The sequence below is a fragment of the Vanellus vanellus genome (assembly GCF_965231255.1).
Source record: "Vanellus vanellus genome assembly, chromosome: 7".
Classification (NCBI taxonomy): Eukaryota; Metazoa; Chordata; class Aves; order Charadriiformes; family Charadriidae; genus Vanellus; species Vanellus vanellus.
In genome coordinates, this window is record NC_138912.1 from 8,694,105 (window position 1) to 8,746,083 (window position 51,979).

Sequence of the window (51,979 nt, forward strand, 5' to 3'; positions counted from 1 at the left end):
AAAAGATGTTAAGAAGTTTAGCCTTGTTTTTTCACAGTTAAATACAACCATACAGACTATATGTTTCTGAAGTATGAGGGTGTGGCAAAGTACCTTGTGCTTTACACTGAAATTAAGAACAAAACAGCCTTCAGGCATAACATCATAAAATTCCTATTTGCAACCTCTGAGGACACATCCCAGAAAGGTATGGAAATATATATGCGTACATAAACACTGTCAGCTGTGGCTAGGTGATGAAAGCTCTAATATGACAAACTAGATTAAAAAAACCCTCAAGAGGTTCAGGAAGGAGAATTCATCAATGCCAAATTAAGATACGCTCAAATATTTCTTGAAAGATAGAACCTCATTATCGTACTGATTTATGGAGCAAAGTAATGACTATGGACAGCATTGTCTAAAGACAACAATGAACGCTGCTATATCTCAGTAATAATTAGAGTCACATGAAATCTTCATTTTTTTTCTGATTGTTCTCAGATGATTTGTAATATAGGAGAGAAATAAACTGCACATGGCAATCTAAAATGTAATGAAAATACGTGGCCCGAGTTGCTCCCACATTTAAAATTCTGATTGCTACACTGCCCACCAACAAAATAATAGTAATTTCTGGCAGGAATTATAAAACCTAAACTACAGCACAAAGCGTTGTTCGCCAAATCACTCATTCCATATCCACAATTATAGCCCATTTGTTTTCTTAGGCTGATAACAAAAGATACATTTTAAGATCTGCGCTGTGCTACTCTTCTTTTAATAAATAAAGTGAGCTTTTCAAAAGCTACAAAATGATGCAGATAAAAATCAAAACATTTCTACATTTAAAGATTCAATCAAAGACTTGCCATGAATGGTGTGATATTAAAGTTTAAAAAAATAATCAATTTAGCGTGCATTTTTGAACATGATTTGTCACAAATAGCATTCCCAATAGATAAGAATGATTATATGGTAAAGAGCGTAATTTATATATCTCAAGCACTATGCTTTTGTCACCGACATCGTTAAGGAATTTGACACGTTTGCAGGAGAACAATATATGTCAACTGAAATATATACCAATTAGCCATAAATGGGACACTGAAATGAATGATGCATGTGCATGCTATACTTACAAGTAATAACATGTGGTTTAAAGTCGCTTGCGTTTCCAAACAAGAATTCTTTTTATGTTGTCATTTAAAAAATCTAATATTTCAAAAGGTCAGGAATAAATAGCACCATTAGCATTAAAAGCTAGCTAAAGGGAAAGTAATTTGTTGTTCATTTAACATTGCATTTTATGTAATAGCTTTGTAAAGTGTTCGGGGGGGGGGGGGGAGAGAGAGATTTTGCTCTGCTAAAACAAGATGACGGCGGCTCCAGTTCATTATTAAAAGGAGATTTTTTTATTATGCTGTTGTCAACTTTAACGTCTTGATTCTGTTAGGTGTTTGTTAAAATTACATGGGCCGCTGAAGTGGCTACGGCTAAGGATAATGCAGAGAATATCACGGCTGTCAAAACAATTGTGTAGGCAAGAATCTGCTTATACTAAGGTAAAGGAACAAAAGACAAAGGAGAAACTCTTCTGCAGTGTTAGGAAGTTAATAGCCCTGTTGAGGTTTCCTCAGCAGGAGGTACTGAGATCAGGAAGCCAAATTCTGGAAGAGACAAACAGTCAAGGCAGAAGGAAGCAGGAGATGTCAAAGGGACGTGGGGATACGTGGAAACCCGACATCGGATGCCAGCTCCCCTGTCTATGGCTAGGCGGGTAAACCCGTAACTATTCACCTCCCCGGAGAGGGGATGTGTGCGTCCCCTTGGACTGGATGACATGAATGAAGTGTGAAAGCGTGCGGAGCCCTGCGGCTGCATCCTCTGCCTCCTGCACAGCTGCGGCCGTGCAGCTGCGCAGAGCCGAGAAAGGCTTTGCAGGAGCAACCCAAAACTGGACTTACCGCAGCCTCATGCAGGACAAACAATTCACAGCCTTGAACTTGTTAGCTCTTACCCTCTTATTCTACCCCTCTACGGTTGAACACAGATGGGAAAAACTGGAGCCAAAGTGTTAACCTATACCCTTCATGGACAGCGTAGGCTGGGAAGAAAACACACGAAGCAAACTTGTCCGCTGCCATGAGGAGCTGCACAGGGAAGGAAGCAATTTAATGAGAGGAAGACACGAGTAGTATCGGCAGGGGGAAAAACATTTGGTGTTCCCTCTCGAGAGAAGCTGGACAAGACATTGGCTTAACATTTTAATACCCCACACATCTGTGACAGCATTGCCAGGCGTATCGCCTTTACTAATTCATGCGTTTATTCGCTCTTATCCTCCATAGGCAAGGTTTCAGGGACTTGGGGAATAGTGATTATCCAGGTGAAAATTTGGTCGATACTGTGCTCCTGGAGCAGCACAACTGGGTAGTGCCTTTTCATCTGGGCAAGAAGCACAAGTACAATTTAGAAGGTTTTTAAACATAAAAGCAAGCCTGCGCATCTCTGACTAAAACTGAAATTGCTGGGGGATATTCTCTTCAGTTGGTTAAACCAAGGAACAATTTGGTTTTCACAAAAGGAACTTATTCCAGCTCTGAGCATGCTCACAGTTTGCCAGTCTTCAGTGCTGATGGTTCTTTTTCTACTCTTTACAACTCCCTCTCCCTCCCGTCACCCTGCGAGAGCTGGCAGGATGCGCTGAATTAATTAAACTGCTTTTTCTTCTGTATTAGAAGAGCAGTGCTCTAACACAGAATAAATTGATTTCAATCTCCACCACCTGAAGGGCAACCTGAAGCATTGCTAGGTGGTTAATGTCCTTCAGGACAAGATGTTCTGGGGGAGGAAAGGTGACACAGAGAGGCAGAAAGAACAAAGTGCCCCAGTTTGAGGAACCTCAAGAGAAACTGCTTGAGATAAAAGGTCCCAAGGAGCAGTAGACCTCCAGGACCCATCAGTTCTGTGGGTTTTTCAGGGAGGATGGGGTTCCTCTGGGAGCAGCAGGAGCTTCTCCAGGAGTAGGCTGAGGGAGCCGAGACAGGACTACATAGGGACAGAAATGAATTTGTGAACTATCCACACTTCAGCTGAATGCAGTTGTCAAAAATCAGAGAAAGAAGCGGCTCCCTCATTGTGTTACCTGTTTTGACCACATCATCTGGCAGTTTTGCTCAAGGCTGAGGGCCAGCATATGGGATTTCAGGACACTTTGATGATTGTTCTGATTATAAGCATCTTAGTGAAACTTCACTAACATTTGAAATTTGCTATGCAGCTTTCTCAAATTAATTCTGTCCAGATCACAAGGTACAAGCTTAGTTCAGTGTTAACACACCAAAAAACATTACCAGTTCTCCATCATGTCTGAATGTCCAGTTTTGGGCTCCCCAGTTCAAGAGGGACAGGGAACTGCTGGAGCGAGTCCAGCAAAGGGCAACTCAGATGATTAAGGGCTTGGAGCATCTGCCTTATGAGGAAAGGCTGAGAGCGCTGGGACTCTTTAGCCTGGAGAAGAGAAGGCTGAGGGGAGACCTTATTATGGCGTACAAGTATCTAAGGGGTGGGTTGAAGGAGGATGGAGCCAGGCTCTTTTCAATGGTTCCAAGTGACAGGACGAGGGGCAATGGGCACAAGTTAGAACACAGGAAGTTCCGTTCAAATACACGGAAACACTTCTTTACGGTTCAGGTGACAGAGCACTGGCACCGGCTGCCCAGGGAGGGGGGGAGTCCCCTTCTCTGGAGATTTTCAAGACCCGCCTGGATGCAGTCCTGAGTAATGTGCTCTGGGCAATCCTGCTTTAGCAGGGGAGTTGGGCTAGATGATCTCTAGAGGTCCCTTCCAACTCTGAAACTCCGTGATTCTGTGATCATGTTCACTGTTCCGTCTCTCACAAATCATTAAAATTAAACTGTCCTTATTTTTTAACCATGTGCCCTCCTATCATAGAATAGTTTGGGTTAGAAGGGATCTTTAAAGGTCATCTATTCCAACCCCCTATTCTCTATTTCACCTTTATCTTATGCTAATTCTGGGCTTAACCTTCACTTTGATTAAGAACATCAGCTTCCTTAATCCTCTCCTCCTACTTGCAAGCAGGTCTGCTTTCTCTTGGTACTGCCCAGGAGCCACTATCCAGATTCTGTTACCTGCCCCCTTTCCTCCTCTTGTCTGAAATTATTTTGAAACAGGTTGAAATCAGAGGAATTTTTCACCAGGCTTTGCCTTGTTCACTCCTAAAGCTACTCTAAAAATTCTGTCCATAGAAAAGCATCCACAGACTTTACACGCACCCCCAAAACCAGCAAAGAGCCCCCAACCCACATCACTAGTATTATAACTGCAGTGACTGCAGGCTCCAGTGTTTTACGCAGGACTAGCTTTTATTGGTAGCAAGGTTTCAAACATCCCTACGTGCCATTAGCAAGCAGTAAGAGTTTGCAGAACATCCTCCCTCACCCTCTCGGAACCACAGAAACGGAATCTGAAAAAAAAAAAAATAAATAGTAAAAGCACCTTGAGTTGTCAACATTTGTTGAGATTGTGAAAGTGGATTTGTTTAAATATAAGTCAATCCGATCTGTCATTTGACACAGTTGAACACAACATACTTTGAGCTTCTAAGTTTGAAATATTACTGCTGGGGAAAGCATTGGTGGACTGTATTCATTCCAGATCGCTGCCTGCCTTCCTTTTGTTTTACAGTTTCTTTTTCTTTTTTTCCAGATTTAGTGCTACCATCACTATGTGGTCACGACTACTTGTGCAAAGGCCATGAGTCAGTAGAAGAGTGAAGTGCAGATCTACAGGAATACGCTTCGTCAGCAATGTGCTTTGGTGAATAGGAACTACAACTGGACTTAGGACCTCTGCTTAAAGGTGATGCTGCTGGGCCTGGAATCATTTTGCTTTGCTTGAAACTGTTTCCATCTCCCATGTTGTCTTTTAAGTGATGGCATTTTAACTATGAATTTCTATAAGGGTCTAAAGCATATACTGTACCTCCTCTTCTAGGTGCCCAATCATGGGGTGGATAAAATAAAATAACTGATCAAGCAAATGAGGAAGCTTGTCTTAAAAATTCCAGCAAAATGAGTAAAACTGGATCAGTAAATCATAATTCTAAAATCTGAACATCCAAGCCGTATTCCACAAAGTCCAGAGAAATGAGTTTTAGCCTCTTTCCCTCAACTTCATAAGTGTTTTAAGCGCAGCTTTTAAGTATTAGTCTTGCTTATTGGAAGGGTAGGCTAATTATCCCTGTCCTCTTGTCGCTCGTGATCTCAGGAACCATCAATGTCAATGGAAAAACTTCCAATGGTTCCAGCTGAGGGCGCATCAGACATCCTAACGCAAGCTCAGACACAGATAACCAGTTCTTGCGGATGGTAGAGGCTTGGCAAGAATGATGCTGATAATCCCAGCCAGCGCTAATTTTTCTCACCCAAAGGGTTATACAGGAAGTTTGCTCTTCTGAAGCCTTGAAATATTTTAAGTTTTTCTTTGAAGTTATTTAAGGCAAAGGGTTGAAGTAGTAGTGAATTGAACCATAGATGAACAGTGTTTTGAAAGGAAGGAAATCAAAGGTTTTCTTGAGAGTCTTTGAATGCTTTAAATAGCTTTTCTTGTGAAAATGCTTTCACCTCACGTATAATTTTGTCATCTGTCTTCCCAAGTAACTTTCAGGATTTTCACAATGGATATACTTACTCTTTTCCATTTTCTCCAGACTGTATGATGATAGTCGCAGCTCCTAGTTTAGGAAAAGTTGGATTTATCAAGTTGTTGTTCCAAAGAAATTTAACCTTTGTAACTGTTCCAATGTTGACTTCTGCATCGATGAAGCTTGTGTAAGTGTTGTCTGGTTGGAGGGTTCCCCTGTGAAAAATAACATTTTATGGTGTGAGGCATTTATTAATAATTACCAGTCCTGTCGACTGGCTGTGGTAGCAAGCGAGTAGAAAGTTAGCAGAGAGACAATATTTAGCTTACAGTATGGTAACAACATTATTGCCAATTTTCTAACGTAATACATCCCAAAACAGTGTTTGTCAGCAGCAGCAAAGGCAGGTAGGCCTGATGCTCTGCGGCCACGTCTTACAACCAAGACCCCATTACAGGACAATCCCTGCGGTGAAGGTAGAGCTTGCTCCCTGTTGCTTATGTAGGCAGGTTTTTTTTCTCATAAATGAAATTCTAATTTAATGTTAATTAATGTATATGACACAGGTGTTAGATTTGTTTGGGATGGCCAAAAGGATTACGCATCGGCTGCTCTGCCTGGCTCTCCAGCAGAGTTTCCCACACTTGAGGCACCGTGCCCGAGTCAAACGTACATCTGCTCTTTTGGTTAACCGTAGTTTATAATCTGGCTAATTATTTCACGTCACATCAATACAGCAAGCTCTAAATGGCAGCAGTTTGAGACTGGTAATGGCTTCAGCTGCTACATCTCGCTGAATATGAGCTGATGCTTCTCTGCTCCTCTCCTTTGACCCCCCCCCTTCCCGATACCCTGAAGGTGAAGGGCTACTGTCTAATATTTACCCCTGCTGTATAAGGTCAAGAGACACTTGAATGTGTGATGCATTTATCACTGTAGAACTGTTTTTGTAGACATGAAGCGAGAAGTACAGGAGGAAGGAAAAAGCAGAGGACCCAGCAGAACGACCCAGAAAAAACCTTTATAATTTTAATAAGCTTTACAAGAAAGACAGGATTTTTATTCCTTCCCCTAGCTTTGCACTTTCTCATTCATATGCCTTTGGAGGAGCATGTTTGCCCTCCTCTATGTTATAAGGCTTATGATAGCCAAAGTAATGAGAGACAGGACAAAATCCCTTTGCCTTTTTGTTTCTTTGCCGGATCCACAGTGGTGCCTGGTAGGTTAGAGCGAGATTGGCTCAGGAAAAAAAAAAAAAAAATAATTCACTTCCAGCAATTGAGCTGACAGAGGCCCTGCAAATAGCAACTAGAGAGTGCTGGAGCCTATTCAGTGCTGGCAGAGTGATCTCGGGTGAAAGCATGGATGCCTGCAAACGCGGATCAACTCATAGCAAACACCCGCTGCCAGGTGTGAAGATGCAAAGTCCTTCTTGGAAAAGTGGAAGTCACATAGCTGTCACTAAAGAAAAACCCAAACCAAAAAATAAAACCCCAAACCCACATCAAAATGCCTTCTCCCAGTTTTCATCCTTTCAGATATTTTAGTTGAAACAAACAAGAAAAATGCAAATAAACAAAACCTCAGGAGGCAAGCAAGCAGCTTTAGTGTAAACAGGCAAAGCTATGAACCACAAAAAGTAGTAGCAAATCAGGAGGTAGCTTCAGCGGCAACATTTTGCAAGCCTGGGGAAGACAAAGAGATCAGAACTCTGCTAGTGTAGGTCCAGCAAGACCTTGGCGGTACAGCAAACGAGTGACACCAAATTCTAACATTTTGAAATCCTGCATTCTAAACTTCTGCCTTCAAATCCCAAGTGAGTGAATTGTCACTGTATTTACATCAGGGAGCTCTGTCTGGGGGTAGAATGTGATCTGTAAAATAGGACCGATATAAACAGAAACATTAACTGAAAATATTAATTATACATTCTGGAACTGAAGTTTCTTTTCTACTGAATTTTGGACTTACTTGATGACCTGATGCTGCCGTGTGTTCCCACCACTTCCATACAGGGCAACGTTTACATGTCCTTTAACTTTACTCTTTCCAGAGAGGGTCACAGTTACTTTGTACCTCCAAACTACACAGAAGAAATACAGTAAGTTAGGTTGTACCCAGGGAAAAACAGTCTCCAAAATATGGTTGTTTTTTTTGTCTGTACAGTGTATTTGAAAACGAAAGAAAATTATTACTGCCTTTCACTTTCAGCTCAAGGTTACATCACAGACTAAAAGGGGTTGAACACAATGCTCCCTCGCACCTGAATCTTGGTGCTCCCTGCTCCTTCTTGGGTTATAACCATGCAAAACAAATACAAAATATCAGTGAGTCAGAGCTGTCGTTATGTCCTAATGAGATCAACCTGAGGCATTTATGTTACTTTCTGGGAGAAAAAAAAAAAAAGCGCTAGTCCATAACATGGTAAACACAGTATAGATCTCAGCATTTTGACCATGAAGCTTTTCATGTACAGTGAAGTTGGAAAGAAGAAGGTGTTAGGAATAAATACTGATACATACCAGAATATAAGCAGTGTAAAAGGAGTGTAAAAAAATTCTGAAGCTCAAGGAAAGTCATTATTGTGGGCAGGAAATTTCTTTTAGCACATAATTTGCAAAAGCTCTGATTCTTGTTTACAGAAGCAAAGGAAGAACCATCTTGTGCGAGCTGACGTTTAGGATAACCTAGGTTGTAAAGGAGGTCATCTGGTCCATCCACTCCTCGACTCAGGGCCAGCTGCGATTGGCTTGCACTTGGCCTTTGTCAAATGAAGTTTTGAACATCTCCAAAGATGGAGATTTCCCAGATCCTCTGGGTCCCTCTTCTTGCGTTTAACCACTGTCATTGGGACCATAATTTTCATACTATTTAATAAGAAATTCCCTTGCTGCAACTTCTGTGCATTGCCTATCCTCCTTTCTCCTTGCACCTTGTAGTGCAGCCCACTAACCATCTCAGTGACCTCCACTGGACTCTATGGTTTGTCAACATCTTTCTCGTACTGGAGGGCCCAAAACTGGGCACTCATATTGGAGCAAAAGAGGAGAAGCCATGAAGGGCTGAAGAGGCTTTGCACTGCTATGAAGTCTGTTCATCTGTGAAAAGTAATTGTAAACCAGGAAAATAAAAAGGTTTGTTTCCAAGGAGTAGGTAGCGATAGAAGCAGTTGATACTCACGAGCAAAATCCTTGGCCTCTCCAGTATTCAGGTAAAGTTTCACAAAATCATTTTTAATTTTCCCTTTGAATTTATCTGCAAAGTGACCCATATTTGGGCATCCCTCTTGTGGGCATGGGAAACAGCGTCCCTAGTGAAAACAAATATATCTATTAATGAAATTATCCAGTCAGGCAACAGAAAAAAAAAAAAAAAAAAGAGTCATAGGACTTATTTTTAACATACCCACCTAACCGGCCTGTATCACAGCAACAACAAATTTCAAGTAACCCTTTCTGTGACTTGAGAAAGATCATATAAGCTAGCCAACTTTCTCAAAGGATCTGATTTTTCTGGGCTCTTTGTTTCTTTCTCGTGCTATTTAGCTCAGTCCAACCACATCAGTGACATCCTTGAGTAATCTTGAACTGAAACAGGGAGGAGGAGATGTCCATCCCGGCAACTGATAAGAAAGAGTTATGTCTCCTTATGCCTTCAGGTTGGGTCAAGAAAGGCTTTGTCTTGAAAACAAAGCTCATTTTTGTCATGAAAGCAGCTTTCTACTACAGTAACAGAAGCAGGTAGTCACCTTCTCCCAAAATGATCTGAGAAGGGTGACCTCTATCTCCTGCCCAGAATGTATAAGTGTCAATCTAAGCACTACATTAGTTGATACCTCTGTCTGTGCTGCTGGAGGATATGATGAATGCGGTACTTCCCTGCTACTCCCAGGCTGTAGTTCCCTGTCTCCTGCTCTGGCACAGGGAAGGGCTTGCTGACCTAATACATAAACCATTGTTCTTTGTCCCCGAGGCCATCTTAAGTTACCAAAGTACTTTGACCACGGACTGACCCCATCAGGCCGTCACATATTATTTCATTTCTTGTTGTTTCAAAAGGAAGATATTTAAGCTCAATTTGGAAGCTCACCTGCAACAGCGTGGGATTCCACTCATTGCTGTTTGATAAATACATTTGGTGATTACGGGGGCAGGCTCTCCTCCTCACCCCTGCCCCAGTTTGATGTGGCAGAGCAGGCCTGGGGAAGCTACACCAGCTCCAGTAGTACCTCAGGGCTGTCACATCAGCACGGAACCAGGGATGTCCCTGTTCTGTTGTTGCCTTTTCCTACTTTGACCCATGTCAACTGCATGAGCTGTAACACTTTAGGATGTCTGACACTCCTTCTACACAGGTACTCGTAGGGTGCAAGCTAGCATAAATAAATTGAACTACAGATGTATAGGTAAGAGCCACTATTTTTGATATGGTCCATCCTGAGGATCTGAGAAATACTTACTTCTTCAAAAACATCATATGAAGGACAAGAATAGCCTAGAAATCCATCAGGGTAGATAATACTGTCAGAGTAATACTTGTAACTCCGCAAATGATTGCAAGCCACAAAGTCACGGGTTCCTGTGAAAAGATGCTCCCAGGTTAGTTCTTCCTTTTTGTTACCATTCGAGGAAAGATGCTGCCATAACATCGCATTATTCCTCCTCAAAAACCTCGTCACAGTTCTTGGAGTACGAAACGTAAGGTTTGAAGCTTGCTTTTGCAATGAATTGATGCTCTGCGGAACGTCACTGACTCAACAGGTATAAAACGCAAACTCGAAATGCTTTGTGGAGACTGACTGCGCAGCTCAGCTCAGCTCAGCCCCTGCCCTCCCCTCGCAACCACTTATTCACGTATTCTGACTGAGTTGCACAATAGAAACAGAACTGCAGTGAAGCAAGTCTTTTGTAGGCAACAGCTGCATTATCATAACAAAAGAAAACAAAATGAAAAGTAACAGTAAAGTAACTGAACTTCCTAGGGCAATGGTGATTTGCTCCAGCTGAGGACTTCAAAACAAAATTATTATTATTTGGGGGGTGCTTAAGGTAGGGAGACTCTTAAAATTAAAATAATGAATATATTATTTTCCTTTGTGTTGCCTTTATTTTCTTGACCTTAAGTTAAAAAGAAGATCATATACAACACACTTATTTCTTTGTGCTTTAATTCCCCATTATTGATAACAAGTTTGGGGAGGGGGGGAGGGGGGGGCGCAAAAAAAGCCTCCAGCTGCATTGAATAAAACCTGGAGAAAAAAGCTAGTTATCACAAATAAGTTCACGGATTCCCAGAGTTTAAGGTGTTTGCAGGAATGTAAGAAAGAACTCGGATCCTATACTGAAAAATCTCTACAGCAGAAATCTTAATTTGTTTTTTTAATGTTATATACAACTTGACTTTATAAAGATACAGACATTTTCTAATAATTAGAGCTTTTATCAGAACAATGCAAAACAACAGAGAAAAGCGTATTCAAGCAGCTACATGCCAATTTTTTTTCAGCTGACTAAAAATAGACACAATAACATTGCTTTAATGCAACTCAGATTTGTAATAAGTAATTTTTTTTTTTTAATATTAAATTAATTGCCCTATCTCAGAAGAATTGCAGCTGAAGATGCCCTAACAGAAGCAGCTGTGAGCATCATTGCCCCACTCCCACTGCTGCTGCTGGACAACCAAACAGAAACAACGTGAAATGTGTTGTTACAGACCCTTCGACATTTTTGGCACAGTTTAAGTAACTTCTGTTTCTGCTATTAGATACTTTAGAAGAGGTGCATTTTCCAGAGGCAAATCCTTTGTCTTGTTTATTTTTCGAATAAGCTCTGGAAAATGGTGTGTTTGAGCATATTGATGGTTTCACTGCACTCCACAGCTGCCATTGCTAGGGGACACACCAAAAGCTAACACAAAACACCTGAAGCAAGAGAAGTTAAGTGGTTACATTATGAGGGTGACCTTCCCCTGAATTTGTAGTGTCATCAACACACTTACCTTCCCAGATGCCATCGAGATCTACGATCTGTGAAACAGGGTTCTTCCCACACCCCGGCATTTGCTTTCCTCCATTTGGATAAAAGTCAATATGTCCTATAGCTGGGCCCATGCCAAAACCTGAAACATTTAAAGCAGGGGTAAGCATGTTTTAAATCGCTATTTTCTGGCTTGAAGTTTGTCTGTGCTTGGTATTTTAGGGCATGAGTGATCGCTATTGTGTATTTGTTCTGTGTATGTGCACCAAAACTGAGTCCTGAGGAACAATTAGGATACTCAAGTGCTACAGGGCAAAAGTGTTTTAGTATTAATAGAGTAGAGCTGAATACTCACCTAAGTAGGGGATTGTAGGAGCTGAATCTGTATGGATAACATCAACAAATTCTGCGTCAGACTTATCCAGTCTGACTTCAATGGGAGTGCCTTGAAAATAAGGTTGAGCAGGGTCCAGTCCTGAAAGAAAAAGACTGGTGGTATGTATAGATAAAGAGATACAGGTGTGTTATTTTATATATGAATTATGAATTGTATAAAATGAATATCATGTATATAGTTGCCTATGGTTCCTTATACCTAAGTAGAATAGGCATTAATAAAATGATGACGTGTGCTCTCACTTACCAAGTGCCTTTTCTGCCAGGCAGCAGCAAAGGTTACCTGTACGAAGCCTGTTGAATGTTACTGATTCGCATCAACATTGAATTCCAACACTTGGATATAACTTTTTTTTTTTTTTAATTGAGATTCCTTTTAATAATATTGCCTAAATTGAGGTCGCTGTGTCTGCGTCCCATGTAACTGATCTGCACGGTTTGGGTGTACTCAAAGAGAAATGGGTGCTGATAGCCTTGGAAGTGGTGAAACCAACCTGCCTACTTCTGGCTCCAGACAGCTTTTGGAAAAGCGTCTAGTTCTGAAATTATGATCTCTGCTTTTGATCCAAGCAGAAAACAGAATTCAGTTGTTTCCCAAATGGTTACAGCAATCTCAGGAGCTTGTAAAGTCTTGTAAATTGCACAATTTTTGCTATCTTATACTTGCATCTCTTGTCCCTGGGCAGCAGGTTTGGTTTTGCTTTTAGACTGAATTTTGTAGTCTGTTAGTCCAAGGTTCACCAAGCCTGAAATCCCTGAGGAAAAGTAACAATTGAAAAGGGCTGTGTTAATAATATCCAGAATTGCCTTTTGTGTATGAAAGGGCACTCTGCTTAATGTACGCCGCCCTTGGCGCTGCCTGCGTGATGAATAAGGAGATCGAGCCCATAGCTTTAAACTCTGGAAGTGCTGAGCATGTTGAAAAAATGCTAAAGCACGCAGACTGCAGGGCGAGTTACCTGGATTTTGAGAAAGGAGTGGTTTGATCACAAGTTTAGCTGATAATACCTCTTTTTAGCTTTGTTTTCTGGGAGAGTGCCGGATGTTTTAAAATACTCGAAATGGCGTCTCTGCTTTGTGAGGTCTCTGGAATATCTGTTCTAGAAACAAACGCATATTGCACTAACTATGCCTATTTGATGGCCATTTGCTCTTTTAAAGAGCCAGTTAGATAATTTAAGAAAGGTGAGGGCCGTGCCTTGAAGAGCAGTGCAGGGATATGGCAAATGGTCGTGCGGTGGCTGTGTTACGCTGATGCTCCTGCTGCGGGCAGAGGGCTGAGACCGCCTGTGCTTCCACCGAGCTTCGCTTTGCCTCTTGGCCGAATGCGTTTTCATCACTGAAGTCTTGCAGTGTTGCACAATGGTTCCTTCAAGGCTCATTTGCTCTCAGCTGGTGTGGGTAGAGAGCAGATTACAAGCCAAAGGGTGCTGAAGAATGGAAACTTGCTGTTGGATCAAAGGGAAGATGCCAACAGACAGAGAGGCTTGATCCCTTATATCTTGCAAGACACAGCCACTAATTTTGGGACCAGTGGAGGATTTCCAGAGTCTGCATATTCAGAACGACATGTGGACAATTATAAAAGAAACCAAACACAACCAAAAATGCCTTCTCTGAAAGAGCTGAACAGGAAAACCTGGCTCAGCAGTGGTGAGAGGCTTCCTCGCTTTCTCAGGGCACAGAGTGCATAACTCGCAACAGGGGAAAGACGACAGTGATTCACTGCTGGGGAGGCGAAAACTGAAGCAGTGAAGCTGACTGAAAATTGAGATAAGAACATCCTATTCCTTAAAAATGTCTAAACTCAGAAATGTGTGAGTGCTTAAAAGGGACAGGCTTTCTGATCAGTCAGCTCTGATGTTATCTGGAAAGTAAGAGTGAGCTCATGCAGCTCAAACTAGTACAGGTTGTATAAATGTAATGCCTATGATCTCTCTCAGGAAAAAAGAAAGGGGGGGGGGGATTCAGCTGAAATCTGACCATTTCTTTAAGTATGAGTGCAGTTTCTTAGCAAGTCTACTTTGTACTGCAGTACAAAATAACTAACTGCTCACTGTTATGCTGCTTCTAGCATGCTTTGGAGGGACCTTCAGGCAGTGGGTGATGTTGTGCATCAGATGTGCTGCTATATAACAGACCAGATTAATGAAAGATGAAAATGGCAGGAGACAAGCTGTTAGGACAAGGAAGGTAGGGATTACTCTCCTGGTCTGTTTTATTATAATAGCGTTGGACAAATCATTATGAAAAACGATTGTGGCAGCTAAAGCTGCTTCTGGTTGTACGTTAGTTACCGTGAGTTCGTTTTTAGCAGCAACAATGGAATATTATTAAACTACAGCATCGCTCCCATCCTGCTCCAAACTAGCACTGGTCTGGGTGGTGACACTGCCAGGTTGAAGCACCAGAAAGCAAACTCCGCAGAGATTGCCACAACCGTTAATGTGCCAAATCAGCTGATGTATTGCGGGGGCCCTTCTGGCTCTGTTAGCCGCGTGGAGCATTGTCTTTGCTGTGTAAACACGTGCAGGCAAAATAATCGTCACACTGGCTGTTTTCCCACACTTACCTGGGCACCACTCCTCAGTGTGCTGGGAGAAGAGGCTAAGTTCTATGATGTCCAAATTACCCTACAGCCCACAGTTAGATACAATCGTGAGAGAAAAAGAACAGCATCATTTTGTTAAGCAGTGGTGTCTTTAGTATGAGCTGTGACTTAAGTGACTGACTTACCAGTTATTCTTCCGATCCCTGGCCGCCTCCTGCCAGCCTCACCTGCCACGTGTGCTCCAAGGCTGTGGCCGATTATGTGAACATCAGCTGGAGAGTATCCGTATTCTTCCTGAGAAAATAGCAATATGAAAAATTACTACATCTGTTTTCATCAGCAACAGGGAAGAGTAAAAAGGGGCTGAAAAATTATTTTTAATTTGACTACTGACTCGGGAACTCCTATAGGATTTCAGCATCTGTTTGCCAGTTTAGGTACTTATGGTTAATACATAGATTTTTTTCAAAACTCCTAATTCAGGTGCTGTCCTCATTTGGAGGCTTTTAAAAATCTAGACAGCTCTGTCAACAGAGTCCTGAGAGGCTCTATATCCATTTTACATCCTAGACCCATTAAGATTCGCAGGATGCTCGCGAGATTGAGCCAGGCAGGAACTCTTGGTTACAGCTGGTGGGTCAGGCACCACGTGCAGCTGGAGGAGAGCAGAGATGCCTTCAGCCTTTTTGGACAGTAATTCAGTGGCTGCAATGCAGATGGAAAGAGTGAGACATGGGTCAGAGCATTCCTAGGCCCAGCGTACTATCTATTTAAGTAATTTATAGTTCTTTTATGGGAAATGTATGTTGAAAGCACCGAGGTTAAAAGAAGGCTTCAAACTGAGCGTGGTGTGGGTCCGATGTGTCCCCAGGGTGTTGCTGCTCACCTGAGAGCAGTTGACCTCCAGCCCTGCTGGCTGCCAGCTGCTTTTTTGGCACTCTTAAGAGCCTGGCTAACCTTGCTGTTATGACATAGTTGTCTAACTTTAAAAAAAAAAAATAGTCTGTTTTCAGCACAACTTGTAAAATCATCACTGAGTAGAAGAAAATGTTTTCTGCTGGTTACATTCGCATTTATGAAAGTTCCTGAATTATATTTCTTTCAAATCAGCATGATGACTATAGCTTTATAACCAGAAGCTTCTTACCATAAGAACATTTATAAAATAAGCTATTTCAGCGCCTACAACACGGACGTTGTTTGATGCCTGTGTGTACTGACACCTTGCGCCTTTTTTCCAGTTTATGCAGATGCAGTTCACGTCTTCCACAGTGAGCATCCTCTGTTTTGTAAAACAAAAGTAAAAACCAGAGAGTCCCACAGTAAATACAATCTAGAATTCACTCATGTTGCTTATTACAGTTAAACTCACAAATGTTCCATGAATTTGTACAAGAACGTTTTAAGAACCAAAACCTTGGCATGTATTTGTGGTCGGTCGTGCCTGCACACAGGCACACGTGCGCTGACGCAATACCGACATAGGGACACATTACTGCAATAAATAGGGTGGCACGCTGTAGTAATGGCCACACCATCATTTCAAATACCCATAGCTGTATTTTTTTGCAGAAGGGAAAACAACATAAATACTGATAGTATTAATTTTTAATTTCAATCAGACACTTTATGCAGCACTAAATAAGAGCACTACTTACTGAAGTGATTGAAAAGTACTTCTGTAACACGAAACAAGTTACAACGGCAAAGGACAGAAAAGGCAATAGAAGCGTCTGTGACTATGTTAGAAATGGTAAAAATAAGTGTGCAGTGTCATTACTCAATGAGAAGGAGAGTTAAAACCAGATCCAAATAGGAGGGCTGATGTATTCACAATCCCACTTGTGCCACTCTTTACTGAAAAGATTGACTGAGACCATTTTTTTTTTTTCTAAATAAATTGGAGTACTGTGATGAAACATAGACCACCATAATGGAGAAAGAATTTCAAGATTTATGACATGTAGAGACATCCTAATGAAAATTGATCAAAAGGATTTAAAGTACTAGCTGAAGTAAAATGTGAGCTATCTTGTTGATTGTGAGGTTCTAGGAAAAAAAAAATATTTTAAGAGGGTGGAAAATGGGCAACTGAAAATTATAAAAACATAAATCTGCTTCTGATGCTTTGAACAAATTATTAACAAATCTAATAATCGTTCCTTGATGTTCATAAAGCGATAATCAACATAGATTTATTTTTTCCAACAAGAAACTGTCAAATTAATTTATTTTCTTTTGACCTAGTATCAAAAAGAAGCAGGTAACAGGGATGCAATAAATGTGAAGTACCTTGATTTTAGTGGACTTTCACATTGTTTCTTATAGTGTTCTCATAAGTAAAATGGGAATATAGCATCTGTACAAAACTGTAGTCGTGTGAATAGTGTAGTTGAAAAGCCTTATCCTAAAAGCGTCATATGCCAGCCACTGGTATTTTGCTTTATGTGCTGTATAACTGGTAGCTTTCATTAGCTGCAACAGAAAGCGTGTTTACAGAATTTGAGAAGACCACAAGGTGGAATTGCAACTGTGTACGGGGAGAGGATTAAGAAATAACTTGAAAAATTGGAGAATTTGCACAAAAATCAATAAAGCAGAGTGCTTTACTTCATTCGCTGTTCATAGCTAGTCGTAGATTGAGAGCTTCGTTCGAAATGATCCCCTTGAGGTCCCTTCTGGCTGTACATTTCTATAGCTTTATTGCTTCTGTTAATGGTCAGCCCACGTCCTCGGCCTTCAACCCCCAGGTGGCAGCCCATGCCTTTGTGATGGACTTTCCACATCTAGAAACCTCTCTCTTGTCTGGAGAAATATGATGCAGTAGTTACGAGTCTGCAGTTATTTCTGGAATCGCCCTTGTTCCTAAGCAGTACCTTGCTCCAGGGTTTCTGTTGTCTTTACCAAGAAAAAGGACACTTATCGAGACAAATCCTGTTGTCACTCACCTCACCAAAGAGAGGAACTGGATGCATTTTACCTCATGCTTTTTGCCAAGGTGCAGAGTTACATATTTAAGTTGCTAACAATTTGAAAATAAGTGGCCTTGTTTCCTCATATCACTACAAGTGCCATGAGATAAATTGGTTAGAAATAGAAAAAACCAGACAATTTATAGGCGTGTGTTTATAAACGCAAACTAAGGAAATTCCCAGGGACAGGTTTCCCCGGTGCTGCATACCTTACACATGTCTGACAGCCAGTTTTCTTCTCCGTCATCTACAAATCCGTGCACGATAAATCTGGTTATCCTACTTGTGTTAAAATTTGAGTACTCGATTGTTGAGACATCAACTGCGGACACCTCCTGTTGTAGATATGAAATTAATAAACATTCTAATCTGCTTTCTGTGAATAGTTTATCAAAATTGCAAAGATGTGAACTATGTTTATCTGTACAGGCGTTTAAAAGTTGTGCAATGTTAAGTTCATCTGCCACTGTTAATGTGACTATGACATAATGTCTGTATCGCCATTCAAAGAAAGCTTTCACACATCTCTTAGGACAGTCAAGACTTTACTTTTAACGTGTTTTCTTCTTATCTGTGGGGAAAAAAAATTGCCCAATAACCTTAAAAATGGACGGTTTCCCCGCACTTCTCAGTGGCCATGGAGAAAACATGGGGGAATGCCGCTTTGCGAGGGCTGGATGGGGATGAGAATTCTGCCCCAGAGACCCTGCCAAGCAACTGGAGGAGGTTGTCTCTTGAATAAGTGGAGATTTGGCCATTTCTAACACTTCCCAGGAACACAGCTGGAGTCTGTGTTTATCTACTCTTTTTGCATGCGATTTGAACATTTAAACTGCAGTAGTTCTTACTTGAAAGTCAGAATTTTCTCTTGTGTACAGGAGGAAGTGGATGTCTATCTTTTTTGGATCCCAGGGTAACTTATGGACTGGCCTTTCTGTAGTCCCAGACCACGGTATATCATCCGAGAAACATCCAAGCCTTTCATAGCAAACTTCTTTGCCTGTAGCACACAGATCGGATCAATAATATGTGAATGAGAAAAGAAGTGGAGCGGGCTAGTCATAACTCATAGCGTCTTTTCTCGGGAGGTCTCTTAAAAATCCTGTGGGTTACAGAAAGCAAAGACCAGTAGTTGCCCTCTCTCAGATCTTCAAAGGCTACAGTTTACCCCAAGGAAAGAAACCACCCTACTGCTCATCAACAGCGTATTCAGTGGAGTTGCTCTGTGGGTATCCTCTACCGTACCTTGGGTATCTTTCCCCAGCTGTGCCTTACCTAAGGCAAAGACAGCTGAGGAGTTTCTCCTACTACCAAACCAATCAGCAAGAACTTGGGACTGTGCTGAACAGCTGACTACCCTGTATTCGAGAAGTCTTATACTGTAGAAGCCAGTGGCTTCTGAGGAATATAAAGCTATACCCTCATTAGACTGCCTTCCCCCCAGCCCAGCTTTTTCCCCCATTTCCATCACTAAAGATGAGTACAACAAATAACTTCCCAGGTTTGGTAGAGCAATGGCTTTTCTCCAAGATAGAAAACACCAGCACTTCTTGCACACTCCTAGGGTGGGAATTCCAGCGTGGAGAAAAAGAAAGACAACATGCACACACACTCGTCTCACCATTCTTGCATAGGAAAGTGAACCGTGTAACCTCAACCAGTAAGTTTTAAGGCACCACAGTGTAGAATAATATCTCACAAAATATAGCAGCATAGAGAGTCTAGATAAATACTAACCCCGTGTGCTTACCTTCTGCTGCGCTCAGCAGAAATAGTGCAAGTATCCAAATTCCAAGCATCTAGAACAGTAGAAAAAGAAGCAGCTAAGATTTTTCTAACCTGCTGTATTAGGAAGGGCAATTAGCTTTCTGGTGCTGAATTTTCTCACGGTGAAAAGGGTGCTGCATCTGTCTTCTCAGCAACACGTGTCTATGACTACTGCAAATGTGAAACACGTATGAGTCAGCTTTATGTTCGCTTGCTCCACTAGAGATTGTGAGGCTCCTAAATCTATTAAAGTAGAGCTTAAATCCAGAGTGATTTTTGACCTGTTGAGGCTATGCTTCTAACTGGATGTGAGCTGCCATTCCCCTCTGTACTGCTGTGTCTTGGGAAGCCGTATACCTGACGAGGTAAAAGAAAAGCCCCAAAGCCTGAACTACTTACAATGCAGCCTTGAAGCTCCATGCACTAATGTGCAAACTTTGCACGTACTTTTATAGTCTGCTTTATCCTTGGAAAAGTTCCCAGAAAGATAGGAACATTTATTTCGGATTATAGTTTATAGCTAAGCTGGAAAACAACTCTAGTGGTTGGTTTCTCTGTGAACTCCCAAATCCATGGACATAAATTTCTTGAATTGGTGCACTGTAGTCCAAAATAGTATTGGTGCTCCAGAGGTAGGGTAATTCCCATGTGGCAACACATCAGGAGTGGGACATTAAAGAGAACTATGTGGATCTGTGTGGCAGCCTATTTAGGGGCTTGTCTTGGAGGGGAAGGCTTTTGGTTTTAGTGTTGTGTAGTTGGGATGTAGGGGGTCTATTGGGGGAGTTAGTAGGGAACCACATTGTTTTTAAGTCCCCTTCTTTGCCCTGCATCAAGTGACTTTGGATGTGGAATCCTTCTGTGCTTCTGCGTCTTTTGTGCCCATTTCCTGAAGTCTTATTCCATCTGGGGAACTTCTTAGTGGACCTGGTAGGTCTTTTTATAGTAAAAGAGTGTGCCTTCTCCTGGTGTCCCTTTAGTTTACTTGTTGAGATAAGCAGATGTAGAAGGATAGTTGTCTACACCGTTGGATCCTTTCTATCTATATTACCCATGTAACCCAAGTTTTGAGAAAGCCCTTTTCCTCTGAGTGATGAACTGAGAGCAAACATGTTGGAAATATATATCAACAACATACAAAATTCCCCCAGAAACAGCAACGTGGCCGCTTTGTGTAGCGATGTTACAGAACTCAGTAGGTTGCTCTGCTGGAGACATCAACTGAAAGGTGAAAAACAGCCCGTGCAAATGACCAGGACTAGGTCTGGGAACCCCTTGGTCCTGCTCGCCTCCAGGAGAAGGCTGTCAGTGGACTCAAGAAGAAATGAGACCTCAGCTAACTCTTCACCTAGAAAACTTGGTTAACTCGGCTGTGCTTTTTGGCTGTGGCCACGTATCTCTGCAGAGCTGACCTTCCCTAATCTCTGCCTCTGGGAATGGCCAAATGGATACCAGCTGTGTGTGTAGGTGTTACACTGCTATCATCCATGCTAGCGGGGCTTATTTCTTTAAATAGCAGTGAAGTTTTTAATTTTTCTAAAATATCACCTTTGATACTAATTTAGAGCTCAGTGCTCCCATCCTTAATTGAAGTAGCATTTTAGTTTGTAAGTATGTTCATATCAGTGATGGAGGAGAACCAGTACATGCCCTAGAACACTGATAATTTTTAACACTTGTTCAAAATGAGGGGGAGGATGACACAGTGTTTCTGATTTAATTTAAGAGCTGGTGGAAAAGATTTGAGTTAGGAATTTACCATAGTTAGTCTGCTGCTCTTATTCAACCCAGTAATAACACAGGGCAGACTGAATAACTAGACAATTCCTTAGGCTGTGGTCAGATGGGTTTCAGCTGCTTGCTTCTCCTTTGAGAAGAAGGGGTAGGGCTGGGATGCATGTCCTTCAGCATGATGCAGGATGCTCGCTGTGCCTGGAGGAGCCATTCTGGTCCTTGCGGCCTCACAGTCAGGGGTTGTTGGAAGAAAGCAAGAAATGAGGGCCTCGCTATGTTTCTGCAGTCCTGAATAAGCTGCAAGTCTGGAATAGGAAGCAGGCAGAGGAGAGGACTGGTTTTCCCGTGCTGCAGGATGCCGCGGCTCTCTCCTGGGACACAGCGTAGTCCTTCCCAGCATTGTTCACGCTTCCCTTGCCACCTGTCAGGGCCCCAGGAGACTTGGCTGAACCTCAGACTTGTGTTTAATTATGCTTCTAATTTCATACAGGCTTGGTTAGTGTTTAGGCAAGGATACAACACTGACTGTTGTTCTTTTTTAAAAAAAATACTTCGTTTAGATATTTATACTCATTATATGTTCTTAATATTGTACTTCTGCTCCTATTTCTTAGAAGATTACCTGTCCAAGTGCTTGTACATAATTTATCAAACATGGGGAAATGGTAGCAAATAAATTATCAACTCTTTCTTCCTAGTCATTAACTTAGAATTTGGTTTTTATATTTAGGAAAATATCCACTGCCTTGGTCTCTTAAAGCTCCAGGTGGCTCACTCATGCCGTGCTTTGCAGAGCAGTAGCGTTCATTTTAACATGAAATACTCAATCCCAGGTTTTGTAAAGCCTGGAGTTATTCAAAGTCAGAGTTTCTTTCCAGGATTGTCAGTGGCCACAGCAAGGACATGTGCTCGAAATAAAACAGTAGCCAGGTGCTGTGATTTAGCTGTTTACTTTCTTCTGAAGTGGGGAACACTTTAGGTTTGGCTTTGCCTGTTGCTTCCCTGAAGGTGCTGACCTGCTGAAGAAATACCCTGGTCTTGTTCTGTTCCTGCCTCATCCCACAGCATCTTCTGAGGGCAGCGCTCTGGGGTGGGGTTGGAAAGTTTTGAGGAATAGCATAGACTGCGGAAAGGAGGTGTTTGGGACTATTCCCAGCACCAGGCGTGTGCTGAGGTAATGTGCTGCCTTGAGAGTGTTTGATAGACAGAAGATCTGGCAAATTATCAATGTGGTAGGGAACAGTTCTGACCTGCTTTTCTTGAGGTACTAGGAGAGCAAGACTGCGCGGTGTTATAAATGGATTTTAGCATATATGATTTCCAGTTGTTTCTATAGTTATGAGCACAATGAAGTTGGTTCAAATGTGGAAAACATTGACGAGTGTGTTTGCAAAGAACTGAAAAAATAAAGGAAGCAACAGGTAGTTTGAGTTGTGCTTTAATAGCCTTGTGTACCCATATTCCCATGCACAGGACTGATGGTTTGCTCAGCTGCCGTGTACAGAACAGTTGTACTTGGTGACCTCTAGCAAGGTGTAAGTAACTGGGGAACTCCATATGTCACAGTTCCCCGACCACAAAAAGTTGATCTGGGAAGAAACAAAAAAACCTTGATTCAAGATTTATTTTTTTTTTTCCCCCCAAAGAAAAATAAAAGCCTGTCAGCTGTCACCTTGGGGGTTGTAAGTTTGATCCATAATGCCACTTAAGCATTCCTAAAAGCCTGCAGTACAGAATATTAGCATCTGTGTATTACTGGTAACAAGGTGAATTTCCTTCTTTTGGGGACGAGGAGTAAAAGAAAAGTTTTAATATGTGAATAAAATTAATCTCTAGATTCATGAATATAGAGCTCTAGATAAAAAGTCAGTAAGGCATCTTGTTAAGCTCCCCTTGTTTAGGCTAGGTTCTTAACTAGATTGCCCCAGTGAAAGCTTTGCAGCTTTTTTTTTAGGAGGTTTTTTAGGAGGTCACACTGCAAGTGGTTTCATCAGCTTCTCTAAATAATCCATTCCAATGCCAAACTATAACTATCTAACAAATATTTCCTCCGTTGCAAAACACATCAATTAAACCTTGACCTAAACCCAGTAGATATGTGGAATAGTTGACTGTGACCCATCACAGACTGCTTCCACGTATGCTTATATGCTTTCCCCCAGGCTTTTCTTCATTGAGAAACACATTTCCTTCAGCTGCTCTACACGGATAGTGTTTTCTAAACGTCTTTTGCTATTTTTCTGGACTTCAGGCTTTGTGCATAGCTCCTGAAGTAAACTCTCCAAACTTGAAAATGACCCTGCTTCTGGTTACAGTCTCACCCCGGTTATTCCAATTAGAATAATTATTCCCTGGATCTTCTATACGATGATCTTGGTAATGCACCTGAGAATGAGACTTGCTTTATCTTGGTTTGTAATTGTTTTGCTGTGGTAAAACAGCATACATTTCAAATTATTTACTGCTGTATTCCTTTCCAGGCAGTTATTCCCTGGTTTGTACTCAAACATTTGATTTTCTGATCAAAGTGTAATATCTTGTCTTTGTCATTACTGAAATTCAGGCTGTTGATTGTGAAACGTGTCCAATTCATCAAGACCATTTTCAGTTCTGTCTCCCACAGTTTTTGCGCTCCTTTCCCATTCCTTCTGACCTGTGGAAGGGATATACATACCTACGTCCATCTTCTCCATGAATTATATCAACTGTTTCTGCTCCCAGTCTTGCCCAGAGCAAAGTGAATACGGCTTTATTCCAGAGAAATTCGATTTTTTTAGTATTTTTTGGATTAATTTCAACATCAAGGTATTTTGTATAAACTTGGTCTTGAGAGAGGACTCCACTGCAAATAGAATGAAGACAGTTTAGAGGTTATTGAACTAAACCACGTTCTCCACAAGATTTGTGTTTTCCCCTTTGTTACAACAGAAATTTGCTCTTTTGCTGTTCTTTGCAACAGCACCAGACACTGGACGAGCACCCTGGGGTGTTATGCCCTGAACGGGGGGAGGATGATGACAACAACAAACACCGCTGAAAAATTTAAATGCACGTGTGGCAGAAGACCACCAGGAGATAAGGGTGAGTCTGGGACTGCCTCCAGCGCCCACGTGTGCTGATATTTGCAGGTATCACTGCAGGGAGAGCTCCAGATGAGGTTATCAGGGAGGATTTTGTAGACAAGCTGTGGGGCTTTGGTCTGCATGTGCACAGAGGGTGGTGGGAGAACATGTGGAAGGGCGCGTTTCCCTTAGCAGGTTTGTGGATGACACCAAACTGAGCGGTGCAGTTGACATGCCTAAGGGGTGGGATGCCATCCAGAAGGACCTGGATGGGCTTAAGAAGTGGGCCAACGTGAATCTCGTGAGGTTCAACAAGGCCAAGTGCGGGTCCTGCACCTGGGTCGGGGCAGCCCCCGGTATCAGTACAGGCTGGGGGATGAAGGGATTGAAAGCAGCTCTGCCTAGAAGGACTTGGGGGTACTGGCGGGTGAAAAGTTGGACATGAGCTGACAGTGTGCGTTCACAGCCCAGAGGGCCAACCACATCCTGGGTTGCACCAAAAGCAGCATAGCCGGCAGGTCCAGGGAGGTGATTCTGCCCCTCTACTGCACTCTGGTGAGACCTCACCTGGAGTACTGCATCCAGCTCTGGGGCCCTCAGCACAGGAAAGCCATGGACCTGTTGGAGTGGGTCCAGAGGAGGGCCACAAAAATGATCAGAGGGCTGGAGCACCTCTACTGTAAGGACAGGCTGAGGTTTGGGTTTGTTCAGCCTGGAGAAGAGAAGGCTCTAAGGAAACCTTATTGTGGCATTTCAGTACTTCGGGGGGGTTATGAGAAAGATGGGGACTGACTTTTTAGCAGCGTAATGGCTTTAAACTAAAAGAGGGCAGATTGAGACTAGATATAAGGAAGAAAATTTTTACACTGAGGGTGGTGAGCCCCTGGCCCAGGTTGCCCAGAGAGGCGGTCAATGCCCCGTCCCTGGAAACATTCCAGGTCAGGTTGGAGGGGGCTCTGAGCAACCTGATGGAGTTGAAGATGTCCCTGCTCATTGCAGGGGGTTGGACTAGATGGCCTTTAAGGGTCCCTTCCAGCTCAGACTATTCTGTGATTGTTTGTTTCAGAGCAAGCACAGGAGACAGTGGGAGCTGCTATTTTGATTGTTAGTGGGAGATGATATGAGCTGTGAATGAAGCTCACTGGCCAGACTATATAAATATGCCATTTCTAATAGTAGTGTGATGGCTTTTAATATACCCTTGGTGGCTTTTAACATACCCTAAGGAAGAAGGAGAGATCCACTTTGCAAATTTGGTAAGTTCAGGCATAGGATTGCCTTGCATGAGATCACAGAGCAAGTCATGGGCAGAGCAGAGTCTTGTCAGCACGTGGAGCGAGTATGCTGACATGCGTGATGCCACGCTAGTGTGGGAGCAGTCGTGCTAAAGCCCGTATGTAACCGGTGAGCACCCTATGGATTACATGTGTTCCAAAGGTGTCAATTTATTTTTTGAAGAGCAACTTGGAGAAACACAACACTTCTCCTTTCAAACTATATTCCTAATTTATTGTAAAGTCACATAGTTCATGGAAAGGAAGTGACTTCCATTTCCTTTTTGCAACCATTCATCTGCCCTCATAGGTCTTATCGATGGGATAAATTTTTTCATACCTGATGTTAAGTAGAATGTCTGCAATGCAGAATAAGCGTTTGCATTGCTTAAATATGGGGACAATGTGTAGATTAAGGTTAGCAGCATTAAATGCTATAGGGAAACATTAATTTATCTTACCTCGCAACTTCATATTCTTTTGTGTTCCCCTCTGTGTCATGGAAAACTAGATTTATGTCCCCCCTCATTTTCTTCACACCAGACAGCTTGATAAATACTTTTTGTCTCCAAGCTGCATAAAGAAAAGCAAAATAAAACTAGATTGTCATTGGTACAAGAGATCTAAAAATGCCAGTATACTGGAAAGTTTTTTGTTCCCCCCCCCCCCCCCCCCCCCCCAACTGGAATTCATTCACATTAGCAAATGAAAGATGCAGTGAGCTTGAATTTTGATAACTAATGCAGCAGGTTTTTTTTGTTAAAGATGTTAGCGGTGGTTTAGAAAAGCAACAGAAGTGCGTGGCTGTAAATCACGTCAAGGCAATCACTTTTCAAACATGTGAACAACTGTGACAAACCTCCGCCACTTACTCGCAAAAGGTGGATCTGCTGCTGTATTTAAAAAATACTTTTGGTTTACCCTCTTGCATTTAGCTGAGAATCTGTCAGCATAGTGCCCCATCATCGGACATCCCTCCTGGGGACATGGGAAACAGTGTCCCTAGGGAAAATAAGAGCACCAGTTAATGAGGAGTATTTTTTTCATCCTAGCTCTGATAAAATTAAGGCTCAAGATGCCGTTCTGATCTTGTAAAGCTGTGGCAGCACTGTATGTTGTCATAGTTTACCACCAAAACCTGATAGATAACATCTCCTGAACCCGTGCATGCCAAGAGGGTGTGGAACGAGCAGGTTTCATACTCTGTGGATGATGGTCTGAAACTCCCTAGTTCAGATATTTTTTAGCTAGAATCTAGAACAAAATATAAGCCAATTTTACACTTCTCCACTGGGATGGTAACTTTCCTGCATCCACTTTGCGACAAAATATGGAGGGGAAAAAAGGAGTATTGTTCAAAAGTGCATTTATTTAGGTGCTATATTCAGTGTCCAGTGTAAATTGGAGAAGAGTCAATGATTTTGGAGGCTCCAAATGTCTCCTCTTCCAGCCAGGAATTCGCAGAGTAGATACATCTAGCCTATGTGCTTTTTGCACGTATGTTTAGGGCGAGAATTGTATGGGCTTCAATTTTTTTTTTTTTTTTTTTTTTATTTGGTGGTATCATTTGTGCTTCAGGATCCATCTTCTGCGCTTCCTCCTGCCAAACAGGCTGCCCAGGGAGGTTGTGGAGTCCCCTTCTCTGGAGATTTTCAAGACCCGCCTGGATGCAGTCCTGAGTAATGTGCTCCGGGCAATCCTGCTTTGGCAGGGGAGTTGGGCTGGATGATCTCTAGAGGTCCCTTCCAACTCTGATAATTCTGTGATTCCGTGAAACCACCCCACGAGAGCACAGCCACCATCATCCAAATGCTCTGCGCACATAGTGGGACCTATTGTGAGCGCAGAGACTTGGATTATTTTCTTTACAGCTCACTCATTCCTGGGCTGGTATACTTACTGCCTGCATGGATTTGTACGTTTCACAAGGATATCCAAGGTATCCGGTGGGATAAAGGATACTTTCAAAATAATACTCGTGGCTGCGTGAGTGATGGCATCCCCCAATGACTGTAGTGTCTGTTGGAACAAAGTTTATGAGCATCCATGAAATAGCCTCCTGTTCTCCTGTAGAAGAGTTGTGCTTGCCTCGCCATGGAAACAGCCGAGGCATGGAACACAACAGCAGCGTGGCCATGTAATAATGTTTCACCTGAATTTAGACATTTCTAGTTGCAGTGGAAGTTACTGTTTTGTCTGTGTTTTATCCAGAGAACTGTGTGCCAGTTACCCCAAGGTTGCAAGCGAGATGCATCGGTCTACTATGGCATAATAGTCCCTTTTATGAACACAGCCATGTATGTGTATATATGATATGTCACAGCAAGATGACATTAATTACAGTTTTAAAAGGCTTAATAGAGCAAAGAGAATCCACCAGCCTTCTGCCAACCTCTCCAAAGCCTGTGAAGAGAGAGAAGTCTCAGGTGGAGAGATGAGGCACGTACAGTCCCTGGAAACACTGAGTGCTTTTGCCTAATTTGTGCCTTAGAAGTGTCGGATGCTCTTTGCAGCATCTGCCAGAAACCAAAGGTGGTGGTATCATGCCACAGGCTTGGTCATGATGCTGGCCTGCCTCAGCCTAGAAAACCTCCTGCTGAGGTTCTCAGGGTGTTGGACTTGCAGACTCCCCATTCCCTGTCTTTTTGTGTTCTGCAGGTCCAATTTCAAAGTACAGAAGCAAAGCTTAGGCCTGTATTATACCTCCTTTCTCTACAGTGTTCTGATCCAGCCTTTATTGATTCTTATTCCCTTTTCTTACTTATAAGTGAATAGGCAAAAAACGTTTGGGGTTGTATTTTTTTTTTTTTTTCTTGCTGTTTTCTCCCAAATGGACAGTTACGTTTGGGAGAAAATGTCACAGTTCGTGTTTCAGGATCGAACAAAAGTAAAGTACTATGCATGGTGGGAATGTATGTTTACCTGCAATGATAACTTCAATATCACTTTCTTTCATCTCCGAAATTAAATTGGCGCATCCAGGCATCACCGTTCCTCCGTTTGGGTAAAAGTCGAGGTGACCGGTGGTGTTATACATTCCAAGCCCTGAGATACACGTGTGATGATGTCAGTGCCTTGGTGACATGCCCGTCCCTGCAGATATTTATTTGCACACGAACACTTACCTATGGCAGGAAAGTGAGCAGCATTACTGTGAATAATGTCAACAAAGTTTGCATCCGAAGGATCCAGTCTCACCTCAGCAGGAGTACCTTCAAAATAGGGCGCAGCAGGGTCTAAGCCTAAAAAAAACCCCAAACCCCCAGGTTTGTTGGTTGAGGGAGGTAGAGGAGTGTTGCACATGTTGGTGTGTCTTTCGCCAACTTATAATTTCGGACATTCAGTATTGCACAAGCATGTTGAATAATAATGATGTGAATTCTAAGCTAAACTGATAAAAACGTGCAATAGTACACTTTTGTGAACCTTTCTGCAAGCTTATTCCAACAGAAGTAAAATATTTTCTAATAAACTATATAATGGCGTTGTATTACTATGAAGGAAGCATTTCCTTACCTGTGAGCTTATCACCAGCCTGTAAAGCTTTACGAATAGAAAAAAACTAAGGATTCTTGATATGTTGTTTTGCCTTTACGTAGGATTTGATCTAATCCAGTGAATGACAGTAACACTACAAACATATTAACTGCGTTTGTCCTTCCACTAAAGTTTTCCACTAAAGATTTTGTAACCTAATTAGAGAAAGAAGATGTAACAATTACCCTTGTTTCTGAGAAGCACAAAGTTGGCCTGCTCTCACACAAGGTGTCTCCAGCGCTGCCAATAATTTAATTCCAGTCTACACACCAGTGTGTTGCGAGTTTCTTTCCTTTAGAAATATGCTATGTTAGCTTTTGGTGCTATGCACCACGGTGAACAGCCTACCTGTTATCCGCCTGATGCCTTGGATCCTTCTTCCCGCCTCTCCTGCAGCATGTGCTCCCAGACTGTGGCCAATTAAATGAATTTTGCAAAGGGAGTATCTGAAGAATTTCTGATCATTAAGGTGGCGGTGGTGGGAGACAAGAACACAGGCTTTAAATAGCAAGCAAAGAGGATGTCTTACATTATGGGCCTTTGAGAACATCTAGAGTGACTTCCTGCATAGCAAACAAGGTGTGAGTTCCTTGAATTAATTATTGTTTAAGTTACACTAACACTTGATAGAAAGTGATCCAGTCTAGAATTCTAAATGCCTAGTGATGATGGATTCACTGTTGTAGTGTTGGCATGTGGTTACTATATCCAGTTACCCTTGGTGACAAAATACGAACCTTCTTTCTCATTTGGATCAACCCCTAATTTCATCTTCCATCAAAATGATCTTATATTTTATTTATTTAGTCTATTATGGAGCTGTTTTATCACACGTTTATTCTCCATATGTCTGCTTAGACTATGTGATCATATGACTCAATAACATTTTCACTGACAAGCTTAGCTGGGGTGACATTCAGTCTGCTCTATGCCAGGTGTCACCTGTACAAGACCCGCACTGCTGAGATACTACACGCGCTTTGAAGGTGGAAACGGAGATTAATCAGCGCGTAGGCTGTATGCACAGGTCACGCTTCATCCAGGGATTTGCTGAGTTTTGTAGTGAACAAAGACAACAAGGATTGGTTGCTAATTGTTGAGGTTTTTACACTAAGATTTGGTTTGTCATGCATATACCAAAATAAAAATATCTGTAGTATTGGCCTGTCTGTCTTTATTGTTAGGCAGCAGGTTCTCTGAATACATTTTACTGCGGTGCTTCCATTTACAATGCAAATTAACTTTTCCTAAAGTCAGACTCTAGAAGTTTGTAAACTGGGCAAGAGAAAAGAAAGTCGAAGGATCATTTATGTTTTTTTTTTTTTTTTGTAGCGGAAGACACATAGGCCTAGACTGCAAATGGTGCAGTCATATTACATGAGAAACTGGCCCCATCTTCCAGTGGCCTGGGATTTGTACACAAAGAAGGAAGGTACAGAGGCAAACGTGTGAGGCTAGAGATGAGTTTCCTAGGTGGAAACAGTAGATCGTACCCCAGCAGATTCTTGGGCAGTGTTTTGTACTCGGGCGCTTGTGAAGTTGGCACTTTGCCTTGTGGGCTCTGAACTACCGCTTGCCGCACTTGGAGATGAATGCTTCCTGGTCAGGATTAAGTTCATGGCCAGGCGGGATTCTGACTTGCAGCGGTTCTAAGTACTCGCGAGTCTTTCTGAAGTCAGCGGGAAGTGCTGATACTCAAACTTTGCAAGCGAGAGGTTCTGTGCTGTACGTGTAAATGCGAACGCTTGCCTTCAGGAACATGAACTTCACAACAAGAAGGCAACGGGGCGGTTTATCGTGTCTGTAGACAGCAAATACGGCATTACCAAGTGAGCCAGCTCCTGCTCGTTTCAGGGGCGCTAAGCTGAGATACTCATTTACTTCTATCGCACCCATTCAGTGCTGGCAAAACTGTAATCACTGAACTGAGGCCTTGCCTCATTTCCACTGAATGCCTTCTTGCCTGCATCATCATATGGAAATGTTGCCACCTACTGGTCTTTAATTAATTGGCACCTCTTTTTAACCACATTAGCTTAGTTTGTGTCTTTTGTGGCTGTGAGAGGTCCTTACGGGGTTGATAATTAGTATAATTAGCTGGATCTCAACATTGTACAACTCTTCCTGAAGCACTGGCTGATCATACTGGGCAAGGTTGAAAACCAAAGCAGCAGCATCCTAACCCCACTACATCCACTTCAGAATTGTAGGTGGTAAAGCCGTGTCTTTTACCTGTAAAGTTTCTAGGAAATAAGCAATCTCAGCCCCAATCACGCGGATGTTGTTCACTGCACTGATGTAGGTGCCTTTTGCACCTTCTTCCCAATCGACAGCAATGCAGTTGATGTTTTCCACTTCCAGTAACAGCTGATGTGGGAATACATAAAGCAAAGTATTTAAGGAAGCAAAATGGCAAACAGAGATTCAACTTAAATCAGAATAAACATTAAAAGCTAATATCATCATAGAATTTCTTATTCTTTACTAAACAGGACTCTTCACTGTAGCCTGTGAAACACATTTTCTTACAAAACAGAATATAATAAGCCATTAATCCTAAAAGTATCAATTATGAAAGACTGTAATAAAAATATTTTACTTTATAAGCCATTTGTATACATATTTGAAATAATTTGGAAAAGCCACACAACTGCAGAGTAGCTGCTATGTGCAGTATCTGACATTCTTTGAGGGATGTTGGTAGTTTAACTGAGCAGTGTAGGAAGTAACCTTATTTACCAAGTGTCTTTGAGAAAGACATGTCAGACTGGAAAGGTTTGGAGCAGAGTAGAAACCTATTTCAGCTAAGAAAGTTAATGCATTGGTCACTTTGGTACTGGTCACTGTCTTGCAGAGATCAGTGATTCTTCCACTGGAAGAATCGTGTATCAAAGTCTGCAGCTATAGCTTTCTGTGACTAAGACTTAAGGTTTGAGAAAGAAGAAGGAGTGGAAACAAAAATCAATCTGGTAAACAGCTGAAAGTGAATGACAAGGAAAACAGAAGCTTGAAGTGACAGTGCCTTGAATCCTGGATTTCCTCCTCTCCTGTAGGCACCATAAACATAGTTTGTAATGTGGAGAGGCAGATAGAATTGCTGTTTCTTTTCAACTGAAAAAATTGGAATTTCAATATTGTAGATTAAAAGTTTTCATAGATTTATGAAGAAAAATAATGCTGCAGATATCTGTGACTTAGTATTCAGTGGTGGTCTTTTTTCTAGCTTGTCCTTTTCCCTGCCAGTGTGGAAGAAGCAGAAACTATAGTAGATTTTGCTTATCTATCAGAGCCAAGGCTGTCATCGACACAGCACACTCTGCTGGTTTTGTGGTAGCTTCCACATTTCAAATTTGAAATAAAAAAAAAAAAAAAAAGTTCTTTTCTGTTGGTGGTTTGGTTTTTGCTTTTCTTTTTTTTTTTTTTTTTTTTGAGAACTGAATAGTGGTGAAGCAGTATGGTATTTATAGACTGAAACTTGAATTTTGCAACTCAGGAAGACCTTCTGACTGAAGGGTGGTTCAACTGCTCCTAATGGGAGAAACAGTGAATTGTTGTGTCTAATTTGATATTCTGACACTGATGTAGAGGCTGGGGACACCTGTGTTCAGTTTATTGCTTTGATCTGATCTGTAGGGTTTGGGAATGGAAACTCTCTAGAGAAGCATAATGTCAGAGATCACCAAGAAACTTTGACTCTGCTGCACCTTCCAGAGTGGGAACGTTTTGACTTTTGTGAAATTTGCTTCTTGGTTGGTTGGTATCTGCTACTACCTAATGAATTGCAAAATGGAAGGTGAACGTGAGCGCCTAAAGGATACTGACAGATTGCAGTTACAACTGCTGATGGAAGTCAGAGGATACTCTCTCATACCAAGCACATTTCTACCACCCAGCCTTTTTTTCCAGTGCTGCCAAATCCATGAATGATGAAGGAGGTGTTCCTATGTATGGAGAAATGTGAGTTTGGGATGGTTGAGGAGTTTATCGCTGAGATCACCTGTGTGTGGAGAAAAAAAAAAAGTTTTATGTATTCATACTTTTAAACATTTAAAGAAAGTCAGCTAGGTCATCCTAGTCTGTAGGACTCAAGGGACTATTTTTAATGGACAAAGTCTGTGACTTTGGAACTCGGGGACCCCTGTATCTCGCCTTTCTCAGTTCCACTATGGTTTCCAGAGAAGTTGTGCCCATGGGGTTTCTATTGCTCCTATCTATTTTGCTGAATGCAGGAAGAACCCTCTTACGTGGAACATGAAGCAACTTAAAAGGGCCACAGTGTCACACCATGCCTGTTGGCCTGAGTTGGACAAGTTCCTCCAGAGAGCAGCCCAGCATCTCCACATCCCCTGGTTCATCTTACCCTTTTACTGACCTGACCTTTGGCTTCAATGTGCTGCTCTGCATCTAAGCAACAGGTTTTGGGTTTTGCTGTCCCCGTCCCCCCCCCCCTCCACCCATATAGGTGATGTTTCTGTGCCTGTTTTTGTGATTAGCTGATTAGCTACTCTAGAAAGGCTAAAAGAATTTCATGCAAGAGCCGTGTGCAGTAGGGGTGAAGCTGATCTTCACACGTTGCTGTAACCTACTTAGTTATATATTTTCCTTTTCCTCTGGGAATGGTATCTGACTGTCTATTGTTTTCAGACAAATACAGGGTCTGTGATGTGAGCTCAGGGAGTTTGGGTGGAAGGACTGCGCTGTAGATCATAGATACATTGAAGTTTAGTGGCTGGGAAGCAGTGCAAGGTGTATTTTGACTTATTTTATCAACAATAGAAGTGCTGAGTAACCTGCTGCAGAACTTATCCTGTGTGCTTACAAGTCTTTGCTCTGCAGATGGTCGAAGTTTATTGCAGGTATAACATCTCATCCATCGAGAGCCTGAGTTGGATTCTCAGCGTTGCAACCAGGATTGCTGTAAGCAATGATGTCCGCAACGGCAGTGATGGCATTGTAGTTCATGCCAGAGGAATCCTAAAGGTTCCTGTACAGCTCAGGGGACGCTAGGTTTGGGAGCCTGAGAGGGGTTTAGCAGTTTCATAAGCATTTGCTGAAGTGATGTGTCCCAGCTCCTGATCTTACAGGTTCCCCCACATTGCTCTACTCAGTATTTCAGGGCATAAGCAACTTGGGTAGTTCTGTCTTATTTTCAGAGACAGAGAGACAGGTAAGAATGTAAAATCCCTCAGATTGCAAGGTGGAATGTGGGTTTGGAAATTGTATAAAATCAGTCTTTTATTTTTAAAAATCACAGTATTTTCCTAGCTACCTTCCCTGTAAACCAGCAGTATTTGCTCTCGTATCTGAATACTCAGAAGGCTGTTTATTTGAACGAGTCTTCAACTTTCCTCAGAGACCTAACTGGATGCAAAAGGTAGTCTGCCATAACCCATATCCTTGCTGTTGTGTCCTACGGTTCATTCACAACATTTTTTTTCAGGTGCTTCACCCCAAAGTACATTCATTACTGTACCTTCAAACTATCTTCTTATTCTGACTCGTTTGCCTATGATGACTGACACAGACTTTTTAACAAGTTAACAAACATGCGTAGGTTTAGTCAGTTCTTGATGTTAAAAATAAATGTCACCTGTGAGTTATTTCCTGTTTCTCTGGTGTAGAGAGAGAAGCTCAGGTTCATATGCTCTGGAGAGTCAGGCAAACCTGTCAGAAGTCTCCCTGGTACCCCAGACCAGGGTGGGTCATCTGTAAAACAGCCAAGCCTGGGGTAGCAAACTTCTTTACCTAGAGTAGAAGAAACAACTTGTTTATGTGTCAGACTCTCTTATGGCTTGATGATGTATTTGAGACTACAACGGTGTGAGGAGCAGGAAACCCATTTTATGATTTATTTTGAAACTGAGATTCATTCTTGTTTCCTTTGTGGATGTTGCCTGAGGCAGTTAACACAAAGGGAGTTAAGCAATTTGAGGATAAACCAAGTAAAGACCCAGGCGCTGTTTTGACACCATTTTCTAGTCTTGTAAAGGATTAATTCAATTTCTTTTTTTTTAAAAAATAGTCTTGTAAGAAGTGCATATTAGGATTGGTCCTGCATGCTTCCTACTCCAAAGCATTGTGTCTCTGCTCGTAGGAATGAAGGATATCTACGCAGTAACCTTGTACTGTGAATGGAATGCTTATTTCTTTCAATATAGTTGCTTTTTCTAGATCAAATGGGTCTTTTGCTCATTTATGCTCAACTTTTATATGTTTTAGCACTGTTTGTTGTGATAAACACCCTGTTGCTGAGCGGTTCTTTGTATACAGCAGTCATGTGAAGACAGCTTGTGCGTTGTCTTGATAGAAGTAGGACACGTGACTCCAAATTTCTCTGTGAATTTTCAGCACAGAGTTACGTCTCCTCTATTCTTAGTAATAAAATTTGAACAGAGCAGAGCCTTTTTGCATTAGTTCTATGCACAGTAATAGACATTGTGATACAATGACGCACAAATCATACTACAACTTCAGTGTAAAGGAAAATACCGGTCATCATCTCCTATATATTATTCCGTCTGAATTCACCATCTAGCAGTAGTCTTTATAGATATTGTGTCTCACCTGCTACTGTGCCAAGGAGATAAAGTGCAATAATCCACATTCCAACCACCTAAAGCAAATTGAATATACAGGTTAAGCATTTCATTTAGAGTGATTTGTTCTTTCTGAAAGAGTTTAATAGAAAGAGAAATGCAAAGACCTGCACCTGAAGAGGGATGACCTCATACACCCATCAGGACACACTGGGGACCCATCAGCTAGAAAGAAGCTTTGCAGAAAGACACCTGAGGGTCCTGGTGGACACCAATTGACCATAAGCCAGCAACATGCCCTTGCAGCAAAGGCAGCCAGTAGCATCCTGGGTGGCATTAGGAGGGGCGTTGCCAGCAGGATGAGGGAGGTCATCATTCCCCTCCACTCAGTTTTGCTGTCCGTTGCATTTCTTGCACAGCCAATACTGCACACGGGGTCCTGAGGGAGTGAATCAGATCACGAGGTCCTGATTTTTGTCATCTGTGAGGAGATAGGTAGGAGGTGTGGTAGAACAAAGACGGTGATAGCTGTAACTTGGTAAAGTCTGCATGCTTGACAGCTTGGACCCCTCACTATGAGAAAGACATTGAGGCGCTGGAGCGTGTCCAGAGAAGGGCAATGAAGCTGGTGAAGCGTCTAGAGAACAAGTCCTGTGAAGAGCGGCTGAGGGAACTGGGATTGTTTAGCCTGGAGAAAAGGAGGCTGAGGGGAGACCTTATTGCTCTCTGCAACTACCTGAAAGGAGGTTGTAGCGAGGTGGGGGTCGGTCTCTTCTCCCAAGTAACAAGCGATAGGACAAAAGGAAACAGACTCAAGTTGTGCTGGGGAGGTTTAGATTGGATATCAGGAAAAATTTCTTCACCTGAAGGGTTGTCAAGCACTGGAACAGGCTGCCCAGGGCAGTGGTTGAATCACCACCCCTAGAGGTATTTAACAGATGTGTAGATGTGGAGCTTAGAGACATGGTTCAGCAGTGGGCTTGGCAGTGCCAGGGTAATGTTTGGACTTGGTGATCTTAAAGGTCTTTTCCAACCTAAATGATTCTATGATACCGTCTTCAGGCTGTTTGTGCTGCCTTTACCCAGGGCTGTTTGCATTTGTATAGCTTTGTATCCCTGACTTTATTAAGATTCCTTTCCCCTACACTTCCCTTACTTGGCTTTCCCATGGCAGGGGTCGCATACATTTCTCCATTCTCCTCCCTTCCTGTTTGCCTTGTTCGCTGTTCTCAATTTCCTCTTCTTCTAGGTGTTCCCCATGTCATCTACCTCCCATTTTCAACATACAGCTTTTCTGGCAAAGCAAAAATTTTGAGATGTCACTCCTGGCCACTGAGATAGTTCATTAGAGGTAATGAAGAAAAAATGGTAAATTTAGTAGGTATCATCTTGCTACGTAGGAAACATCCAAGGGATGTTTTTTAGAGTTTTGGCAATGTGAGAAAGCTAGAAAACCAACACTCCAAAGGTCATTGACACTACCAAATGCTCTCAGAAACAAACAATAAATAATTAGGAATTTCACAGAATTTGTCCTTGAAGCTTGTGTGTCAAATGTCAGACAGGAGAGGCATATGTGATCCATGCATTTGTGGTTTTTTTTTTGGTGGAAGTTGGATTACCTGGCAGTAATGAGGTGGTTTCCTAACCAGGCCAAATGGGACAGGTCAGAGTGCAGAGAGTGTGTCTCTAGCACTCTCTAATCAACTCTGAAGTCCCTGTGTGGTAACAGCTCGTTGTTTATGTGGTAGGGCAGAGGAGCAAGGCTGAACATCTAAGCAGTGAGCCGCAGCTGCAAAGCACAGAGCTGAAGAGGAATCATGAAATTTCCTTGGAAATACAATTCTGCTCCCAAGTCTAATATATCCATTGATGTAGTTAACAGAGAAGAAAACTAGCTGCTCAAGGAGAGTGGAAAGTGGAGAGGATGTCTCGCAGTGATTAAGAAGGAATAGGATCAGAGGTTATTCTAAGCAGCTGGTGACAGACAAGAACAGAGAGATCCTAGCTGTTAGCCAAAAGAAGCACCTCTGTTCAACTGGAATATCTGTCAAGAAGGTCCCATCATCATGATGAGAACCTGATGACAGTGCAGGAAAATCACAGATGTGGCTCATCAAATGAACTGGGGAGCTCAGTGGGATCTGTTGGTATTTAATGGAGAGCTCTCATGCTCAGGAGATGTATAGTCCATGTTGGGAACACTGCAGCAGGAAGGGTAGTGTAATTTCTTTTCAGACCCAAAATCTGAAAGGCAGCTAATGAGTAACCATTTTAGAAAATGTGGGAGGTTGTTGCCAAATAAAAGTGATCAGTAGTTTCCTATCAGAGGTTCTTCCTTTGAAGGTAGAAAATAGAAAGGAACAGTAGTTAAGTAAGGGAAGGTGTAAAAATCTTATTTTTTAATTTTTTGTGGAATGTTGATTCATTCTGTCACTTAAGAGAGGTGTAGTTTGGGCAGGAGACAATTTTTTAGTGGGTAGGTTTTCTATATTGGTATATGTTAACTTAATGACAAAAAGATTGCAAAGAGGTTAAGAAATTATGTCTTTGTAAAAGAGTTGAGGCAGCATACAATTTGATGGGGAAAATTCTTTCACTGGGTATTTAAGAAGCTTAGTGCCGAACAAGAGGAACTGGAATGACTTGTTTGTGAATGGGATCTCAGCCTAGCCAGTATGGCTGGTAGGACTGCTGCTGAATGCTGAGCGCAATTGTTAGACTCGATGGACAGAGGACACGCACTTCTGAAGCAAAACCAGCACTAAATATTTCCAAATTTCTGTTCAGCTCAGGAAAAAAAAAATTAATTGCAAATATTCATAGACTGACATCCTAATGTATAAAACCTACACTGGAGCAGTAGTTGTCTGTCACAATTGGCCATCAAGTCATCTTCTGGCACTGTTGCTCAACCTGTGATTCATGGACCGCTAGTGGATGGTTTGTGAGATATGAGAAAGTCTGCATAATGACTGTCAACAGCATATTTTTAAGTCCCACACATGTACCCGCACACCTTCCTCAGCACATGCACACAAACACGCACACACAGCGTATTCAAGAGAAGCAAGCCCAAATCTCAGAGTTATTAACTATCAGAATTTTTAAGCTAAAAAACTCATTGCAGTAAACAGATTTCCTTTTTTTTTTTTTTTAATTTTAAACAAGATATGTTATTCATCTAATTGCTAAGAATTTTACTCACCATTCTCTTATCACTCTTCTTATCTCTTTCCCTGGTGAGCAGCAACAGGATACAAAACAGCCACTGTTTTCTGTAATGAAGATTGGGTAGCCTTATGCTGAAAAAAAAAGTAATAGAAAAGAGATTAAAAACCTTCAGGCAACTTTGTAAAATGAAAGAAACTGGAAGAATACAAAAGAACAAAAAAGGGGAATATGAGTAACTGGAAATTAATAACGAGAAGTCACACATGTTTCATAAGGAAAATGGCAACGCCAACATGTGCATTTATGACCTGTAGAACTAAGACATGAATTAAGATTGCATATGTCACGAATGGAAGAATTAAAAAGATGCAATGGTTTTGGTCTGTTACTACACAAAATGGAGCAAAAAGCAATGATGCAGCTGAAGTGAAATGTTTACACTTTTCTTTTTATCTCTACATGTTTTAAAATCATTGGACTTTGGTAACTCATAACTGAGATCCTTAAAAAAAATGCCAATTTTTTTATAGCTTTTTATTTTTTTAAGTTATTGATTAGTAACAAAATTCCAGAGACGTGATTTGAAGAAAACTAGTATGCTAACAGGTAAAAAATATAGGACGAATGACCTGAGGAATTTCAGATCTGTGGAGTTTCTGTCCACTATCAGCCTGAGGTGGAATAATGGAACGCTCCATAGGATGCTCAGCCATGAAAGAAAAATTGTGAAAAACTGTTAATAGATTAAGTTGTGTAATTGAATTCAGTTACTTGACATGACAAAGTAACATGACAGTCTTATAAGATCAACATTATAGGCCTCATGATACTCAGATTTTAATAAGATCTTCTCTGCTACTTGATATTTTGGTTAAGAAATTAAAATTATACGCATGCACTATTACAACAGTTAAGTAGATTAGAAATTAAATGCATGGATTAAGTAGATTAAAAATTGAGTAATTATTGCATCTCAGACAATAACGGCAAAGAACTAGAAGACAGCTCCTGGATTTACACATACAGTTTTTGCTGCTGTGCACCATTGCATCACATCATGATCAAGCTGCAATCATGTTTTTAAGCTTGTGGTTTTTGACCCCATAGTTACTCATTGCTCATGATGGATCATTACTGATAAGGGTTTTGGAGGAATCAGTTCCCGGCATTACGCTGCATGCCACCTGTCAACACTGGTATTGCTGGACATGAGCTCATACTGGAAAAATACTGACATCTAGACTAATGGATTAGTAAATAAAAATTACAGGTCATGAATGCTGGGTTATTTTTTTGGGAAATTAAATGCTGTCACACTGCATATCATACTCAGAATGGAGGTAAACATCTGAGGAAGCAATGACTGAAAAGGCCTTTGAAGTCTTGCTAGTGTATTACTAGTGACTTTTGTAGTGCTGAGGAACTTCTTGGTGTTTGTTCCCACATATGCAGTTGGGAGAACAGTATTTTCAAGTACATATATTGTATTCAATATATAGAGGTGGTATTATTTAAAGGGTACAGAGGTTTCATTGGTGCTGCATGCACAGTTCAACAGGGTTACTGAGAAAATGGGGAAGGTGGAGAGAAAGTCTTCTTGGATAATCATGAGAACGAAAAAGAGGGAATGCAGAGCAAGAAGTGAAGAGAGGACTTTTTAGACTAGGAGCATGAAGGCTCAGGGTGTAAGTGGTTGATCCCCAAAGATATAACCTGAGACCAGAAGAGGAGCGGTGATACTTAAACAAAGCAGTAGTGGTGGAACAAGAACTAGCCATGAAAAAAAACGAAGTCCAGTATGTTGTCCTGAAATAGGCATCCAGCTGGAGTCACAGGGCAAAAAACATAGCTAGTATTAAGATGGAGTTTTATCATACTTTAATGTGACAGTGAGAAGTGGCATGGACGAGGGCTGATGAGCTAGACATTGCCTTCCACTTCATCCTATGTTTCAGAGGCCAAATAGGAAGTTAAAGGGTGACCTCAGCAGCCTATGCCGAGGTGGGGAACAGCCTTTGTTAATATCATTTATGTTCAAAGCAAGTACCAGTAGAGCAGGAACAACTCCTTCTGCAGTGGCAATCTGCAGTGGTAGCTAGTTTTCATCTGTCAACAGAGCTAAGCATGGCATCTTCTGTCTCTTCAGTCTTACGCAGTCTTTCCAATTTTCAGATCCGCTTTTCTCCCTTCAGTACTGAAGTCCTTTACCTTCTGTCAAGTCTTTTTAGTTTTCACCAATTATGGTTGTTTTCCATCTTTTCCTGCCTTACCACTCCAAGCGTACTTCCTATATTCCCTGCACTGGCATTGTCCTTAAACAGAGAATATTTTTGTCAGTTCTGTCTGTCCAGTGTTTTATTTTAGCCTTTCATATTTTTTAGTACTTTGGCACAGAACTCAGCTGACAGAGTGCAAAGGCAACACAAAGGAGAAGAAGCCATCCAGAGTTTAGCGTATAAGCCTTGGGGATAGAAGTTACAGGTTAAATTTCATGTTCTCTCAGCAAATTCTTGCCTGGCTTTGAGCCTGCGGCACCTAGAGAACACTTGCTAATTGCACACTCAACCATTGTAACATCATCCAAAATGGTAAAGGAAACTAAGGAAAAAAATATTGCAATAGTATCTTTAGGCCTCACAAAGGGGAACATGTACATATTTACCTATATGCAAATACCTCAAAGTACAGTATAATTTTTGTCTGTTTTATTTGAATATGATTTTGTAGAGGTTATCTGGCCCATTCGTTAGAAGTATACAAAAACACCATCTTTTCCAGGCACAGTCCCTGTTTAGTGGCTCAGACACAGTATTTATCCAGACTATCAAATAGTGAAAACTGGTGTCCACAGTACTGGACAAAGGGCTGTTGATATGGTGTACTAATTCAGGCAGCAGAATAATTGGCATAATTGAGAAAAGATTTAATTTCGGCTCCAGCTCCTCCCCATAAATAGCCCGTAGTAGCGTCCCGATTCTGGATGAAGGCTCTTTGGCACTGCTTCAATACAAACGAGTAATACGTAAAAGAGCATCTTGGCATTAGCCAGTCTCCTTTCCTGCTGGCTCATCAGCTTTTAAGTACAGTGAAGTTCTCCAGGAGGAAACTGGTCTTAATTGTGTAGCTCTGAAACTCACAAATTTAACATTAGATAAATCAATTCCACCGTGGAGCAAAGTTGTCCGGAACCTTTTGTAGATTTCCTTCTCCAAACCGCCCAATGCAAAGTAGTGACCGAGGCAAGGCAGGGCTCACTTTTGTTGCCTGGTCTGGGTAATAGAGTTTTCTGAGCATCTACTGACCTCTTAAACTGAATCTGAGGCAGTGGACTAGGGCATTAACCTGAAATACTGACTCAGAATAGTAATGCAAATTTTTTTCTTGAGGCATTTAATGCGGGAAGCGCTCCAATAAAGGGTTAGTAAGTGTGAAAAGTTGTACATATATTTGTTCATCATTGGAGGATGCAGTAAGATTTGGGCTTTTAAGGTGTTTAGGTCAATCGCTTAGAAATGGTGAACAATGTAAAGAAATTGTGAGATTATAGTAAAGAAAACCTATTAAATACCAAGTCCTTGGCTTCCCACTTCAGAACTTTGTGCAGTATCTGCTCTGATTTTCCAGATTATAGGGTCCTCACCTTGACCCTACTCTCGCTGTGTTTAAATGTACAGAGACAATTATGATCATTTAATCTGACTGCAAGCACCATAAAAACAAAACAAAACAAAACAAACATGATTCAGTTTTGGGAAGTGGCTGAGCCAATTTTGTGCCAACTAGGGAGCCTTCTTCCAACTTGCAGCCACCATCTGGCCACTCGTCTGTCTGTCCAGGAGGACCTTCACTGTTCCTCATCACGATTAGGCCACTGTTAAATTTAGTCAACTCTAAGGCCAACACTGTTTTCCTTTGCCATTTCCAAAGTGCAGAATAACCCTTGCTGATGACTAATTCAAGTTTCTCTGTGTATGGTAGTGTACCAAAATACATCGTTTGCCACATTCTTTCATATAACAGCTCTGTAATTCTTCCCCACTTACATTCTCACTTTAAATTTGCAGTGCTCCTAATAATGTTTGATTTTGTAACCTAATTTATCCTCCCTTTTAATTTCAGTTATTTATGTTCTCATGCGTTTTGCCTTTAAAAAAAAAAGGCTCCATATTCCATGTGCAAATACTGTCATTTTGTTCTTCCTTTAAAAACATAGGGATATATTCAGTCTTAAATTACCTTAGCCCCGATGAATCCACCCCCTTTTCTTAGCGGCATTACATTATCGCAGCCCAGAAATTCTCATCTCCTGCTGGGATTTCCTGGAATTGAAAAGTTTTAAGCCTTGTAGCTGCTGCCAGGTTCTCCTTGGGATCACCCCGAGTGCTGCTGTTTGCTTTTCGCCTGTTGGCTCAGACCGTACCGTTCAGACCGTCTTTTTTTTTTAAGCAGGAGTCCTTACAGTCCTCCAGTCCCACCCAGCAGTCAGCAAGGACACTTGCCCAAAGACCCGACCAAGTTTTCAGCCACTTACCACTCTGAATGCAGGAGGGGTTGCTGCTTTGCCAGCTCCGTTCAGCCAGCTCCCTGTCAAATCCTGGCTGCTACCGGCTCTTTTCACTTGGAATCAGTCCCACGACGGTGGGTGCGGACCTGCCCACATGGTGTCTAATTATAGGCTTCGTGTGGGTGGGTGAGAACCTTTGTAAGAATGATACCCTCATTGCTGGATATAGCAGATGTTGCCTTCTCTTGTCACTCGTCATATCTAATTCACCAAATTTTTCACCTCTTCAAGTTTTGTTATGGGTTTGAAGAAAAGCAAGACGAGGCCACTGTAGCCCTCAGAGGGGTTATTGTATGTAACATTCGTAACAGTCAACACGAAATGCTGACCTGAGTTAGCCGGTTATCGCCAGCTCCTGGTACAGGCTATGGGCTGAACCTCCTCTGCAGGGAAGTTCAGAACAGGAGCTTAATTTTGTTGCTCTGTGTCACCTGCTGGAAGTCTGTTTGTCGTCTGTCTGACATCCGTGCCCTGCAAAGCAAACCCTTGCACGTTTTCATATAATCAAGCCTGTTTATCTCTTGTACAGAGAGTGGGCTAGTTTCTTTTAAAAAGGGGGGAGTAAGAAAAATTGTGTTACAACTTCAGGACAATAAAGGTGCCTGAGCATTTATAAGCTTTTTCTAGTGAAGTTAGTCAAGCTCTGTCTACCCACTACTGTTTTGACTAATCTATGTCCTCTTGGGCCGTGTGGGATTCACAGATTAGGTGTCTCTGTACCAAGCCCTCTCATTGGCTGGCTTGCTCTCAATGTAACTGGCATCTACTGACAACATTGCGATCAGCTTAAAGCAGAGAAACCACAGCCCTTCAAATTCAAGATTGTGTCAGGAGGGGAAGTATAGGATGATGGCAATCATGTCATTAATCTTTTTCTCTGTAATGGCTTTGTGACTTATCCATCATGTAAGTCCCAGGTTTTCTTCCGTGCTTTGGAGGTTGTGGGTCACAATTATGTCACAACCCAGGTCTTTCAGTTCCTGGGCAAGACCTCAAGTTACTACACTGCTATCTACAGGATGAGTGCTGCTATAATCACCTGTATAGGCAACTGTATAAGAGCAACTGTCTTCCTTATACAAAGAGTGATTCAAGTGCCTGAGGGCGGGAAGTAACTTGGGTTGAATCTATGGTTCATGTAAGAATCCAATTTGTGGTCTTAAGATACGTGCATTGCCTGAGAGAAGATATAATTTCAGAAGTAACACCAAGAATATGTTTTTCTGGATGATGAGCTGTACATAACACACTCAGCCTGATAGCCATTGTCAAAACCAAGTCCAGAGCGTCTGTCATTCCTTGTAGCACACGGCACCTACATGAATGGGTCTGGTTCTCATTGGGTCTGGTTCTTATTGGTAAAGTGGTGCAACCCAGTGCCATATATGATGATAATCATTAGAAAGAAGTCTCAGAGGAATCTGGAGGAAGCAGTGGCTAGTCAGTGACTGGATCTTATATTTAATTACTGCTTACACTGAATACACGTATGTAATTTCAGAATAGATCTCGCTAATAAATTATCTACAGTCTCATCTTTGTTCGTTGACTGGAAGATGGAAATTTGGCAGCAGTTATGGGATCTGTATCTCCTCAGATGATGTAGCTTATTCGATAAGTCTGGGGAGGAATGAGATTGGGGAGCCACAGAAAAGAGATAAGGAACGTCATGTCCCCCATTTGTCAAAATCTGTCAAAATCAAGACAGTGAAACTGGTGCCTCTATTAATGGTGAAACATCTTCAGAAATTGCTAAACATCTTTGTGAAAATCAGACCCCTTTGAAATGTTTTAGTTTTTGGTTGTTTTTTTTTTTTTTTTTTTTTTAGGGGAACAGGATTGCTGGATATGGTCAAGTATTTTGCTGTGCTTTCCACAGCAATAGTTCTTTGTGTGAGTGTTGAAGCAGCGCCACCGCAGTCCCCCCGGCAGTACAACTACAAATTGAAGCAGAAGTACATGCTTGCAAGAATGCCTCTGGGGACGAATGTACACAAATAGCTGAAAATTGCATTTGGCAAGAATATAAGTTTACTAACTTCTTTAGTTTGCTTTTTAATGTGCTCTGTACGTTGATAAGTGGCAACATGGTTGGTATGGGGGGGACCATATACATTTTCAACAGAGATTTTCACTGTAGGTGCATTTCAGAGGGCATACACAGTGGTGCAGATTAAATTAACGTAAGCCAGTATGACAATTCAGAATTAATAGTAAAAAGAGTTTCTAGCCCACGTTGTAGGGTTTTGAGGTCTAGCTTCTTTTAGGAATGGTCAATTATTCTGGGCCTGGTTTTATGTCTTAAAAGGAAGAGTAGGTTTTTATGGGCAGTAAGGAAAGGCTGGCTTTTGCAGTTGCCTCTGACAATATGCAAGTGAGCACACCCAGGTGGTTTTATAAATGTCAGCTTGAGAATTATCAAGGACATAAATGCATTCTGGTAGTAGTGGCCTTCACATAGGTAGGAAAAAGAAGATCAAAACACTCACTGAGAATCATGTTCTCCAAAGGAATCTCAGCAACTGCGTTTCAAGTGCAGTGATATATAAATTACCAAGGCTTTCATAGAAAGATAATTGAATAAAATTGTAAAAGCAACATTTTTCTCTCTCATTTCAATTTTAGATTGAAGGTGGTTAATGAATTTCTTATCTTGGATGGAGGTCATCTGGAAGTAGCTTTGTGTATTCCATCCCCTAGAGAATTGCTAATATGTATAGACAAAGACCACTCACCTTCTTGGAGAATCTTACTTTTAGTCTCTGAGTGGCAGAGCCATGAATAAAAGACTTCCTTGATATTTCTATTGTCTAACTCCAATGCGTTCATTCTGGTCAAGTGAACAAATCTTATATTGAATAGAAGCAAAACCAATTTGCCTTAGTGTATCCTTCCCCGTGCTGCACAACAACAATAAAAGGAATATTTTTGAAATGATAAATATTTATGACTTTCCATAATACATGCTCTCGGCTAATTAAATCAGTCAAAGCAAGCAAAGATAATGTTAACTTCTGCTTTTGTGAGCTGGAGAGACTTATGGAGCATAGTATCATTTAAAGGTAATAACACCAGGAGAGAATTTTAGAGCAGACGATGACAGTAACTGAAGATGGGGGAGGGTGAGTAGGGACAGCCAGGCTTTCTTGACAAGTAACAAGCAGAATTAAAGGGAAGAGGGTGAAGTCCATTACTCTGAATGCTTGATCTCTTATTAATGCCAGAGTATTAAACTTATTTGAAAGGAGCAGGTGAAATAAAAGGGAATAACTGTAAATTTGCCTTGGAGATAGAAGGGCAAATGCATATCCTCTTGAATGTCTAGATCGATAAAAGAATGGCTCTGAGCAGCTCGGATACAGACCAGTGGCTCGGAATGAAGCTAGACATCTAGGGCTCTGGACATCTCCCACGTTCCTTCCCAAGCTTTCCTAGTGTCAAAAAAAGGAAAAATTATGGGATGAAAAGGGGACTGACACCAATGCCAGCCTGTATTTTCATATATTGCTTACGCTTCCGGTGTTGCAAGACACTTGCCCCATCCAACCTTGCGGTAGCCGGGAGGAAAGGTATGTTTTTCTGCAGCACAGCAGTGTAGGCGTGCTCTGTTTGTGCGAGGGTTGGTGATGATGCATGTTCTTTCCGGAAGTTTTTAGATCCTTGATAGTTAAAGATAAAGAACAGATTCTTGGCTCTGTTTTATCTTGGAAATATGCCATAAAATTAGATTTGGGCACACTATCAGCTTCTGCTTCCTAAGTATTGGAAGCAGAATAACTTAAAGCAGCGCGGAGACTATTTGAAAGCACAAAGTTAGTACAAAAGAAGAAGAGAGCCCCAAGTTTTGTAGAGAGTCCATGTAGATAGATCTGTGATAGGTCAGCGAGCAATTATTTACCCTCCCATTGGCAAGTCCAACTCCAGTCAGCTTTGGTTTTGGAAGAATAACGCAAGTAAATGTTGGGAAGGCACAAAGCTTTTAATTTTTGCTTCTGTCCCAGGAATCTGCCAAACGTAACTGTTAGAGCCAGGGGTTGCACAGGATACACTGACTGCAATAAAGTCTCAGCAAAATCACTTTCCAAATATTTTATTTTACCTTTTATATAACAAACACACATTTGAGAAGTAGAGCCTGCTGTGGGAAAAATCAGTAATTTGCACTGAAGGAAGAGAGCGAGGGAACTGTAGGTAAATAATTTCATTATAAAAATATCTGGGAGGAAACGCAAGAGAAGGGAGTGGGGCGGTGCCCCTGCAAGAATGGTAACTGGGAAAATAGACTTGCTTCCAGGCAATGTGATCTCACAGGTGGATTGCTAACTGGTATGACACAACTGTGGGCTGAAAAAAATTAAAACCAGATCTCGGATCTATCAGAAGTACCTTCAGGATGTGTGTTCTCAGGCGTTGAGCCACTGTAATCATTCACTCACTTCTGGTATGCCAAAGATAAAGACTCTAACCAAAATTAAACGTAAGGGGAAAAGTCAGAAAAACTTACAAAATGCAACTTTGTAGAAAAGAATTAGCTTTTCTTGGGGAAACAGAAGCCTGACGAGAGAAACAAAAACCGATAAAAAATCATGTTGGAACATGTGAAATACAGATATATAGAGAAGAAAAAAAAAGCCTGACATATTTTTAACTGGAGAAAATTATGGAGTTTCCCATGGAGTTTCTGTAAGGAAAAATGCTGGCAAGTGCCGGGCTATAAAATGATATAATCAGAAAGGAGATAGCCTTAAAGGCAGTATGAATGCACTTTCTGTACAAAAGCCTTGTCGAGCTTCATTTCTAACAAAGATGAAAGACCGAAAGGACCTGGTAGGCTTATTCCTGCAAATTTGTGGTTCATTTACAAGGATTTCATCAATATATTTTAGGATATTAGAGTAGCATGGAAAAATCTGAAAAGTCACAGAAAAAAAATGGATAGGATCAAAAGTGGGAAGAGAGATGTCTGCATAAACCTGAACATTGCGGTCTCCGTTTATTAGCTCTATTTAATTAATTTTAATTATTCTTATGCTTTTGGTTCTGGGATCATGAATATTTATGAGGGACATTTAGATAGGCTGTGCTTTTTGAAAAGAAGAGAGGCTGCTGTACTATTCCATAGAGTATTTTATTCCTGCTAATGGAAAACTCTGACAAAAACGGTCCTTGTTTTCTCATCAGCATGCCTGCATATATCCCTTTATGACAACCGTATGTTTTCTCCTAAAACTATTTTTCTGATGTTACATATAATGTAAATACAGATGATGTAAGTGGAGCAGAGAGTTAGTACTTTGGATTACTTATTATTGCTGTTACCTTCTAGAAAAGATTTGAGAGGTTTGTTTGTATGCGTGTTTGTTTTACCTTACCCCATTGACAAAAGAGTTTCATGAGAGAGCAAAAGGACTGAGGCTGAATGCTGTATAATGACTTTGTTAGTAATTTACTTTGGCGTAATTTTTGTAGTGAACAAATGCTTAAGGAGTATTAAATGAAATTTGTATTGTAATTCTGAAGCACTCATAGTGTTGCAGAATATTTAAATAACATAAAAGACAGAATGCAAATCATAATATGTCCTTAAAAACCCTAGACAAATGAAGTACATTTGATTAAAAAAAGTGCTACCTTTCAACGTGACAGCCAAACATATCAAATGGTCCATCTCACTTGACATTTTAAAGATGTCATTTAAATTGTTCTAAAAAGCTGGCTTACCTTGTTGTGAAGATATAAAAAAATTGCCTGTTCCAATCTTTGTCAAAGACAGGTCATCTAGTGAAATATCAGCCTGGAGAAGAGAAGGCTCCGGGGAGATCTTATTGCGGCCTTCCAGTCCCTAAAGGGGGCCTACAGGAGAGCTGGGGAAGGACTTTTTACTAGGGCATGTGGCGATACGATGAGGGGGAATGGCTTTAAAGTGGAAGAGGGCAGGTTCAGATTAAACATTAGGAAGAAATTTTTCACTCTGAGGGTGGTGAGGCACTGGAACAGGTTCCCCAGAGAGGTTGTTGAGGCCCCATCCCTGGAGGTGTTCAAGGCCAGGCTGGACGTGGCCTTGGGCAACCTGGAGGTGTCCCTGCCTATGGCAGGGGGGTTGGAACTCAATGATCTTCAAGGTCCTTTCCAACCTAAACCATTCTATGATTCCATGATTCTATGATCAACCCCCTCCATTTTTTGGACTGGGTCTGTTAATACAAAGTGATAGTATCCAAAGGTTTTATACAAGTAACAATTTTAACTTTTAAATACAGAAAGAAACAGGAGGAAGACTATTTGCTACCAGCAACACACAGCTGCTGTCAATGTTTTTTTTCACCTTTAGCTTATAAAAATAATTGTCTCTTGCTCTGTCTATACATGTACTAGCAAAGAAGTGCAGTGTCGATGTTTACGATACCAAAGTATGAAAATTACCTCAAGAAACAGTATATGACAAAAATGCAAAACAGGACAACAGAAGGGGAAGAAATTAATGCAATATTTTATTTTTAGTTGAACTGATTGTGTGTGAAAATGTACATTTTTAAGTGAACTGATTGGATGTGAAAATGTACATTTTTAAGTGGTCTAACCAGCTGGACCACACTTATAGCAGAAGTCACCAGCCCATAGGAGCTGTCATGTTTTGTCAGCGCGCTGTTGAAATCAGTAGCTTAAAATTTAACAAAACGAAAGCTTATATATTTGAAAGTAAGAATATGATTTATTATTCATAAAAACATCAAATGCCATTTTAGAATTTCAGAAGTGGCACGGCTATGTATGGAGGTAGGAGGGGAGGGGCTTTATAGACGTCTTGAGTTGAACAGGACATTGCTCCCTTCTTGCGAGCAGCGACGGCCTACATCGCGCTGCTCACACGGCGGTCTCATGTCATTAAACCCAATGACCCAACCCAGTCCCTGGCCCTGCTGTACAATTTTTTGTGACCCCAAGGAAAATGTTTAGATTTGTTTTGCTTCAGTTCCTGACTGTTAGAAAGGGAAAAGAAGTCTTCCTTTCCCCACCCTGAGCCTCCTTTATTTGTGTAACTCTGGGGCAGAGCGCCATGCCGGATTTATGAAGGATGTTAAAGATGGTGTAATTACTCGCTACAGATGTTTCCCAACTGCGCAGGAGTAGCTGGGGGGTTGTTTTGTCCTTCTCCAGGGGAGTGTGGAAGAGGGGAGTCCCTGCTTACACAAGAAGGGGGTCTTGCCTAAGGAGCTTCCCTCAGGGGTAGAGGAGGACAGGTTCCCTGCTCAAGGTGGCTTCTCGATCCTGCTCCGCATGGGTGGAGAAGATAAGGGTACTGGAGCAGTGAGTCTGAGAAGGTAGACAGCTGATTTGTCACCTTGGCTGCAAACCTCCTAAGTGAGCTCCTCTGGCAAACTTCATAGGAGGTGACGGGATTCTGACATCTCGAAATTATTGCTGTGTAACTTGAAACACCTCTGTTCATCACCAACGTTCAGCCTTGTGTAATGCACCTCATTAACACCTTCTGGTAAACCTCACTGGAAGTATTCTGGAACAGCTAGTTGTTAGGATGGGACGGGACAGAGTTCTGATTCACACACGGGATTTCTGCGCCCAAGTGATAAACCTCCCATTAGATTTAAAAATTAGCTGTGTGTCTTAGACCACGGCGGGCAATTAAAAACTGAAAGGATTTTTGTGGGTTGCTTGTGTTGAAACAGAAACAATTTTAGCTTATTTTGGCCGATGCTGATAACTCTCAGTAGTCTGCTTTTGTTAACCAGTATAATCAAAACGCTGCCAAATGTGGGGGCAATGCTATACAGTAATGCAATTAACACAGCTCAGGCCTGACTTCAGCAGCTTCAGAAAGACAAGGGAGAGGTGGGAAATTCAGCTTCACTGGTAAAGAGAAAATAGTTACTTTGAAGGCTGCCAGAAAATTGAAGATCCTCAATGGTGTAACATAGTTTTGATCAAGAAGATGCCTGTTTCAGGTATAGAGAAAGAGTCCCAGCGCACCCAGTGCTCAGCAGAGCCGAATAGAGCACATCAATGAGTTCTTCCTCAGGAAAAAGGCAACAATCAAATATTTTGCTGTACATTAACCAGTCCTGCTTTACACATAGTGAACTTTGATGGCAGAGTTTCTCAAGGTCTACTGTACAACTTGGTATGCAGTCCCGGCTCCTAAGTAGTCTTTTGGATGTGCGGCTAAAATGCTGAAATGGGTTCTTCAGGAAGGAAGGACATGTCAGGCAATGCCATTCAAACTCTGATTGTTTTTATATTTGAAATTATTCCTCAGACTCCTTACATAGAAGCAATCAAATGCTTCTGAAAGCATGAAAGTGTCCTTTGCCTGAACAAGCAAGTAGGCACTAATAAAGAATTTGGCTGTCTATGCTCCTTTTTTTTTGTCCTGTCCCCCCTCCCATTTTTCTTTTCTCTTTTTTTTTTCCTTTTTTTTTTCTTTCTTCCTTTTTTTTTTTTTTTGTTGCTGCTTTTTGGATGTTCCTCCTAAGATAATTAGGTGTATTCCAAAGGGGAATTGACTAGGACATTTCTTCCCTATTTTATTACTTTCCCGCTTAACTCTGCAATATAGTCACGCTGCATGGGTGTGCTGCTAGTAAAATACATGTTAGCTGTCACTGGAACTGGAACTCACAGAAGCGTAACTCCCCTGCATGGATAAAAGCTGACAACATTAATTTGGAAATAGAGCTTTTGTAGTGGGCTGGGCAAGTTTTTCATGATAGTTTGCCGCTGACTGAAGAAGAGCGCTCTCCCAGATCGTGAGGGTTACCACAGTGG

The 51,979-nt window shown here is 41.6% G+C and overlaps 3 protein-coding genes across 3 annotated transcripts in view; all 3 read right to left on the minus strand.

The window, feature by feature from the left end:
- Positions 1–4,407: 4,407 nt before the first annotated feature.
- LOC309674540 (inactive pancreatic lipase-related protein 1-like) lies at positions 4,408–19,346 on the minus strand (the record flags this gene model as incomplete). The annotated part of the gene is made up of 12 exons (XM_082486609.1): positions 4,408–4,471; positions 5,698–5,865; positions 7,622–7,733; positions 8,831–8,960; positions 10,110–10,228; positions 11,651–11,770; positions 11,984–12,103; positions 14,761–14,869; positions 15,723–15,857; positions 17,757–17,882; positions 18,396–18,547; positions 19,298–19,346. 12 exons carry the CDS (start codon positions 19,344–19,346, stop codon positions 4,408–4,410), a joined length of 1,404 nt encoding a protein of 467 aa, XP_082342735.1.
- Positions 19,347–22,484: 3,138 nt separating this feature from the next.
- LOC309674377 (pancreatic lipase-related protein 2-like) lies at positions 22,485–42,489 on the minus strand (the record flags this gene model as incomplete). The annotated part of the gene is made up of 12 exons (XM_082486399.1): positions 22,485–22,637; positions 23,723–23,890; positions 25,846–25,957; positions 26,257–26,386; positions 27,285–27,403; positions 28,307–28,429; positions 28,510–28,626; positions 29,270–29,378; positions 31,154–31,288; positions 32,793–32,918; positions 34,512–34,666; positions 42,369–42,489. The coding sequence occupies 12 exons, from the start codon at positions 42,487–42,489 to the stop codon at positions 22,574–22,576; spliced, it is 1,479 nt and encodes a 492-aa protein (XP_082342525.1). The 3' UTR covers positions 22,485–22,573.
- Positions 42,490–51,138: 8,649 nt separating this feature from the next.
- The window catches only part of LOC309674378 (pancreatic lipase-related protein 2-like), a gene marked incomplete at both ends in the record, with an annotated part of 16,557 nt that continues 15,716 nt past the window's right edge, over positions 51,139–51,979 (minus strand). The window contains one exon of the mRNA XM_082486400.1: positions 51,139–51,437. Coding sequence (XP_082342526.1) covers positions 51,139–51,437 — 299 coding nt within the window. The remainder of the gene's footprint in view (positions 51,438–51,979) is intronic.